Source organism: Rosa chinensis, chromosome 6, assembly GCF_002994745.2.
Source record: "Rosa chinensis cultivar Old Blush chromosome 6, RchiOBHm-V2, whole genome shotgun sequence".
Classification (NCBI taxonomy): domain Eukaryota; kingdom Viridiplantae; phylum Streptophyta; class Magnoliopsida; order Rosales; family Rosaceae; genus Rosa; species Rosa chinensis.
Window position 1 is genome coordinate 48616641 of NC_037093.1, and position 70623 is coordinate 48687263.

Genomic DNA, 70623 nt, shown 5'->3' on the forward strand with positions numbered 1-70623 from the left:
TTGAGAATAAAATAATGGAATTAAAATAATACAAAATAGTCTGAGAGAAAACATTGATTGATTGGATTTGAGTACGGAAGCTCGCCGGAAGAACCGGTGACATAGCTGATCGCAGCAAGAACTTCAATCAACCGCAAGTGCCGTACTGATTGGAATCCGCCTAACCCCCCCCTGTTTTTTTTTTTTTAAAACCGCGACAGTTCATCCACTTACCGGAATTTCAGTTAGTTTTCAACGTCGCCCACGTGGCTGTGCCAGACCCAGCGACTACATCCGTTTACACTCGCAGCGAGTAAACATTCCAAAATTAGCTGCCGTAAAATAATAAATGATCAGACGTGTAAATTCGAGGTTGGCGGAGGCGGTGTGAGAAGAGAGAGAGAGAGAGAGCAGGTGCGGCACGTGACTGACCGACACAAAGACTTTGGCACGTGGCGGTCTTAAAGAGGAAGAGAGAGAGGGAGAGAGGTATAGGACTATAGGAGTCAGTTGGTGGCGGTTAAAGTACGTACCGGTGGTAAAAAGCTGTTGAACGATTTGATTCTGGTCAAGGTTAACTCAACCATGGTTGAAACGAGTTAGGCAGACTGATCCCAGTTCTCTCGTTTTCTATATAAACACTGCTCCATGACAACTTTTCTTTGACTCCACTTGTTTCCTTCTTCTTCAATTTTCAGAGCTAGCTAGAGAGGGCCAGATATATATAGCTGTGAGATATATACAGAGCATGAGATTAGCTAGCTCGAAAGCCACAATGCGGTTCTATATGACTCCACTGCTGCTTCTTTTGGCCTTGCTCGTAAGCGTAGCGGCTTCAATAGAGAATGACAAGCCTTTACAGTCAAGGTATGCATACGTTTAACCCTCGCAATTATACCTTTGATTTATTTTGAGTCCTTGAAATGCAATGCGCGTGCTGATTTAATTACCTTTGATCTTAGCTACATTTTGTAGATTGGAGATTGCAATGCAGTGTTGTTGAACTTTGATATACTGATTCAGTTTGTGTTTTTGTTCCGACAGGTCCGTGGGACTAGAGGAGCCAAAAAGCTCCATCAACTCGTCAATGTCGACAGAAAGGTCAGTTTCAGCACCGTACTCTTTCGTGTTCAGTTTTTAGATCTTCAACTCAATTTTACTGTTCGATCCCACCGTCCAAATCACAAGCATACAAATTCAAAGTCATTATAATCTGGATCTGGAAAAACTGTACACCTTTCATGTAGTTGCCACAGTTCCCCTGTTTGATTTCTCTGTTCACCTTGGTGTCACTTAACCTTGTTGCTTTTGACTGTGTTCCAACAGTAATTACCCTTAATTACTTTACCGGATTAAACTACAGGTTCAGTTTCATATTAATCATCATTCTCATCTCACTTTTCCCCTAAATCAACTCCCTCTCTCTCCACGCTTACCGGTCCTGCGGTCCTGCCTCTGCCCCTTTGTGCATACTTTAATTAGGTCGTTCACGTTGCATTAGTGGGTTTTTACTATTTCTAATCTTGCGTTAGTACACTGTTTTTTCATGCACAAAACGACACCGTTTGCTTAACTCTGGTGAACATTATCCTCTCTCTGCAGGTCCAACGATGACTGGAATGAGCACGCAGTAGATAATCCGGAGGAGATCGCGTCCTTGGTTGATACGTAAGTCCCCCTTAAACATTATTTTCTGGTCTCGTGGGGCACACTCACATGACAGTCAAAACTGTTTTTTTTTTACTGCGAAAATTACAGTCAAAATGGTCAACTAGTTTTTGATGCAAGCTATCTTATTGGCTTAGATGCCTAGATTTGGTAAGGACCCACTTTTTATCTTTGTGAATTTAACCTGGTCATGGTCAAAAGCATTTCGTTTTCTGGTGAGATTGGACCTGGGTTGGAGTATAATTCTGGCAATTTTTCTTTAAACCCTATTTATTGTAAAAGCTTCTGTGCTCTTCTGGTAGAATTCAATTCTCTTTGTCATCTATATATTCTACAAGACCCTTTGTTTATGCGTCTTTAATGATATAATTATAATAGTTTTCAATTGGGTTTAGTGTTTTAACTTTTTTGGTGAACCTGGCTTTTGGATTCTGAGGAATCAAAACACCATGTTCTTGCCTGCACCAATCTCTTCTTTCCTCACATGCCAATGTCCCCAGATCCGCCCCTCCCGCTTTAATTTTGCATTATTTTCCCTTTTGTCTGTTTTTTCCTTTCCTTATCCAATCCTACATCGGCTTTTCCATCCCATTACCAATGTTTGTGCATTTTTGCCCTCTTTACCTAGTGTTATTTATGGCGATTTCTGCACTCCAATTTTAGTTTCGGTTTTACATTATGTACGTTCAAAGAAATTATAAACCATCATGTTTAGAGTGTATGTAGCTAAAATCGGAGCCCCGGACGCCAATGTAGTAGCGATCACTATTCACAGGATCTCATCGAGTCTTGATAATTTGTCTGGTCTAGAGAAAAACAGAGAGAGAGAGTTTTACACCGGAATATCTGTTCCATTCACTTAGATGATCACAAGCTGCATGGGTTAGTAGGGTAGAGAAGTTAATTCTGCTCCCCATTGCTAGCCTGTCAAGGCTCATAAGCTCCAAAACCAATCACACAGATCACAGATCTGGTTCCATTTTTGGTACCAGAAGTCTCTCATGCCAGAATTTTCTTACATGTTTAGCTGGTATGTATATCAGCTGCCCCGGTCTGACATGAACTACGTTGTCCAACATGAACCCAATAAATCCCATTTTCAAAGAGTTAAACCTCCCACCGACACAAGACCAGACTACAGCAATAAGTTCGTTCTCACCTCCATATTTATGATCTGCTTCATGAAAATTTAAAAATCCAGATATTCCGTATGGACCGTAGCCATCCGTATCATCCCTGTAAATTTATTCACATGGCCATGACCCTACATGAGACAAGATACATTTGCTGCACATGCTTAACAGTTCTCACAAGTTGTTAGCTCACGAACAAGAACACGTTTGCACATTTTTATCTTAACTTCTTTAAGACATTTTATCGAACACTTCAACTTTATTGTTAGGGTGACAACAATTGCTTCACATACTTTGAGTATGAACAAATTTGCCCGTTAGTTTACTTTGCTTATTAAGTTAGTTTTATCTTTACTTCTTGAGGCATTTCGTCGAGTATTTTGATTTACAGAATTTAAAGTTGTAATTTAAATATAACATACTAATAATGGTTTTATCCTACTACTTTCAGGACCATTCGTAACAGTACTGCGAGAAGAAACTTGGGATTTTTCTCATGCGCAACAGGGAATCCCATTGATGACTGCTGGAGATGTGACCCACAATGGCAGCGCCACCGCAAGAGGCTAGCCAATTGCGGCATTGGGTTCGGGCGCAATGCCGTAGGCGGCCGTGACGGAAGGTATTACGTTGTAAATGACCCCGGTCATGATGATCCGGTGAACCCCAGGCCCGGTACCCTCCGTCACGCTGTCATCCAGGACAGGCCTTTGTGGATTGTGTTCAAGCGTGATATGGTGATCACATTGAAGCAGGAGCTTATAATGAACAGCTTCAAGACCATTGACGCTCGTGGAGTCAATGTCCACATTGCTTATGGAGGTTGCATTACTATTCAATACGTTACTAATGTGATCATCCATGGTCTACATATCCATGACTGCAAGCCTACCGGCAATGCCATGGTCCGGAGCTCACCGAGTCATTATGGGTGGAGGACCATGGCTGATGGGGATGGTATATCCATTTTCGGAGCCAGCCACATTTGGGTCGACCACAACTCGCTCTCGAATTGCGCCGATGGCCTCATTGATGCTATCATGGGTTCTACTGCCATTACCATTTCTAACAACTACTTCACTCACCATAATGAGGTGTGAATCTACACAATCCCATACACCAAATTCTTGTGCTTGAAGATAATTAGTTGCCAAGTGAAACTAAATTCTGATATTGGTTAACTGGAACAGGTTATGTTGTTGGGGCACAGTGATTCCTACACAAGGGACAAGCAAATGCAAGTGACCATTGCCTACAATCATTTTGGTGAGGGACTCATCCAAAGAATGCCAAGGTAAAATTTGTGAAGTGATTCTTTAACTTGCAAGCAATATTTACATTATACATATAACCAAATGAGCTAACCCAAATAATTGAATTTTGCAGATGTAGACATGGGTATTTCCATGTGGTGAACAATGACTACACTCACTGGGAAATGTATGCCATTGGTGGAAGTGCTGATCCCACCATTAACAGCCAGGGCAACAGATATCTCGCCCCTACCAACCGTTTTGCCAAAGAGGTAAAATACAATGCTTCATTTTCCATCGTTTAATATATGATATGTAGTTAGACTGTTAACTAATTTCAACTACTATAGGGTAGATTTTGACAGTTGCAATTGAATTGGTGTATGGCAGGTGACACATAGAGTTGAGACCACAGGCAGATGGAGGCACTGGAACTGGAGATCAGAAGGAGACCTACTCCTTAATGGAGCGTTTTTCGTCCAATCCGGAGCTGGTGCTGCAGCCAGTTATGCCAGAGCTTCAAGCTTAGGGGCAAAGTCATCTTCCATGATTGGCAGCATTACTGCTGGTGCTGGTGTTCTTAATTGCCGGTCTGGTCGTCAATGTTAATTCTCAATCCCCATGAAAGAAAAAAGAATAGAAAACCAAAAAAAAAAAATAGAAACAAGAAGAAAAAAGCAAGAAAGAAAATATTACTCATTTCTTTCTTGCTTAATTGTTAGAGCGCCTACTATTATTGGTGAGTTTGCAGCATTATGTTTACATCTCTTCCCCTATTTGTCCCAATCAAATATTTGAAAAAAGTGTACATTTTTTTCTAGCACGTTACTCTGGTCCTTGTGAAACCTCAAGAAAGGATTGTTTGTACTCCTCTACTTTCAGTAGTTTACATAATTGCAGTTTAGGCAATTATGTATGTGTTGCATTGAGAGGATAAAGCCACATTGTTAGCATGTGAGGAACCACAAGGCATGTGATGCATTTACCTAAAGAACATAGGCATGCACATTTCTTCCAATTAGTTTGTTTCAGATTGCTTGTTACAACCTTTAATGGAGCCGTCACTTTTTGCCATGTGGTTAGGGAAGAAAGAAAAATATAAAAATCCATTATTAAGCTAATAAATCAACAGTTAATTTTTAGCGAAAATTATTTTACGCACCGACGGTGCAAGTGACCCGACAGTCAATATATAATCTCAGCCATTCATTTGATCCAGCCATTCATTTGACACTAACACTATACTAACGCCGTTAAGGAATTGAAACTCAAAAACAATCTGGTCAACATAGTAGAAACCCATGAGATGAGTAAAATATTTATCTAATTTAATCAGGGTAAAATCTGGGAGTCAGAAGCTGGAGAAGTCGGGCACATGGAGGTTGTCTGATTATGGGCCGCCGACGATGACAAAGAAGAGATTGAGGATGCTCCTAAAGTTCCTCGTGGCTAGGCCTTTGATTGTTCTGTCTCCGATTGCTTCATCTAAAGTTGCCCAAAAGTGTTTGATGAAAAGCCAGCGATCCAGACCACCAGCAACCGAAGAAGACGAGGTGATTATCAAGGCTGTGGTGGCCAACTGAATCAAATCTAGCTGTTGGGTATATAACCATTCTTGTTGGGATTGCTTGAACCTGATCATTGTACTTGACGGAAGAGATTTCTCAGTCCCTATGGCCACAACTGAAGGTTGATAGGTGCCCAGTACCAACGGTTGCTGCAAAGCTTCAAGATAAGGGGGTCGAAGATGAACGGGCGAATAAGGAAATCTGGATTCTGGATCTGGGTATGATAAATATCAAGATGGAAGAATGTTGCACACCACCAATTGTTGGAACAGTGGCTTCGAACCATGCTGTTGTTTGTTTTCTCCTTCTTTTTTGTTTTTTTTCCCTCCCTCTGGTTGTCTTTTCCTTTCTTTAATTAGACTACAACATAAATAAATAAACAAAATATGTTAGTTACAGAAAGTTGAAATAAAAATATTTTCATGAACATTATATTTATATCATTTTCGCTGTGTGGATTCGACCCACCTCAATTTCGTCCTATAGTTATTTTTTTCTTTAATAAATTACATTAATATTTTACTTATTAAAAAAATATAAGCTGGACCACATTTTTTTTCCTTAAAAAACCTACATATTATAAAACTTTGGTTACGAGCATTATAGAACACAATTTTTTTTTTTTTTGTGAATTTTTTTTATAGTTAACGGTTGATCATGTGGATCGTGACCTAAACGAATACCAAATAGGATAATTTATATATTATAGATTTATAACCATTTTACACCATAATGATCACATCCAACAGTCCGATTAGCAAATTTCTTTTTTCTTCCACATTATTGGTCTTGGAAGATATATATTTGTTGGTTATCTATGAAAAAATTTGACCACACTAGAATATTCAACATTGGCTATATATAATTTGCATAGTAATATGAACCGTGTGAAAATAGTCCTATTTACGCCTTTATTAAGAAGGCCAACTGTTAATAACAGCCATCTATAAATATTTTTTTTTTAAATGATAATAACAAATCATTCAAACTCCGATTTTCAAAAAATGTGCAATCACGGGATTTAATAGCCGAGTTTCAACTATTATTGTACAAATTTTCAACCTAGAAGCTCCTCTAAATTAAATTGCTTTTGGATAAATTTAATGAGTAAATAGGAAGGTATAAATATATATTTGGTTGACTACATAAATCTGGTCAAATCAATAACGAATATGGCTAAATTTTCTAGCATATGCATATAATATCTCAATCATCACATCTAACTGTCAGTTTGAACAATTTCTTTTTTGTCGATCATGTTGATACTGAAAAATGGTATACATTTTATATAACCAATGAAGAAGGAAGACAATCTTAGTAGGCATCTTAAAATTTGTTTCGATCAGAGAAACAAAAATGAAAAATAGTACGGAAATACTATAAAAACCAAACTAATTGGAAAGAGTACGGAATTAAACCACAATTCAACGACTGATTTATTATATCATCGCATCCAAAAGTCGGTTTTTCTAGTTTATTAAGAGTTGATGAGGAGTACTCTTGTTGAAGACTAATTGAAAATTATATGATCATAAATGTAACTTCGGTTGACCAAGCGGATCGAAATTGAAACAAAGATGAAATTCATTGTATTTTTTACTACAGGGAAGAAATATTCGAATCATCTTATCCAATGGTTGATTTCTCCAATTTCATTAATCTCGATGGGGTTGCCATTTGAGGAATCTAATATATAAACATAGGGTTGTAAAGTTAACAATGATTGATCAAGTGGATCGAAGTTAAAACGAAGACGAAATTGACTAAATTTTTTTACAACAACCACAAAACGTTCCAATCTTCTCATCTGACCGTTGGTTTTGCCAGATTCATTTTTCTATGTGTCGTCACTTTTTGAAGGTCAACATCACTTTATATGCAATATGCAAATTAGACAACACTAGTAGACACATCGGTATTTCTTGTGATTTGCCAACTCGGACTTGAAAATTTTTGTTTTCAACCCTTAATAGGTATCCACCATGCAATTATATACACCATATGAAAAAACTAGCATGGTTCGTGGTCGATATGACATCAGTCAACCAAATGGTTATAAATGCTACTTCGGTTGACCAAGTGGGTCGACGTTGAAATTATGATGAAATTGGCTAATTTTTTTTTTACAAAAAGCATAGAATATTCAAATAATCTCATCAAATGGTTGATTTCTCAAGTTTCATATCTCATGAAGGTATTGTCCTTTGAAGATTTTAATAAATAAATATTGGATTATAAAGAAAACATAGGCTGACCAAGTGGATCGAAGTCGACCCGTAAACAAATTTTGCGATAATTGTAAAATATTCTAATGATCATATCCAAAGGTCAATTTTTCAAATTTCGTATGTGTTGATGGGGTTGACCCTTGAGGTATAAATGTATATTCGGTTGACCACGCGGATCAAGATTGAAAAGATGACGACAATGGCTAGAAATTTTACCATGTACCTATAACATCCCGATCATCATATCCAACGGTTGATTTGACCAATTTCTTTTTCCATGATCATGTTGATTTTGAAATATATATATTTCTATACAACTAATGAACAAGTTACACAATTTTAGTAGGCACATAAGAATTTCGTGCAATTTAAGAAATCAAAAAATGAAAAATGATAGATTCAATCTTGTCCATATATTTTTCTGGTAGAAATATGCACAATGTGAAAAAAAATTGGCTTTGTATGTCGTAATTCCGGCCTCAATTTCTAATTTTATCTTTACCAAAATATCTTGTCACTAAAACAACAAAAAAATCGATATTTGAGCTATCGTGACCGTACACTATTATGAGTAATGATTCTTTTGAAAGCTTTCATTGTATGTAAATGTATCACACTACAAGAAATTTGACACAATTTTAATGTTGTAATTGAAATTTTTTTTTTTTTTGAAGAAATGAAAATATTGTTTTGTGAACACAAAAAAGAAAAAAAAGGGATATTTCTCAATTACGGGGAATTTTAGCAGTACGTTGTTGAATATTTTATTCTATTACCGCTTTGCTCTCATCCTCTTCGTTCTGAGGCCGCGAAAGAATTGAATTAGAACTCAAAAACTCCCGCCACGAATTTGTTCTCCCGCTCCCTAAATTTGAGTTGATAAAAACCAAAGTGGTGGAGAAAAGAAACAGATAGTCGGTCTCAGAGGTCTCCCCCATCTCTATCACTCTTGACGCATCCCATTTCTGGTTCGCTCTCTTTTTCTATAGTCTATCCCAATCTCTTCTCAATTAGGTTTGAAATTGTCAAATTCCAGTCCTATTTCGTCTCTTTAACTCTTCGATTTTGTTTTTAGATTCCAGATCTTAGAGATTCAAGCAACCAGTGCACTGATGTCTGGGCGTGGAAATGGATGCAAGGGTTTGGGTAAGGGAGGAGCAAAACAACATCGTAAGGTCTTCCATGATAGCATCAAGGGCACCAAGCCATCCATGGCGAGGAGAAGGAGATCGGAAAGCAGGGATTGAAGAAGAAACTCCTCAAGGAAGGTGAAGGCTGGTTCAACAAAACGTGTTCGACAAAATGATTCTAAATTGCTTTCTTTTGAGGTTACGAATTTGGGTTTAACCTACAACAGGTTTTGGTCTTTTTTTCTGTTATGCCACTAGTGATTGATCTTAATTACCACTGACTAAAGTATTTGGGTAACTAGACATCACGGGAATGAGTGAGGCTAGAGTGTTCAGGTGGTGACTTCCACCAAGGAGGCATATTACGTGTAAAGCTGCGGTTGAAATGGGGTTGTTTCCAGTTTATCAGATGGAGACCAAAGAAGCTAGTTCCGGGTACAAAGGGAGTCATGAAATGTACTGACTTGTGAGAATAGTCTAGACCGTGAAGTAGGGCCTTTAAGTATATTGTAAAGGTTTCTGTAAATCCCAGAGGATAAGTGCAAATAGGAATTCAATAGTTTTTTGTTTGTATAATCACCATATGGCTTCCAGTTAAGCAAAGAGACCATTTTTCTATTTCTTTCGACTTACTCAAAACATTATGTATGGCATATATGCTCTACTTTCCCTCTCTGAGGAAACTTACCACTGTTATGGCATACTTCTTTCACGTTAGATTATGCGGAAAGCAAAATTATGGTCACTCTTCATAGAGGGAGTCATGAAAGGTATTTTCCGTTACCAGAGTCATGAAAGGTACTGACTGACAGATAGGGACTCTTCAAGTGTTCAGATCCGGTTGTTTATAATTAAAAAGGTATAACTTCTCATCTCAACAGACGGTGCAAATAGGCACACTCTTTTCACATTAGATTACGTGGAATGAACTGCAAAAATAATAACTGGAGTTTACAAGAGCTCTATCAAAGACAAAATACTTTTGAATTGCAACTTCTACACTAAAAACACATTGGATCTTGATTGGCTGGTTACATATCTTAAACCCATAACATGAGTTCACTTTATTATACTATACAACTGACATCGCATCTATTTTTGAAAGGAATGAGATTGTTTTAACAAATAGAATGATTAAACTAAGACTCCTGCAAAAACAAATTCAGGAAGGGAGTGGGGTCTTCCAGCAATCAAGATGCATACGCAAACTACCACCTTTTAACCTCCAGGCTCCAGCAGTCTTCTCCTTTCCCTGCACAAGTCCTCTGCATCTTTGTCAACCAGGATTATGTAACCATTTGAAAAATCAATGAGCAATGAAAATGCTTGCACTATATTACTTGACGAACAGTTAGCTTGTAATTTGTTTCTCACCTCTTTCTCCAATCTTTTTAAGTTGTCCTTCAGGTAGCATGAATACAACATTTAAACTTTATCCATTGCCTGTAAAGAAACTAATAATCTATTCAAACGAAGATTAGAACATAACGATGTTACTAACATATCAGTAAAAACGTTTATTAAAAGCTCAATACTAGACGAATAAAGATACAGTTCTTCATGAGACTGCCACGAATAGAGACCAAGAAACTGGAGATTTTAACATATTGTCTAATAGTACCAGATATTGGGACGCATTGCAATCACTAAATATTAGGACATAAATACGCATAAGAATAGGATTGATACATGTTCATATTTAAAGAAACATTTAATTATATAAAAAACAGTGTGACTAAAGATTTATCAAGCTCCAATTACAAAACTTAAAAACAAGATCACATGCTCATGGAGAAGAAAACAAAAACCAGCAAAAGAATTGAGCACAGTTACATTACATTTGGATCAAACGGATTAGTTGACAATCCATGACTGATATCTCTTCAAGGGCAACTTCAAACACTTGTTTTCACAATAATGTGGTCTAGCTTTCCTGCATAGACATATTTCAAAATATAAAGAAGCAGGCAAGCCAATTAGTACATGAATGAAAAATCTGCAACTTGGAATGAATAAAAAGAGAGAGAATTAGGCAAATGAGAAATTGACCATCTACCTGAAGATTCTCTTCAGCTGCGGTTTGCTTAACCCCTTGATAATGCTGAAATTACAGCCTCTATATATAAGGTTGTATTCACTTTAATGGTTGGTCACATATCAGCAAAACCTCCATTGTACTTCAGCCAGATTTATCTATTACAATTGCTAAATGTGAAGCAAGCAAAATGAAAAAAATCCTCAAAATCAAACATGCTCATATACATGTATCCAATCAAACCAGGTCAGTAAGTTGTTAGCACATACCAGATTATCTGGCAACAACCTTCTATGTTTACATTGCCTTGGTAGTAACCATTTTTCTGAGTTAAAATTAGGATAAACTTTTAGCCAGAAATTTAAAACTGATAAAAAAAATTCAGATCTACGAGGAAATTCAAGACTATAGATACTAGATATGTAATATTTACACGCACTCAGCAGAGCCCCAATTTCTTGCGCTGGTTGGATTTTGTCTGAAATTTCTTCTCTTAATACAGTTAGAATAGTCGACCCTACAACCCTATTCAACACCATTGCGTGACCGGACATATAGTAAAAATGGCCGTACATCTGGTCCTCTAAACACCTATGCAAGTATCATTGTGCGTGTTGATATAGCAAACTCAACTAAATAATGATTTTCTTTGTCTTCATTTCACTATTTTACCATATTTGATATTGCAGTCAACCCATTACAGTTTGTTGGAACCAAAAGAAAACGGAAAAAAAAAACTCAACCCATTACAATTATTCGCAATGAACTACTAAGGATCAACCATAATCTTTGATATTGTTTTCAATTTTTGGGCTGCTGCCAACAGTGATCTACCTACGCTTTAGCTCAATTAATACAAAAAGAAATATGAGTCAGAGTAAAGCTTTTGCTTAACTAATCGTTACCCTCAAACTGCAACGGCGGCGATGAAGGGGTGACCCAATGTCTGAGTCACAACCACCAAAACATTCACTTAATCCAAGTTCATTATAGCACAATCATGTAAAACTAAAATCTCAAAAGCATGTCAAAATGTCAAATTCTACACAAACAGAGAAGCATCAACGATGAGGATAAGCTTATTACAATGCTCGGTTTTGGACGGTCAAATCTGTCGGGTAATTGAAGCAAGTTAATACCTTTATGAAGCTGCCTAACCACAGCCTTGCTTCCACCGGCGCCTGAAAGTTCCTCAGCGTCGTGCCCTCAACCTTTCCCTCACTGTGAACAAGCCGAACCCAAATCTCGTATATTTGAATACCACGACCACTGGGCTGTGCTGTGTAGCTATCCTACAAATTTCTGCAATTCTTTTTTTTTTTGAAAGGAATTTCTGCAATTCTTTGCGGCATAGAAATTGAAAGATCGGGGGGCGGGGGGGGGTTGTGAATTAGGTTTCAGGTCGATCTCAACAACCACGTGCTTGCCAACTGCTCGTGGTAAATTTTGTTTTTACAACACTTTTATTTTTTTCGGTCTTCGTTTCAGTTTTCATCGCTAACCATGAATACCAACGTCTGTTAGCACACGTGACTTGCACACTGCTGGTGCAAGTGACCCGACGGTGCATGGAATCCTCTCCGAATTTTTAGAGTATTTACAACATTGATCAACCCAAAACAAGAGTAATTTAGATATTCTTGGTTAACGCAAAGAAGATTGCATGTGTGATGCCTCTAGAGATTGTTTTGTAGTGAAACATAGAGGTTATGCATCTACGCATTGAAATTGCAGAATAAACATGAACATATACTTTGATATTTCATTCATTCCAACACTGCTTAAAGAGGAAGCTAAGAGAAGCATCGTCATAAAGTACATTGAAACCATGGATTGATCTTCATCCTGGAAATAGAAACTCATATATGAAACTCCATCACCAATCCATTATAAGCTAGACAACTATAATGCTCGACTGACAGATAATTTTAACATTTGAGAAAAGGAAACTTAAAATGGGGTACCAATCTCACTCCTTTCTTCTGCTGGGCTGTACAAAGCAGACCTATTCCTTGGTCTGTTCTCCTCCAACTGCTTCACAACTTCATCCATGGAGGGTCTAACTGAAGCAACTGGAGCACAGCAACCCATTGCAAGTTTTAATGCCTGAACCAAACCTTCTTCCATGGGATTCCTTATCCCCTTCAACACCTCCACATCGAAAACCTCCAATGTTGTCTCCTCCAGAACTGCCACTTTGACCAGTGAAGGCAAATCCACAAATTCGCCACTCCTCCCGCTTTTACCAGGCTTCTTGCCTATCAGAATTTCCAATAGCAAAATACCAAATGCATAAACATCTGTCCGAGAATTGCACTTCTTCATCTTTTGAAGCTCCGGTGCTTTGTAACCATCAGCCTTTGCAACAGCCACCATTTCATCTGCTACAGAGGGGATCATCACCTTGTCGAGCCCGAACTCAGTGAGCCTAGATACAAAAAACTCATCCACAAGCACATTCTTAGATCTTACAGTCCCATGAGTAACAGGTGTTTCAAGACCAGAATGGAGATATGCTAGTCCTCTAGCTATACCCAAGGCAATTTTGTGTCGCCGAGCCCAGTTCAGCACAGGTTTCCCTACTCTAGATTCTGCATTCAACCAAAACAGATAAAAAGATATTTCAATGAATCTGCATCAAGTGTCCATATGAAACCAAACAGCATATAATTAGTGTACCAATTCAGGAATTATTTGCCTTTTCTTTAAGAAGCTTATTGTTTTAGTTCATTGGTTGCGGAAGCAATGCTGATCACTAATTCAGAGAAAAATGAAACTCTAAATATTAGTTTCTTATGGTCAGTGGGCTATAACTGACCTGTTGTTGCAAAACTATTGAGGTTGACTTTTATGAACTACAGAAACTGACAACTCTGGAGGAAAGTATGGTGGGAGGGACCTGTAATCAAGTTTCCAATTTCCACATTCCATCTTATGGTAGATTGTGGAAAAGTGGATCCTTTCGCAAATCATCAAAATCCTACCTAGGCGAGGGAAGTTTGGTGAGAGGAACCTGTGATCAGGTTTCCACTCTGGTTTTACTATGTTGTTTTCCAGTCACCCTTATCTATTGCTCAAAACTAATTTCTATCTGGGTCAATAGATAATTACAATATAGTTGATGTCTTTAAATTTTCCAACAATCACAAGGGGCCAAACAATTATAATTGGAAGTATAAAGCTAACATAAAATTGGAAGTATTTGGTCATAAAGCTAATTCTCAATATGGAAAGACCACAAACTATACTATACAGGCATAGAACCAAGTACAAAGAATAGTGAAAGATATCCATACCATGTAAAAGATCATGAAGGCTTTTGAGAGGAAGATGGTCATATATCAGAAGCTTCTCCCCTCGCTTCCCCTGATAGAAAGCTCTCAATGGAATCAAATTCTCATAGCGAATGTGGCCCAATTGCTTTATTACAGGCACACAAGAGCTCCCATCTTTGCAACTACCTTCCCTCAACAACCTTAAAGTAATGGTGCCCCCATCAGCAAGCTTTGCCTTATAAACAGTCCCATAGCTGGTCTTCTCCAACACTTGTCCTGTTGCATTCAACACATCGTCTAATGTCAAATGCTCACCTCCCTGGAACAATATAAGCCTTCCCTGATCACCACCGCCATCACCAAGACCGCCATTTTCTTCATCTTCTCCTTCCTCCAACTCGTAGTCACTCTCTGCGCTGCTGTTTTTCTTCTTGTGTTGCACATACCCAATACACAGTGAAGCCAAAACCACAGTCCCAGCCATCAAACCAATGACAATACCAGCAATTGCTCCAGGGCTCAACCCAGAGCTTCCACTACAACTTCTCAAGGGCGCCCCACAAAGTCCAGGGTTGTTCCCCTCAAAAGACTCCACACCAAACTTTGATCCACCAAAAGCTGGCAACACCCCACTAAAGTTATTGTGTGAAAGGTTCAACTTGTCAAGTTCCAGCTGAGCTAAACTCACCGGAACGGGACCCGAAATCATGTTTTTCCCAAGATCAAGCTCCTTCAGCCCACCAAACTGGGTCACAAACTCAGGGAAGTTCCCTGAAAACTTGTTGTCACCCAAATCCAGTAGCTGCAAATTTTTGCAGGTAGAATTGGGCAATGCAGGTTCAGGAACAGGCCCAGATAACGAATTACCATGAAGCCTAAGCGAGACAAGATTCTCACACAAGTTCCACACAGATGGAGCTAAAGCCCCAGTGAACAAATTGTTGCCCAAATCAATTTCAGAAAGTGAAGAGCTGTAGCCAAGCTCAAGTGGGATGGTCCCACTCAGTGAATTAACACTAAGGTACAAGCTTCTGAGCATAGAAAACTCCCCTATCTCTCTGGGTATTGAACCAGAGAGATTAGCAGAGGGGAGCTGAAGAGAGAAAAGGTGAAGACTTGGGTCTCTGGAGAGAGAAAGATTGGTCCAATGGGGTGAGGACATGTCATTGCAAAGCAAAGGAGAGCCATTGGAGAAAACCCATTTCAGGCCTCTCCATTGGCAAACAGGCAGAGAAGTGTTCCATGAAGTTAACAACAAGTTCTGAGCGTTACCTTGCAGTGAAGCCTTGATGTTTCCCAACAGAAGCTCAACATCTGAAGAAGAAGAAGAAGAAGAAGACCAAGTGGGTAAGACATTGAAGCATAGAATGAAGTAGAGCAGAAAGCAAAACAAGGGTTTCAAAATCTCCATGAATGAAGCAGAGAGAGAAAGAGAGAAAGGGGAAAGGTGGTAATGTAGTGGGGGGCAGTTCAAAGAAAGAAGCTCTCTTTTTTTGGGAAAAAAGCTGACAGGGAGTAGTGTTGTGTTGACTAGGAGTTACTAGTCCAACTCCTCTACGGTTTCTGATCCCGGAATTCGTACGATGTTAGCTCTCCACCGTTCGATCGGAGCGAAACGTTTCACAAAAGCAATAAAGAATTATTGGGGGCAGGCTTTTTTATATTGAAAGGTGCACGACCATCTTTGGAGATAGTTGATATTTCGAGCTTATAGCCCCGTAGGGGTTTGCCAATGCAGGAAGTCACCGAGTGTTTGTGTCTCTTCGAGGGGGGAGTGTGCGGGGAGGTGCAGTGGGGATATGGTGGTCGTTGATCTTGGGGCGTACACGTGGACGTCGGAGTGGGAGTAGGGGTTGATTGGAGGGTGGAGATGGTGAGGGAGTGTGGGGTTCGATACAGAGGAGTCGGATGGGGTCCGACATGTCGTGGGTGACAGCTTGCGGGTCAGATTACAAAGGAAAAGGGAAGTAGTACAGACTACAGACTACTGACTACTGACTGCCGAGAGCAGGAGCAGATCAGAGTGAGGCACAAAGGAGGGTCCGAGGGTGTGTTAAAGGTGTTGTTCACATGCTGTGAGTTCCACCTATTTACCCTGTGGGTCACATTGTGTGAATATACTAGCTTATGATTTGGAAGAGGTTCATGAACAAAGAGAATCACATTCTTTCTTAATTTTCAAAAGACATGCTTGATTTCTGTCGTTGGATACTCATTATGTCCTAAATATCTATTTCTTTAGAGAATATGACAGATAACATGCATCCTTAACTTGTCGAGGTAAAAAATAATTAGGAAGTGAAAATTTTGAAAATTTAGGCATCATACAAACAAACCATAACATTATGATGCTAGATATTTTTGGATCTAGAATTTAAGTTGTCAAGAAATGAGTTGATAATGTGTATAAGATGAGTAAATTTCTACGTTACATAAATATATGGTTACATTAAGTAGATTGAGTTTGATACAGAGATAGACTGACTATATGTATTAGTAGTGCAAGTTTGGCTTAATCTCAATTTTTTTTTTTTTTTTTTTGAAGAAGCAAACTTTATTAATTAGATACGATTACAATCGTATATGAGGGCATCCAGTATAAGATCTGGAGCATTAGTAAACCATTCAAGATTAACATTGAAATCAAAACTATGACTATCTAGACGATGAGCCACCATATTTGCCTGTCGAGGAGCAAAGCAGACTGTAGCCTCCCCCAAAGCAAGCACTAGACTTGTGATGTCAAGAATCAAAGCTGCTAACTCTGACCAATCCTCAACTAAGGAGTTTGATGGCTTGAACTGCGTGCAAACAATCACTCTCAATCACAACCTTGGAGACATTCAAAGCCTGCAGAAGTCTCAACCCATATTTGATAGCTAGGAGTTCCGCATGCAGAGCAAAAGTCACCAAACGTGCTCTGCAAGAAAATCTAGCGAGGAAGTGTCCAAACTGATTCCTTAGAACACCTCATGTGCCTCCATACTGCACAGAGGGAAGAAAAGTCCCATCAACGTTTAACTTGACAACCTCCGCGAGCGGTGCTGACCAAGTCTTCTTACAAGTAGGACTAGCTAGATGCCTACCACTGGACTCTCGCTGAACTCGGGAATATTCCTCATGCCATAGCACCGGGCACAATGCCTAGCCCTGTTTGAGATCGATCCCTCCATAACTTATCATTCCTGTTCCTCCATATACTCCACATCAGAACTAATAACTTATCAAAACACTCACCCGACAGAGTGGTAGCTCTCTCCAAGAGCCAATTCTTCTAAGACAAAGTAGAAGGTGGAATAAAGAAAGGAGGAGCACCCAAAATTCCTGTGGATAAATGGCATTGACAAAATAAGTGCTCAACTGTTTCAATCTCATTGGAGCAAATGACACAGTGAAGATCACCGGAATAACCCTTGGTAGAAAGAGCAGCACGAGTAGGGAGAAGATTCTAGACGGCTCTCCACCTAAAAATGGCGACCTTGCTGGGGACTTTGGCCTTCCACAAGGCCCTCCAAACCGGTCCATATGGATTCCCAACTGAGGAAGAAGCGAATTGATTGCCCATAACAAACTCCTAAGCTCTGGTGTAGGCAGACTTCACCGAGAAGGAACCACGCTTATCCAATTTCCAAGCCACTCTATCCTGAGCATGGTGTCTACTAAGTGGGATAGAAAGAACCTGAGTGGCCGCATGTATATCAAAGCATGCATGAGCAGCAACTTCATCCCACAACCAAGTATCCCAATTAATCAAATCCGAAACTCTCTCAAAAACTGTATCCAGAGGCCGAACTAGAGAGTAAGTAGAGATAGAAGGTATCCAGTCCGAGTCCCAAATGCCAACAGAACGACCATTACCAATCCTCCAAGATAAACCAACCTGCAGGACTAGCCTAGCCTCCATAATACTCCTCTAAGAGTAAGAAGGTCTCTCCCCTATGTCAGCTGTGACGAATGTTCCATGCGGGTAGTAAACTACCTTGAAAACTTGAGCCACGAGAGAGTTAGGATGGGTAAGAAGACGCCAGCCTTGCTTAGCTAGGATGGCAAGATTATGAGGGTATAAATGCTTAAAGCCCATACCTCCCTGTTCTTTAGGAAGACATATTCGCTCCCAAGACCTCCAGTGAATCTTATGCTTATCATAGGTACTACCCCAAAAAAATTGACAACAAAGTTGCTGAAGATCATCACATAGAGATTTAGGTAGAGCATAACAATTCATAACATAATTTGGTAGAGTTTGAGCAACAACCTTGATGAGTAACTCCTTTCCTCCAACACTAAGGATCTTAGCCAGCCAACTAATGAGCTTTTTGGTGAGTCGTTCTTTCAAATAGGCAAAGATGGCCGTCTTATTATGCCCAACATATATAGGGAGTCCCAAATATAGGCCATGCTCTTTAACACAAGCCACACCTAAAATTGCAGCCAATTGATTTCTCTTGTGAAGACTAACATTACCATTGAAAACCACACTTGATTTATGTAAATTGATATGTTGACCAGAGGCTTTTGCGTACACAACTAATATGTGCTTGAAAGCTGAGCATTCCCCCACTGAGGCTTCTCCAAACAAGAAGCTATCATCTGCAAAAAGAAGATGATGAATGGTGGGTGCCATGGGAGACATTTTCAGGCCCTTGACCAATCCCTGCTAGACTGAAGAAGAGATCAAAGCTGAGAGACCCTCCGCACATAGAATAAAAAGATATGGGGAGAGAGGATCCCCCTGACGAATACCCCTAGAAGGCAAGATAAATCCTGTAGGAGAACCATTAATCAGAACAGAGTAACTTACAGACTTCACTGTAACCATCACAATCCTAACCCAATTCGGACAAAATCCCAATCTCACCAAGACTGCTTCCAAATATGGCCATTCCAGAAGATCGTAAGCTTTAGAAATATCAAGTTTGAAGGAGAAAAAACCATCAACCTGTCGATGGAGCTTCTGCAAAAAGTGAGCAATCTCAGTTGCCACCAAAGTATTATCTGAAATCAACATTCCCGGGACGAAAGCACTTTGTAGAGGGGAGATAATTTGAGGAAGAATCACCTTCTATTCGCCAAGACCTTTGAAGCAATTTTGTAGACAACATTGCATAGCGCAATTGGTCGCAATTCTGAGACTAGTTTAGGCTCCTTAATCTTTGGGATCAATGTGAGGTGAGTGAAGTTAGACTCCTGAGAAATCTGGCCCGTACTAAGAATCTTCCTTACAGCCAGACAAACATCCTTCTCTACCACGTTCCAAAACTTCTGGAAAAAGCAAGGAGACATTCCATCGGGACCTGGGGTTTTGGATGGGTGCATTTAGAAAAGGGCCTTCTTAATTTCCTCATCAGAGTACGGTGCAGTAAGTTCTGCATTCATAGCAACCGAAACCTTGGGCTGCAAACAAGAAGTAACCAATTCTAAAGCCACCGGATCAAAACCACCAGCTCGAAAAATATCTTCATAATATCTAATGATCAAATCATTCACCTCAGCCGAAGTAGAAGTCCACTGCCTGACATCATTCAGCAGGCCTTTAATACGATTCCTACACCTCCGATTAGAAGCACGGCGGTGGAAAAAAGCCGTATTACGATCACCTTCTTTTAGCCATTGAATCCTCGATCTTTGCCTCCAATAAATCTCATTAGCCGAGAGTAATTCATTCAAGCGAAACTGTAAAGCTTTCTGTACCTCATAGTGATGAGGTTCAAAAGGCTATTTCATCAGTGTGTCCAGCTTACCCTGGATGAGCTTCAATTCCACCTGTCTCTGTTGAAAGACCTCGAAATGCCATTCCAAAAGTAACTGACCTGTCTGTTGAATCTTTCTACCAACCTGACCCATGAAGGCTCCAATAGTTGGGAGCATCCAACCCTTCTAAACAACATTCCCACAGTCCGAGTGCTGGAGCCACATCTCCTCAAAACGAAACTGTTTCGGGGTGCAGTGCGTAACCACTAGTTCAGGGATAACTTCAATAAGTAGAGGGCAGTGGTCCGATTTGCTAAGTGGGAGTGTGATACAACGCGAAAATGGATACAGCTCTCTCCATTGCGTCATTTGACAGGCCCTATCAAGACGCTCTTTCGTAAACCGATTAGACCACGTAAACCTGGGGCCGACAAACCCCATATCCAAAAGCTCACAATCCACCAAAGCTTGACGGAAACGAGCCATCTGTGCTATACTACGCGGAGGACCCCCGAACTTGTCAGCTTGGCCAAGGATCTCGTTGAAGTCACTGGCTACAAGCCATGGCAGGTGACACTGTGCCACCAACATACATAGCAAATTCCATGTAGTAAGACAGTTAGCTGTTGTGCCAACGCCGTAAATGCCCGTAAATCTAAAGACTCCAGCCGATCCTACAGCCCCCACCTCTGCATCAATATGATTAACAGAGTAGTTCCGGAGTTGGACGGGAATCTCATTACGCCAGAAGAGAGCTAACCCCCGACAATCATCTTCCTTCGGTACATAGATAACACCATCAAACCCTATACGCTGTCGGACGGAGGTCACTAGATCCGAAGAAGCTAGGGTCTCCGAGAGAAAAACCAAGCAAGGGTTTTGTTGTCGAACCATACTAATGCGGGCATCCTAAGTCTCCGTATTATTGAGGCCCCGACTATTCCACGCTATAATCTTGAAAGCTTGCATGAAGATCGGGAATCAGATTGAAAGCCGACATCGGCCTAGGGTTTGCTAGGGTGAGAGAGAGAGCTCTCCTCAAAAGGAAAAACTGGGTATTGGCTTAATCTCAAGTGAGTCTACCTCTATATCAAACTAATCTACTTAATCTGTTGGTACATTAATGTAATATTGACGAACTCATAGAATGAACATTAATAATTTCGGAAACTATTATCATGTAAAGAGAATATAAATCATGCGGTGAAAACTAGTTTATAGTTTTCGACATTGTTATGCCATTTCTGTTCAAATACACGCCAAATCAAACTAATCATAATTATCCTTTGCATTACTTTCATCATCCATCGATCCCATAAAGTTTGATTTGTGGGATTTTGCTTTGTTCTTTATCTCATTACTTGCAGAAGACAATTCTCTTGATTACCTCTGTCCAAAACCTAGTTGTTTTGAAGAAATTTAAGTGGAAAACAACTAATGAAAATTTTAAAGTACCAAAGGGGATTTTGTTAGTTTTCCTAGTCACACTAGACCACTTGTTCAGCATGGTGGAAACATACTGATTGCCTCTTTCCCTTTGCACCTAATGATTCAATGAGCGTATGAACAAACACTTGCGCCAATTTAAATTTAAAAATGCAGACAGTAGATTTACTATTCATAAATTCAATCCATAATCATCACCTGAAATTGTCACTTTCTTGTTTCCCCAATTCGAATTGCTCAATCATTCTTGTTTAAAGCAAATAAGTTTCTGTCTAGCTAAAATCCCATTTGGTCAATGGTTGCATGCAATTGGGATTGGGAATAAAAAGTGGCAAGCTAAAAAAAGGTTACCCCAGGAAATTCTCTACGAAAATGAGTACGCATGCTTCGTTTGAAGTAAAACTTTCATGTCATCATAGACTTGAGAATCATACATTTGCACCTAATCCTAAACAACAGTACATGCACTACAACAATGTACAGTTTGAGAAATAACACAACATGGTTAGCTTAGGACTTGAATCTTAATACAGTTCCATTGATTCTAAAACGTGCTTTGAGAAATGCACATAATCTGGAAATTACATTCATATTTTCACTACATTACCAGTAGTCCATGCAAGAGCACAAACCATGCTCAAAGTGGTGGAAGCGCTTACGGTCCCGAACAATGATCTTTCGTTTGTAAATTTTTGAGATTAACTTTATAGAGGAGTGACAATCCTCGCATATGCGTAGGTTCTTAACAATTCGAAGTGGCGATTGAGGGGCTGTACTGATTAAGCCAAAGGCAACTGCAATTTTCTCACTGTGATAATGTAAAGCACTTTGTTTTTCTTCTTCAGCCACGTTGAGCAATACTTGTGTGGTGTTAGGCTTATATCCTTCTAACCTTAACTCGTTGGAAATTTCTTCCAGCATTGAATGGATTTCTTCTGCTCTAGAATGTGATTGATCTTCAACCAGAAATTCATGAAGCACTCCATCAAGCTCAATCCAACTACCACCGGGGTCTTTCCTAATGTCCATATCCTTCATCAACAATCTCACATTTGAAACCGCCTCCCAATTTCCCAAAGATGCATACATGTTCGATAGAGCAACATATGATCCACTATCATGGGGAGCCAAGTCCATCAAAATCTTTGCGACACGTTCTCCCATCTCAATATTCCCTTGTACCTTGCAAGCACCAAGCAATGCCTTCCATATAACATCATCCGGCTGAATTGGCATATTTAGTATAAGCTCTTCAGCTTCTTCTAACAGTCCAGCACGGCCTAATAAATCGACCATACACCCATAATGCTCGATTCTAGGTTCTAAGCCAACTACATTAATCATGTGGTTGAAGAATGATCTGCCCTGCTCCACCATACCTCCATGGCTACAAGCACTCAAGAGACCAATATATGTTACATCACTAGGCACCACACCAGCTCTTTCCATCTTTGAAAAATAATCTAGTGCATCCTTTCCTCTACCATGCATAGCAAGCCCACTGATTATGGCATTCCAAGTGATCACATTCTTTTTAGGCAGTTGCTCAAAAACTAGAAGCGCCTTCTCAATGTCGCCACACTTGGAATACATATCAACCAAAGCAGAACCAAGCACATCATCGATCCCAATCTTATGCTTCCCGGCATACAAATGCACCCATTTCCCCAATTCAAGCAGACCAAGTCGTGCTATCGCAGGCAAGGCGCTAACCAAAGTCACATAATTTGGGCATACATCCCCAATCTGCATATCACGGAACATTTCTACGGCTTCCCTAACGAACCCATTTTGCGCATACGCGGAGATCATCGCATTCCACGAGACAACACTTCTTTGAGGCATTTTGTCGAACAGCTCCCGTGCAGCTCCAAACTCCCCGAGTCTCACATGGCCATCAACTATCAAATTCCACAAAACCACATTACCCTCTTGCTTCTTCTCATTCAAATCACCACAATCAGCTACACTCCTAGAAAACAATGAATGTGCATCCTCCATAACCCCACACATTACATACATCCTCACAAGACTACTCACAACAAACTCATCATCATCCAACCCAAACTTGACAACCATCCCATGAACACGTCTGCCAACCTGAGCATTCCCTATTCTAGAACAGGCCTTCAACACAGAAGGAAATGTGAACTTATTTGGCGCCACCAAACCATCGCAAATCATTCGATAAAACAAGAACAGAGCCTCAGGTGGGTGCTCGGAAACAGAGCTCTCGGCAAGAGCTCTGACGATGGTGTTCCAGGAGAAGCAATTGGGTGTCTGAATTTGGTTGAATACGGCACGAGCGTACTCAATGTTGCGGTGATTTGAGAGGGCGTAGAATCGGAGGATTTCGGCCGCGGCAAGAGGGTCGTGGATTTGGCGGGTTTTGATGAAGTGGGCATGCACTTGTTGCAAGTCTTTCAAGGTTTTGATTTGTGGGAATTGTGAAGATGGGTGACGAGTTGTGGGGTTGTAGATGTTGGAGGAGTTCATTGTTTGGCCAATGAGAAACAAACAATTAATCTCAAGTTTGATATCAACCATTCTATTTTTCTAGCATATTACTCATAATCAACAAGCTGAACAAGAACCACCACCTCGTATCACAATCGAGCAGACTAAACAGAGTAGCACTTATCGATTATTCCACAAATACCCAAGATATTAAAGATTGAGCCTTTAATTGCTCGACTGATAAATTTTGGGTTTTGAACTTCAATCAAAATGCCGATGATACCTGAAAATGGAAGGAGCTCGTAGTCTTGATAACTCAAGCGGTATCGGGTTTTCTCGGACCAAAGCCCTCCAGGGTAAGAGAATAGAGATAAAGGGTACCAAGAGCGATTCTTTTTTCCCTCCAAGATGTTGACACGTGTCCAATCTTCCTGTTAAGTCCATGAAACCCCAAAAAAAAAAAAAAAAAAAATATCGACTACAGAAGTTGTGCCGGCGTTGGTGTAGCTTGGAGAACAAGAAACAGCAGTTCGTTTTTCAGTTTTGTATATATACAGTCAGTTTTTTGATATCAAGATGCTATTACTTCGGCGACTAAAATGATTTGATATTAATCTTTGGTTATGTTAAGTTGGTACCTAACTAGTCTTGTTCACCGAATCAATAATCGAACTTGGTCTAGCTCTGGTTGAATGTGTACATGCATGTGTGTGTTCTATATCTCCGAGCTGCATCTTTTTAATCAAAGGGATGGGGTGCCCGGCCGAGCCTTTTGAAGATTTGGTTGCATCTTTAGCTGATTGGCTCAATTTATTCAATCTTATATGCATAACAGACGAGGCCATTGAGGACTTGGAGCATCAGATGAGCAAATTGCAACTACATTGAATCAGAGAGAGCCAGGTAACTTTTCTAGTAAAGCTATTGCTAAACCTAAGGTAACTAACTATGAGCTGATTCTGGCTGTGACAGTAAGGACTGAGAAAAAAAGGCACTAGAGTAACCCAGGATGCAAAAAAGAGGAAGGAAATTTGTGAAATGGTGATTACGAACAAAGGGAAGAAGCCACGGGAAGCTACGGCACAAGGGCTTACGTGTTTTGACAAATCTCCCTAATTTTTTAAGGTAAGCAATGAAGTTCCTTGTTTGTTTATTCAAGCCCTCCCATGTAACCAAAAAAAAAAAAAAAACCTTATTTCAAGTGAACCCAAAAAACAAAAAGTGTCAAGTTAACCAAGAGAACCAGGAGGTGAAGGTCGTTCTCTATTGCTATTAAATATTACTGCCTAAATTTCCATGGATAGTGGTCTTGTAAAAGACCATCGAGACTTAATGTTCTATAAGCCGGATATGCAATACCTTCAATTAGGATTCTGGAAACCTTATCACTTGCACAGGTCAGCAAATTTGGCGCTTTACTTCACAAGAGGCAGATGATTCATTTTATCTATATAATTAGGTTTCCAAGCACGCCACAATATTACACCCAAATTTCAGAAAGACATCCTAACGAGTTAAGTTGGGTAAACCTTTTCTGTAAGCTGTACTTGGAAAAGCCTAAGAATTGACTGCTGAGAAGTGTAGTGAGACACTCATTTGAGATTCTAAAGTGTACAGCACAGAACTTGCCTTCCATCAGCTGGAATTTCTTGTAAACTCTTCTCCTTCTCTGACCACGACAATGTGAAATTTGAGTAAATAGGGTAATGTTTACTTGTACTTCTCCATGATTCTTCTGGCTTCTTCTAGACTATCATCCACCCCGTCCTCCTTTGGTGTCGAGGTGGTGCCTCCATTGCCCCTTGGCCCTTCATCCTTGTTCAAAGCTATGAATATAAAATATGCAAGTCCCATTGTGGCCTGTTATCATAAGACAGTTAAATCATAATCCATTAAAATTAGCTGTAATACATGTGCTTCTTCAAACTCTGGACTACGTATAGAAGAGCAATGCTCTTTTACCAAATTTTCTAAATGTTAGATATTCTAATAAGAGTATTGTTCATGTCCTTGTAGGACCAGAGAAAAAGTAGAATCACAGTCCAATAACCAAATTGATATCACAAGCTTACTTCATAGAAACAGTAAAGCCAACATGAATTACTAGAAAGAAAGACTTGAGAACATACCAGCACAAAGAAAACTGTGGAAACGAAAGATTTGAGTACAAATAGTGAAACAGACAATGCAACTATTGTCACAGAAATCCTTGCAATTGGTCTTGGTACAGAAGCCTAGCAACCAAAATCAACATGTAAGCAGAATATCACAAATATTAATTTCAACTAGAAGCATGAAAAACACCGTGCATTAAATTGCAAATAAAAATTTGAACAAGTACAGAGAGTACTTACAGGGACAAGACTTGTTCCTGCCTCAATCCCATCTTTCCCAACATTCCATGCTGTTTGTAAAGCTATTTTACATAATATATATAGTTAAAATAAACAACACAGAACTCAACTGTAACTATTTACCTCTTGAATTCATGTGATGTAGAAAGGGAATCTTCCTAAAGAACAGTAGCAACATTCAGACCAAAAAAAAGAGGAGAAACAGTAGCAAAAGTAATTCATGAGTTGGAGAATTTTGACATGAAAATCTCCTCTCTCACTTCTGCTTTGGTTGTGGGGAGATAGGGCACATCCGTGAGATTACAAATTTGTATAGGAGACATAAAAGAAGCTTCAATGATGCGTATGGTACTTTTATTAAACCAGAGTGAGTTTTGGGGAAAGCTAAGCGTTGTGAGCTAATGGACCTGATTATTCTGAATCAGATGATGAACCAGTTAAGTCTCTCATTGAAAATTGGGGTGCTTGTGTATGAATGGGATAAACCCGGGAAGGCCAATTGGAGCAGTCTCGGAGAGGGAAGACTTAAGAAATTAATGCCAAGAGGATGGAGAGCTCAATTCTGTGAATGAGAAGAAAGATTTGAGAGAATCTCACAAAACTGGAGACTAGATGAGGGTAGTTTCTCATGGGGAACATGATCAACAGACCCATCATTCTGGTTCTGATTCGACCGATTTGTCAACTTATCGTTTCACATATTAAAGCAATGTCTTGAGTTTGGGGTAAGGTTTTTGGTTGTGATGTGATTGAAGAAGGAAAAGCATGAGGGACAGAAGTTTGATCCACAATCTTTACAAAGGTTTGCTCCTGAATTTTTTTTATTTTTTTTTTTCAGTTTTTTTAATTATTTAAATAGAGGTTTGCATATGGTACCATCAATTAGTGTCAAGCTAATGTTAGTTCTCCAACTATAGGTAACAATGCACTTTTAATTGATGACTTTGAAGTGGAAGTTAGGCAGACCAAGTCAGAAATTATGCCCCTCGGAATCGTGTTGAGAGATTGGATGCTATGTTAGAATATTCTAAGACGAAAGGTTGGAAAGGGCTGAATAGAGCATGCACCTCTAATTCTGGTGTAATGGTGAAACCATGAATGAGACAATTTGTGGGTACTAAGATAAGAGCTGAGCCACCATAATCGTCTTTCAAACAAAACAAATCTTAAATCTACTGTTGGTTCTAATGTCAATGTTATGATGCCTGAATCCATGGTGGCTCAAATGTTATGGCCCGCTACGAGCAATGTTAGCCCTTAATTGGAATGCCCAAGACTCAAGGATATATTAAGAGCTAACTGCTCAGGTTTAAAATTTCTAATGAGACTATATTTACTAAACAACAAAGGGAGATATTTTTTATTAGATCAAATTTTGGAAAGTACATGCTGTGAAGTCCACACCGGAGAAAACTTACAAGAACTAAAACAATACAATGCAATTGACTTTGAAAGACTAGGTAATCACTGCCTTCCAATTCCAAGGATATATTGAGAGCTAACCGCTCAGGTTTAAAATTTCTAATGAAACTATATCTACTAAACAACAAAGGGAGATATTTTTGATTAGATCAAATTTTGGAAAGTACATACTGTGGACAAGAAGTCCACAACAGAGAAAACTTACAAGAACTAAAACAATACAACGCAATTGACTTTGAAAGACTAGGTAATCACTGCCTTCCAATTCCAGAGAATGAAAAGCAAAGTTAGACCCTAAAGCCATTGAAGCAGGAGCCTGGGAAATATGACCAGTAAACAATTGTTTCCAAAAAAGTTTCTCCACTGCCGAATCTTTAGGTCCTCAAGAATCCAGTTATTTCTTTGCCGCCAAATTATAATATCAGCGCCAATTTTCCAATTCCACAATGCTCTTGTGATGCATGAATCCATCTGTTCCACATCATCTTGCCCTTTTCCCTTCCCCATATATCAAAACCCCTATGTCTTGCAGTTAACAGAGTATAGCAGCCCTCTGGCGAATCCCAGACCATAAAGGCTTCCCTGAAAAGCTTGGATAAAGCTGTTGAACAACAAATGAATATTATGTCTGGCTTTACTTCTATGATCTTTGGATGTGGCAAGAATTGGACCTGAAAGAGGGCTATTTTGATGTGGTTTAAGGAATGGCAGGTGCAGGTGTTTAAATTGTTTATGCATGGCAAAAAGGAGCATTGGAATAGTCTTAGCTCCCTAATGAAAAAAACTTTGGCAGTCCATGTTGATACATCATCTTGACGGCTCAGTTTATGATCACAAAGCTTTATTGTTAGATACATCTCTTGCATTAGATGGGACGGTGTACTCCAGGAAAGGGACTCGCAGGTTACATTTTGAGAAGTAGATAAAGATATTGGGCTTCAGGGAAAAGAGGTAATGTTTCAATCACTGAACAATTAAAGACAGTGGATATAGATTGGCACATTGAAACATTCATGTTTTCAAGAGTGTACAGCACCAATTATTAGATGGGGGGCTCAGCGTGCCAATATAGTGTCTTATCCAACATCTTTTCATATTGGATAAAGAAGAGGACTATGATACCTGTTTCTTTCATAAAAAGAAAACAAAATTCTGGGCATCTAAGGTAGTATAGGATACGGTGATCTGAAACCAAGCAGGTGGTGGAGGTTTCTTGTCACTATATCCATTGAGCCAAGGGATGGTTACATGGTGGATTTGGTTCGATTTACTACTCCTAAAGTGGATCATAGAACAAATGCTGCACTTACTAAGCCTTACTCAAAGGCTGAGCTTGAGGCTACCTTTGAAACAAATGCCAACAACAAAGACTCCAGGACTTGATGGGTTGGATTCCCTGCACTTCTATTTTTCAAAAGGAGTGTAGTTGGGAATGATGTCAGTAGATGTTGCCTAGCAGGTTATGGTCCAGGGTTTAGTGTCAGAGAACAAAATCATCCTTTCATATTGAAAACTCAACCAGGATTTAAATCTTATATAATAACTTGAATTCCTGACTCAAAATAGGCCTGCATAAAAATTGTAGCTAAAGGAAATGAATTATAGGGCTACTCCCCATTTAACTAGTATTGAGTAATAGTCTTCTATTCATGAAACTAGAAAAACAACCCCATAAAGGGAAGTTTATCTTATGCAGCTAGAAGTATAGAACCTCATGTGCACTGAACCACAAGTTTTACGACAAAACATATCACATTCCATTCACTAGAACTTTTCCAATATATTAAGTTCTCTTGAAGTACAGATTTTTAGCCAATTCTGTCACTTGACATTTAATGGAAAACCACTTTCCATTCAGTAAAAGAGTTCCAACATATTAGTTTCTCTTGAACTACGAATGATTAGCCAGTTCCCTGACTTAACGTCTAATGGATCACCACTTAACACAAATGTAAACTCAAAACTAAACTGTAACCACCTGCAGTCTTGAGTAAGCAGCACAGTAGCAAAAGCATTTCATGAGAATATTCCACTCCATAAATGGCTTTCTCTCACCTACCAAAATATTAGGTTCTCGTGAATTACGAATGGCTAGTCAGTTCCCTCACTTTAAATTAATGGTTCATCATTCTTTTCAGTAAGAAAATTCAGCATTTGCACCGGTTTCACTCTAGTCACAGCTTCACTAAAACCTCTACCTTTCTGTATTTGATTGCTATCGATAGAGTTTCTTATGGCTTTTGGCACAGTTATTAAAATTTCATTTCACTAATAATAATCATCGAAACTTAAAAGATACATAATTTGATAGGAAATATATATGCTTTCTACTAATATGCACAAAACCCAACTCAGAAATAAGCAAATTCCACGAACCCACAAAACCAACAATACTCGGGCATATCATACACATTCTAAAACACTGAAAATTCAATAAATAAGGCAGTGAAGTTCAGCTAGCTAACCTTTTAAGATGTTGGACTGCGCAGCGAATACAAAGCCAGAATTGCGGGTTCTGGTCCTCTTAATTTGCAGAGCGAAGGACAAAGTTTGATTCTTTAAACTCAACAATGAATTGGAAGAAACGAACTGAGAGCGGGAGAAGGCTAGAGTTTGATTGTTGTAACATTTTGGAGAGAGTTGGGTTGTGCAGCATAATAGGCTGTGCAACATGGCTGAACCAGCCATTACAAATCTTTGTTTGTTGAAAATATATTAAAGAAACAAATGATTTGGACCCAGAATTTGGGATTTCCAAATGAATAGGTCTTATTAGTTGTGTGCCCACTTTCAGATTTTTGTTTCGACAGAGAAACAGAGCAACTCGAAGAAGCTCTTTTATTAGAGACTCGATATCGGCCTCACAATGCTCACCTTAAACCGCCCAAACCGGTCGATTCGAGCGATTCGTTTTTTTTTATATAATTTTTTTTTAATTAATTTTTTTTTTTTTTTTATCAGGGTGAGGTAGCAATTAGCAAGCTGTCTCAGTTACGTTAGCGAGTTAATAACACACCCACTCAATCAGTACTCGAACCGAAATCTACAAGGATATCCAGCAAGGTCAGGCTGATCGCTTGTTGGAGCCGCACAAACCCGAAGGCTCCTCAAACCTACTGGACACAAACTGGTGAGAGTTGGACTTGAACACTAGCCATGTCCATCTAGGCCACTTGACTAACCTTACCACACAAAGTGGTTATTGTTTTTGGATCCTATGCAATAACGTTTTTTTATTTTTTTCTATTGTGTCAATAATTTTTTTCATTAACCGCAAACAACAGTGACAGACTTACAAAGTAAACACATACTATCATTTGGTATAAGTGACATTTGTTGTGTTTCATTTGTACGTGGAAGAAAAAAAGTTGTGAACAAGAGATGCTATGTAAGTAATGAAACCAAAAGTAACATGACTAAAGTAGGAAGTCGACGATGCTTAAGCAGGGCGGAGAGAGTGTAGCACCTAGTTTCCACTTTCCAGCTTCCACTAATTTTAGCTTGCATTAAAAGAAAATCCACCACAGCGTTTGCAAATCTCCTTGCGTCTTTGCAGCATCCCTTTGAAGCCTTTTGATGTCATTAAGAAGATGGGTAGATTGTCTGGGAAGACCTAGGAGACTTATGACTGAATGTAATCAGTGCTAAAGTTCACCCTTAAAACCTGAGGAGGGCAAATCAAGCAACTATCTCATCAGAGCTGTGTTCATGTATGGAAATTGTGATGGCAAAAATTGGACGGGGTGGGGCGTCACTAATTCTAGAACACCATGTGGTCAATATGCATTTTTTTTTTGAAAGGGGGCTGGTGCAGGTACCCTCAAGCCTTGATTAATGAAATTGCAAAATACATGGGGGGCCCATAGAGCCTTAACTCTAGATTACAATAAGCATAAAAAGAGCATCCCAAAATAATATCAGAATTCTCTACAAAATCTATGTATTCTAGCAAGCACCAATTAGCAAAGAGTGCATCAATAGCTACTCCATTTGCTTTGTAATAGAGGTGACATACCAGAAAGATAACTCTATCACGAAGAAACATCATTACAAAAAGCACAGCTTTCCCACTATGTTGCCGCACGGAAATAAATCTGGCGACACTCAATTTCATCCAGCCAGCAAGAGGTTGCGTCCATTTGATTAAGTAAATAGCTCGTCGCCTTGCTCGGACAGACAAAGCACACTGAGTGTGCATACCGAGACAAAGCCCATATCTCCCTACCAAAAAAGAATAGGGACTTATTGCTGGCAATAAGCCATGCCTAAATAAAATTGAAAACAAATAAATTAAAATAGTAAAATAGTTAAGGTCTAAGGCCCAAGCCCAGACCCAATAACCAGCTGGCCCAAGCCCAAGCATCAGGTTGCAGGACCCAAAACGCCGCCACCTTGTCAATATGCATTTTTCCTCCATTAGTTTTCAGTCAATTACAATTGTAAACCGATACCTATTAATTTTTTTAAATAGAATGCAAAGTGTTTGATGAAATGCTTCAAAGAGGCTTTTCATAAACTAAGAGAATAATAAAACCTTCTCGTTTTCAATTTCAAAGATTTTAAGTTTATCACTCCCCTATACACAAGTATTCCTCGCTGGGTCGATCCGTACCACAACAGTTGGTATTGAAAGCTATAACTTCTAGTATTATGGTTTCCAATTAGCATTACAGATCAATATGACATAGCTATGGTAATGATATATAATTGTCGAAAATGGTATCATGTCATGTTTGGGCAAATGAATGGATTCCAATCACACCCAACAACACCGCATCATTGATACCACCAGCAGTACCAATAAAGTTACCCAGCAAAAGTTTTAGGGACATACCAGATAATTGGAGATTATCTGTGACAAATGGTTAGCCTATTCTCAAACTTTAATTTTCGTTTCAGGGACCTATTACGCAATGAATTCACAGCTGGTCCAGTTCCAGAGTTTCTATCTCAGTTTCTAACATTGTGAACCTTTAGCTAAAAGATGATAACGAGATATACCATCTTGAACAAACTGGGCTTAACAGTGGAAAATTACGATTGAAGTATGACCTCCTTTAATACACATTCAATGCAAATGTTTATCGGACCCTCAATTATTTATTTATTTATTTATTTTTACAGTAGAAATATATTTAGTGACTTGAAAACACACTGAGCATTTGCTAGGTTGTGCTAGTTCGGATGGAAATCCAGATTTTGTTTAATAGATTGATGCAAAATTAAAAATAGGAAGGTTGTTCCCATTGTTGCAGCACCTGTTTTAGTTGTGTCCTTACTACTGCTATGTACTCTGGCAATATTTCAGTTGCATCGTGTTATATATCTCAACTCAAAATGAAAATCTCAAACCTTCTGAACAAGCTAGTCAAGTATGTACCAATTCATGGAACCTCTTCCAGAAATGAAAGTTAAGAATGGTGAAGGTTTGCCAACCCAAATACTATAAACAATGTAGCTTAGTAGCTATGATACCATGTTAGATATGGAGTTATGGGCCGGGACAGAACAATATATAATTCTCATTGTAGTTGAAGCTATGTATGCCAATTTTATTAATCTGGTATATAATTACTTGAAAAGAATATTATACACTAATCCTAACCAAATTTCAAAACAAGGCTACAGGTGTGAAACTGTGCAGTGTAAAACCTCATGTAGGTCCTCAGTTTTATTACTTGTTCAAAGACTATTTCAAAGATTCTTACTAGTTCTTTAGGACTAGGGCCCTAAGTTATTTGTTGAAAAAAAAAAAAAAAAAAAAACTGAATTGGGAAATCTTTTGGATAGTAGCTAGTATGCATGTAACTATGGTTTGAATATATGGATTTCAGTCCTTGAAACTATGACCCATCTGTATACACAGAGAAAGACATTGATCATGAACAACCCTGTTTGTATATTTTTTTTATCTAAAGCAAATTGCTCTTAGCTTGCTGATAACATTAGCTAGCTACTTGATGCAGAACTGTTTCTCCTTATTTGTTTTCTCTCGATAATGTTCAAACATTTTGTAAGTGCTAGAAATTTCAACCGGTTCCTCGTAACAATATATGTATTATAAATCGAAGAGTCTACGTACGACCAAAAGTAATAAAAGAGGGTATTATATCCCTTAACATTAATTTTTTATTCAAATTTGTAATCTTATATTTTGTAATACGCAGTAAGAAGGAAACACAAACAGAAACAAGCATAATAGAGAATTCAGAAATGGACTAGGGTTATTAGTATACTTTCTTATTTTACACATCAGCTTCTGTATGTCACTTTAGATCCAAGAGGGACTAAAAACTAAGAGGACGAGGAATGGGGGACACTGGGGAGGTTTTGTCAAAACTGAAACGTGAATAGATTCCTCAGTGAGGTTCCCAAAGCCATGCCTTGGAACTTTGGGTTTTGGGCAACACTGTTCTCTTCTCTGGCCCGGCCTTTGCTATATTTTTCTTCTTGTATCTGTGCATCAGTAACCTGTGGTAATTTTTTAAATTGACTTGGCTGAAGTACATATTATACTAGTAAAAATATAGTAATGCTCTTTAATCAAGTATATGCCTAGCTATTTTAATTCATTGATCTTCTCTGGCATTTGATAGGGTAAACTATCAGGATCAATTTAGAGATTGGTTTTTCTTTTTCTGGTGGTATTTGGGATTTTGGGTTAATTGCCATTGCATGGATTTTTTACTTTAGTCATTAGGTCTGCTCAGCAAACCAATAAAAGAAAAAGGGGAAAAAAAATATGCCTTGCATTCAGAGATGAATTTGTCTTATAAAGTATATAATGCATCTTGTTAACTGTGTAACATGAATTACTTTGTGTTCATATAATAATTCTGGCCATTGCTGCCTGTTTGTGAAGGGAATCCTCTAAACTAGTACACACACACCTTCATCTATAGCAACAGCTAGAATCAAATTTTGAAACCAAATTGTAGTCAAAAAAGCAAAGGAATCAAATTTGTTTTTTTTCCCATTGTTTTTTTACTTGTACTCTGCAACTTTGCCTTTGGTTTATGAATGAATATTTCTTCGACCAAAAAAAAGCAAAGGAATCAAAAACATAATGGGACTTATGGCCTTCATAAGAGTGGCTCTACTACCAAAATTAAAACAGCCCATAACCACTGGCCATATTGAGGAAAACAATGCAAGAACACATGAGAAATCTAACAAAGAGGCCTATTGAATTCAATTAGGAGTAAAATATGTAGCAAAGAACAGAGCCCCGAGGTGAAGATGGTGGAGCTGGTGCGCCTTTAAATCTATAATCTATTCCCTCTTTCATTATCTCTCTCACTTCTTTTCTTGCTTGACAGCAAAGTGTGTATGATAGTGTTTAATAGTAATATAAGAGTTATAGACTAGATAATATTGCAATCGCGGTAGCACAAACTAGTAGGGTTGAAGAAAAGAATCAAGAAAAAGTGAGAGAGACCCAATGCAAAACCAAGAGGAGGGGTTAAGGTTTTGAGGCAAAATTTGGCAATGCCAATGCTGTTGAGGCAGCAGCCCTCTAACACCTACAATCACCACCAAATGTCTAGGCCACTATCGTTCACCATCGATTTCTTCTTCCTCTTTGTCTTCACACTCGCAACGTCTGCTGCTTCTTTGGCTGCTGCAAATGTTGACGTTCTGACATTACATACATGGCTTCAAGGCTCTACTACCTCACCCTCTTCTTCTGATTTCTCCAACTGGAACCCTTCAGACCCCAACCCTTGTAATTGGTCCTACATTACTTGTTCTTCTCAAAACTTTGTCACTGAAATTAATATCCAGTTTATTGAGCTAGCCCTTCCCTTTCCTTCAAATTTTTCCTCCCTCGCATTTCTTCAAAAGCTCATCATTTCTGGTGCTAATCTTACTGGAACAATCTCACCTGATATTGGATATTGCAAATCGCTTCTGGTGCTTGACGTAAGTTCAAACAGTCTTGTGGGTAGTATTCCTTCAAGTATTGGCAGGCTTGAAAATCTTCAGGACCTGATCTTAAACTCTAACCAGCTTACTGGTCAAGTACCAATGGAGCTTGGTGATTGCGCCAGCCTGAAGAATCTTCTCATATTTGATAACTACCTAAGTGGTTATCTTCCTGCTACACTGGGAAAGTTACTAAACTTGGAAGTCATTCGAGCTGGAGGGAACAAAGACATGTCAGGAAATATCCCGGATGAGCTTGGAAACTGCAAGAACTTGCAGGTGTTGGGGCTTGCTGATACTAAAGTTTCTGGTTTGATACCGTCATCATTGGGTAAGCTCAGCATGCTGCAGACGCTGTCGATTTATACTACTATGCTATCGGGTGAGATTCCACCGGATATTGGCAACTGTTCAGAACTTGTCAACTTGTTCTTGTATGAGAATGACCTTTCTGGTTCACTACCACCAGAGTTGGGCAAGCTTCATAAGCTGGAGAAAATGTTATTGTGGCAAAACCACCTTGATGGGACAATTCCTGAGGAAATTGGGAACTGCAGAAGCTTGAAGACCATAGATGTCTCTCTAAATTCTTTTTCTGGAAGCATACCTCAGTCTTTCGGAAACCTCTCAAATCTTGAGGAGCTGATGCTTAGTAACAACAACATCTCTGGCTCAATTCCCTCAGTTCTTTCCAATGCTACAAAACTTGTGCAGCTGCAGCTTGATACTAATCAGATTTCAGGCTTGATCCCAGCTGAGATGGGAATGTTGAAGGAGCTCACAGTCTTTTTTGCTTGGCAGAACAAACTCGAAGGTAGTATTCCATCAGACTTGGCCGGTTGTGAGAGTCTTCAAGCTCTAGATCTCTCACACAATGCTCTCACTGGTAACATACCTTCTGGCCTATTTCAGCTGAAAAATTTAACCAAGCTTCTCTTGATTTCTAATGACATTTCGGGTCCAATACCTTCGGTGCTTGGAAATTGTACTTCTCTTATCCGGCTAAGGCTTGTGAATAACAGAATCAGTGGGGAGATCCCAAAAGAAATTGGGTTCCTTGATAACCTCAGTTTCCTTGATCTGTCTGAAAACCGTCTTGTTGGTATCGTACCAGAAGAAATTGGAAAATGCAGTTCATTACAGCTACTCAACTTAAGTAACAACACCCTTGGAGGTAATCTGCCTAGCTCCTTTTCTTCTCTCACAAGGCTTCAAGTACTGGATGTCTCTGTGAATCAATTTGTTGGTCAGATTCCTGAGAGTTACGGTGGACTTGCTGCACTTAATAGGCTCATCCTCCGTAGCAACTCCTTAACTGAGCCAATCCCCTCTTCACTTGGTAAATGTTCAAACCTTCAACTGCTTGATCTTAGTAGCAACAAGCTCACTGGGATGATCCCAGAGCAACTGTTTGAAATTGAAGCTCTTGACATTGCTTTAAACCTGAGTTTCAATGCTTTATATGGGATAATCCCACCACAGATTTCTGCTCTCAATAAGCTATCCATACTAGACCTTTCACACAATACGCTTGAAGGTGATCTGTTGGCACTTTCCGGGCTTATAAATCTTGTTTCTTTGAACATCTCATACAACAACTTCACTGGCTATCTTCCTGACAGCAAGGTGTTTCGACAGTTGTCAGCAACAGACTTGGTGGGAAACAAAGGATTGTGCTCTAGAGGTCATGATCTATGTTTCCTCAGCAATGGTACAACAATGGCCATCTCTAGAAGTGGCAGTTTGAGGAGGTCATGGAGACTTAAATTGGCCATTGCATTGCTAATAGCCTTGACCATTGCTTTGTCCATTTTTGGGGTAGTTGCAGTATTTCGAGCACGAAAGATGAATGGAGAGGACAATGATTCTGAGATTGGAGGGGACTCATGGCCTTGGCAATTCACTCCATTTCAGAAGGTGAGTTTCTCAGTTGAGCAAGTTCTAAAATGTCTAGTAGAAACCAATGTAATAGGAAAGGGATGCTCAGGAGTTGTTTACCGGGCAGAAATGGAAAACGAAGACATTGCAGTAAAGAAGCTCTGGCCAACAACAACTGCTTCCAAATATGATTGTCAAAGTAGAGGAGTTCGTGATTCCTTTTCGGCTGAGGTGAAGACCCTTGGCTCCATTCGCCACAAGAACATTGTTAGGTTCTTGGGTTGCTGTTGGAACCGAAACACAAGATTGCTTATGTATGAGTACATGCCAAATGGGAGCTTGGGTGGTTTACTTCATGAAAGAAGTGGTAACTGCTTAGAATGGGACATCAGATATCGCATAGTACTCGGGGCTGCGCAAGGCTTGGCTTATTTGCACCATGACTCTGTTCCTCCTATAGTTCACAGAGACATTAAGGCCAACAACATTCTCATTGGTCCAGATTTTGAGCCCTGCATTGCTGATTTTGGGCTTGCCAAGCTCGTTGATGAAGGAGATTTTGCTCGGTCCTCCAACACGGTTGCAGGTTCTTATGGCTACATTGCTCCTGGTTAGTACTTAATTACTATTTCATCACCAATAGAAACCTGAATTGCACTATCTCATAACTACCTGTCTTTCTCCTTCTTAACTAATAAAACGGTCATAATCAACAAAGTTTTCCTATATGTGGTTTACAGAGTATGGATACTCAATGAAGATAACAGAGAAAAGCGATGTGTACAGCTACGGCGTAGTTGTCCTAGAAGTGCTAACAGGGAAGCAACCAATTGATCCAACCATACCAGATGGACTCCACATTGTGGACTGGGTAAGGCAGAAGAGAGGGGGAGTTGAGGTACTTGATCAAAGCTTACGAGCACGACCAGAACCCGAGATTGAGGAAATGCTGCAGACATTAGGTGTGGCATTGCTGTGCATTAACCCTACCCCGGATGACAGACCAACCATGAAAGATGTAGCAGCAATGCTCAAAGAGATTAGGCAGGAGAGAGAGGAGTGCATGAAAGCTAACATGAGGCTTCTCAATGGGTCCTATTCTGCAAATGATCATGGACAAGAAACTATGTTCAGTTGCAGTGGAGGAACATCATCAGCTATGGTGAAGCAACAACATACATACCCTCCAACAAGTACCAGCACAAGTTTCTCTGCTTCCTCATTGCTATACACTTCATCTTCCAATGTCAAAACAACTCTCAAATAATCAAAATAAGAACTTACTAATTAAGGATTCGGCTTCGCAACCTAGCATTGCTATGATAGAAATCTGTTTCTAGCTACTTTGTTTCATAGTTCTCGTTTCTCTGTACTAGAGGGAACAGTTTTAATAACCAGAAGTAGCAGAAAATTTACTTTTACTCGGTGTATATGCTTTGCTTAAAAATACTATGTTGATATTGGTATTGAAAGTTAAAAAACACCGACAACAACTATTAGATGCATTCAACACATATAGTCCAACTCCAACATGATATGAAAATCCAAAAAGAAATTGCTTGTCTGGAAAATTTCAGAAGAATATCCCCTCACTTATTCTGTTGATCGACTAGAATAGGAGTGAAAAAGTCTTGATGTGATCGATTTGCAATGATGAATGAAATTTGTAGCAAGTGAGAGTGGAAGTGATTGCTTACCTCAATTGTTCACTATCAAGTATTTATAGGTGAGTTTGTACGGATATCTTTGTTTGCAATTACGGGTTATAGGTCGTCACCCTTAAGACCATGTAGATATAGTGCTCCCATCCATTCCAGGACTAACCAGTTCATCTTTGGCCTGATTGTGTTCGAATGGTTTTGTCCTAGAGGGAATTTGTTGACATGACCAAGCTTTGCCTCTTCAACTTGTATTGAGCCGGAATTCCTGTCAATATTTTGCACCCCGGCAGAAATTTAAATAAATATCGAATACATATGGGATAACTCTATGTAAACCCTAATGAATCAACCTGAACCTAGTAATATATACTCCTCTAATGTCATCTATGATCTATTACTAAGGAACTTTGACAAATTTCTAGTCAAACTACAAATACCTGTAGATTTATTAACCACTTGATGTGCATAACCTAAAAACTGAAAAAGTGTAATCTTCACCTACCTGTGTAACTGAACTCCTTTCCTCCGTAGCCGATGGTCAAGCCTTGACTGTAATGACCCTGAAATTGGGCAGTCAACAAGTATGGGTCATAGGACGTCATAGTTAAGGTCGCTTGGGCTTTATATCATGCAATGTCGTTGGGCCAGCTCACATTCGTGTCCGGTGGAATTTAGGGAAATCAGAACGGCTATACTATTTACACATAAAATCAAGATAGTACCAAAAATTGGTCAATGACCCCGGAAAATAAAAGGTAAAAAGTGCTGACCTTCCAGATTTTTCATATTTAAATTCACACAATTTGTTTATGAAAATACAAGGACAGAATGTGTTTTCTGAAAAACGGGATTGCAATGCATGGATCAATCCTTACTGGGCAGCAGAAACCAAAATTAACAAACAGAACACCAGATTTTGGTTATGCAGTGAAAATCTCAACTTCTGAGATTAAAAACACTGTGAGACTCTTACTCTTGAGAACCCAAAATAAGAATTAACTTATGATGAAGAATATGTTCTTTACAAACTTGAATAGCACTAGCTCGGCTATAATGATTAGATGAAAACTAATACCAAGTTTGTCTTCCGTCTTGAACTCTTTCTTCACTTGAACGATCACCAAATACCGCTCTCCTTTCTTCACAGCTCCTCTACTGATCTCAAGAGAAGTTATGCATATGAAACAATGATCAAGAACACTTAAATATGGACCAAGTGTTTTGAAAAACAACAAAGACTGATTTGCAGGAGATGTTTTGCTCTTGATCAGTATAACATATATACAAGAATACAGCTTGATTCTAGGATACAAAAAGGAAAACTATTCTAGCCCTATTAATGCCTAATAACATAGAATCAATGTGATGATTCAGAGTGAATGTGTTAAATGTTGACAACTTAGTGTTGACAGCTATACTAAGCTAATTTTGCTCTACTTTCCAACATTCCCCCTCAAGTTGGAGAGTGGATATCCTGCACACCCAACTTGCGAATCATAAGCTCGAAGTCCTCCTTGCCAAGAGCTTTAGTCAGAACATCAGCCAGTTGATTTCCAGAACTCACAAACCGTGTCTCCACTGAACCATCTTGGATTTTATCCCTAATATAGTGACAATCCATTTCTATATGCCTTGTACGTTCATGAAACACTGAATTTGCTGCTATATGTAAAGCAGCCTTGTTGTCACAATAGAGCAATGCCGTTTCCTGGTGTAAAATCCCCAAGTCTTGAAGCAAATAACGTAACCAAGTCAACTCACAGCACGCTCTTGTCATAGCACGATACTCTGCTTCAGCTGAAGAAAGAGAGACTGTTTTCTGACGTTTCGACCTCCATGAAATTAAAGAAGGCCCTAGGAACACACAATACCCTGTAGTAGACCTTCTTGTAAGTGGACATCCTGCCCAATCTGAGTCACAAAAAGCTCGTAGCTGAAGATCATTATTTGAGGAAAAGAACAAGCCTTGACCAGGAGTTGACTTGAGGTAGCGTACTACTCGCAAAGCTGTCTCCCAATGAGCTTTTCGAGGCTGATGCATAAACCTGCTTAATATATGAACAGGATATGTAATATCTGGCCTTGACACTGTGAGATAAATCAATCTTCCAACCAAACGCCTATACTTCTCTGGATCTTTGAGTAACTCAGTCTTATCTGACAACTTTAATCCACGTTCCATGGGTGTGTCAACAGGGGTAGCACCCAATAATCCTGCATCTTTTATAATTTCTAATGCATACTTGCGCTGACAAATAAATATCCCTTTCTTAGATGTTGAAACCTTAATGCCAAGAAAATACTTTAAACTGCCAAGATCTTTCAAACGGAATGTTTTATGCAAATATTTCTTGACATCAGCTATACTCACAGGATCATTGCCAGTAATTAATATGTCATCAACATATATCAATAAGACAGTAAAAGACTTGCCTTGCCTCCTGGTAAAAAGAGAGTAGTCTGCTCTAGATTGCACAAAACCAGCAGACCGAATAACTTCTAAAAATCTAGAAAACCACTGCCTTGAAGCCTGTTTCAGACCGTATAAGGATTTATGCAACCGACAAACCAAATGCTCCTCCCCCTGTCTCCAGAGCCCAGGCGGTGGAGACATATAAATTTCTTCATCCAGGTTGCTATGGAGAAAGGTATTGTTGACATCGAGTTGAGAAAGAGACCAACCACGAGACGCAGCTAAGGCAAGGAGACAACGGACTGTAACAATTTTAGCAGTAGGAGAGAAGGTCTCCTGATAGTCAATACCTGCCAATTGCGTGAAGCCTTTGGCCACCAACCTGGCTTTGTATCGTTTAACCGAACCATCAGACTTGTGCTTGACCTTGTAAACCCATCTACAACCAATAGGGATCTTCCCAGGAGGCAGCGTGGTAAGAGTCCACATACCGTTGGCCTGCAAGGCCTCCAACTCGGATCTCATGGCATCCCTCCATTCGGGAACAGTAGCTGCCTCAGAATAAGAGGTCGGTTCAGTGACTGCACTAAGCTGAGCAACAAAAGAGGAGCAGGCAGGAGTGTAGTGATGATAAGAGACATAATTTGCCAATGGATACCGCGTACCTTTGGGAGGACCTGGCGGGAAGGAGGGCGATTAGTAAGTGCAAGCATTGGATTGAGGCTTGGAGAAGTCGATATCGGTGAACCGAGCCGGCGGCTCAGTGGAGTGGGTGGAGCGACGGAGCTGTGGTGGGCCGGGAGGAGGCGGGTCTGGAATAGCTTCAGGAGGAGTCGAGGGAGGAGGAAATGGAGAAGATGGCGGGGAGGGGGACCATCCTGGCACCGGGGACGACAAAGGGGTAGGAACAGGAGTGGAGAAGGACGATGGAGGAGGGATGAGGGGTGGTGGGACAGGCGGATTGGGTCGGCCGGAATACTGACGAATGGGCGCTGTGGGCCGGAAGGGAAGAGGCGGAGGTGGTATAGAGGAAGCGCCAAGATCGGCGTCTATGGAAGGACGGGCAGGTTGAGAAGAAGAAGGAGGCGTGGGTAGGTGGACCTGGGAGTCAGAACTAGAGTCAAAAAAGGAATCAGGGAGAAGTGGAAGTGGGCCTGGGTCATGGGCCAACGGGGCAGAAGGAAGAGTGGGCTGATTGGAGGCATAAGAAAACACATTTTCATGAAATATAACATCTTGACTTGTAAAAAATTTCTTAGTCGATAAGTTAAAGAGTTTGAAGGCTTTTTGTCCCACCGGGTAACCAATGAAAATGGAAGGAATTGCTCGGGTGTCAAATTTATGAGTGGGGTGCACATTAGTGGCATAAGCTAAGCAACCAAAAACCCGAAGGTGAGAAAAAGAAGTTGGTTTTGAGTAAAGAAGCTCAAAAGGAGTTTGGGAAGAAAGGATGGGTGAGGGCAACCGATTGATTATATGGATGGCTGTGAGAACACACTCCCCCCAAAATTGTGGAGGAAGATGAGCTTGAAATTTGAAGGCACGAGCCACCTGGATAATATGGCGATGCTTGCGCTCTACAACCCCATTTTGTTGAGGCGTGTAAACACAAGAATGTTGGAAGACAATGCCATTAGCATGAAAAAAAGAGCGAAGTGAAATAAATTCACTACCATTGCCACTTCGGAAAGTTTTAATGCGAGAGTCAAATTGAGTGAGAATGTGAGCAAAAAAACGCTTCAAAAGTGGTTGTGTTTCATCTTTGTGCCTCATTAAGAAAACCCAAGTAAATCGGGTGAAATCATCCACAATAGTAAGAAAATAAAAGGCACCAGAAAGAGAAGGGTGTCGATAATGACCCCAAATATCACAATGAATCATTTCAAATGGTCTTGTAGAAGAAATAGAACTAGAACTGAATGGTAATTGACTCTGTTTGGCCAAGGGACATACATGGCAATTAGTAATTGGCTGAATGGAAAAATGCAGAAAATGCTTTGCTATGTGACTTAAACATGGAGAAGAAACATGACCTAAGCGATTATGCCAAAGATTGGTAGAGGAAATGGCAAGGTTGCAAGATGATCTGGAAGGTCTGGTAATGGAAGGTTTGGTTTGTTCCGTCGCTAGTGCCACCAAATAGTATAGCCCATCACGTTCTTTACCCAAACCAATCGTCCTCTTCGTAGCCAGATCCTGCAAAACACACCAATAAGGATAGAATGTCACGGAGAAATTCAGACCTCTTGTCAAACGGCTAACCGAAATTAAATCTACTTTAAACTTTGGCACAAACTATATATCATGTAGATAATATGCGGTACTCAGAGGCAATGAACCTGTGGCTTCAATATGCACTTTTTCTCCACTAGGTAGCAAAACAGGCGGTAATGCATATTTTTTATTTTTATTCAATAATTTAGAGCACGAAGTTATATGATCTGTCGCCCCGCTATCAATAATCCAATTGCGGGAAGCAACTCTAGACAAACCTGGCTGCGTTACTGCATTTGCTTTGGAACTTGAGTTAGTATTTGGATTGGGCTTTTGGGCTTGTTGGAGAGCAGCTAAAAACTGCTTGAATTGGGCCATTCTCCTCTTCTACGATGCTTGTCGCACTAACCTGGTTAGCAGAAGGAGAGGGCGCGACTGGTGAAGCAGTGTGCTTCTTGTGGAAATTTCTCGATCCTTGCTTTGCTTTGGGATGACCTAGAGGAAAACCAATCAAGTGAAAGCATGTTTGGACCCAATGTCCTGGATCACCACAATAGGTACAGTGCGGCCTTCCCCTTCCTCGACCTGAACCAAAACGCGGGGTGAAGCCGCGTTCTGCATCCTGACAGGTCTGAAAATTCGGTCGGTCACCACGACCACTTCTGCTGCAGATCTGGTTCGGCGGCCGCCACTTCGAACTGCCATGGCAGCGACGCTTGAATTGGACTCCGTTGCTACAATGAAACGTTGCTTTTCTTCTTTTGCAACGGCATCATATGCTTGTCTGACACTTGGAAGGGGATTCATCAAGAGGATTTGACCGCGGGTTGCACTGTAAGTCTCATTTAATCCCATCAAGAACTGCATAAGCTTTTGTTAATCTGCCTGTGCTCATTGTGATGCTTCTGAATAGGTTGCCAATTCATCCCATAAACTTTTCAATTTCGTGTAGTATGCTGAAACTGATTGTTGTTCCTGCTTGAGTGAGGCGATGTCTAGCTGAATTTCAAATATGCGAGGTGCATTGCCTTGTGAAAAATGCTCACTTAGATCTTCCCATACCTCATGAGCTGTAGGATAGTAGATGATACTGTCAGTAATTTTAGAACTGATTGTGTTAACGATCCATGAATGGACCATGTCATTGCATCTTGACCAAGTTACATATCCTTCTGGATCAGCTTCAGGTGATGGAGCTCTGATTGAACCATTCACAAAGCTGAGCTTGTTTTTAGAATTGAGAGCCAATGTCATAGCCCTCTTCCAACTTGTGTAGTTGTCTCCATTCAATGGTTTGGAGACTAAGACCAATCCAGGATGGTCTGAATGGTGAGTGAAGAATGGATTTGAGATATCAGATGTTGAATGATTGGACTTGTTGGGATTGGGTGGTGGTGATGGGACTTTATCACCAGCCATGGTGATTGTGATTTTTGTGAATCTGTTGCTGGGAAGGCTAGAGAAGAGTCAGGATCGTGAGTCCTGCTCTGATACTATGAAAAACAACAAAGACTGATTTGTAGGAGATGTTTTGCTCTATTGATCAGTATAACATATATAGAAGAATACATCTTGATTCTAGGATACAAAAAGGAAACTATTCTAGCCCTATTAATGCCTAATAACATAGAATCAATGTGATGATTCAGAGTGAATGTGTTAAATGTTGACAGCTTAGTGTTGACAGCTATACTAAGCTAATTTTGCTCTACTTTCCAACTTGACTCTTGTGAAGATTTTATCTTAGGCAAACAAGCAAGACTCACCAACTAATTCTTGTGTCCCTAGATGCATACATATTGACCGTGTATATTTTTGAATATATGAAGGACCAACGGCCAAACCTCTAACCCAAAGATTCTACCCTAATTCTCCTTTAATTAGGAAAGAAACTTTCCATATAAGAAATCCAACAAATCTTAAGAAAATCAATTAGGAATAAACAAGTCCTAAAAACCTTGGAACATCAACACCACGATTTTAACAATCAGAAAAATCTTTAAAAACGTAAATACATAAAATCCAAAACCTACTTTCCAAAATCGGACTCCACATGAAACTGACTACTAACTCGGAGATTGCAACACACGTTGCAATCCCATGCATATGCAGATGCATTTACCTGTGATTCTCCGAGATCAGTAAATAGATTTTGTCACAACTTTGTATGGGAATGCCAACACGACCTGTACAAGAATTGTACCTACAGTTTATGATGTTATCTTCTTTAGTTGTTATAAATTATACGTTTCAAACGCTTAAGTCTAGTTTCGATAAAATAGAATGAAAATAAAATTAAAATAAGTATAGTGCTGTAAATTTTAAATGTATGTACCAAAAACTGCCTTTGAAACGACATTGACCATCAAGTAGCACACCGCCCAAACCTCCCCTTGTTTGGTTAGCGAGGAAACTGGCATCTACATTGAGTTTCCATCTGCCATTAGCATCAGGCTTCCATCTTCTTCTTTGCTTACTAGTTGGTTTGTGCGCAGAATTTCGAGCTCTTCTAAAATCATCCAGCCATGACAGAGTTCCAAATACAATATCATTTGGAGATTGAGTAGTTCCAAGTCAGAACTTATTATTTTTGTGTTTCCAAAGGGCCCAAATGACCAAGAGAAGCTTGTCAAAAATATCATGCATGCCTGGGGTTTAGAGTATGATTTAGCATCCATTCTTTGAAATTGATGCTTGGAAGTAATCTTGCTATTGTTAAGGGTAAAAGGGGTAAATGACCCCAAGTCAGGTCAATAGGATATATAGTTGTAAATCCAAACAAACTGTAATTTTTTTCATCATCACCGATATATACAAAATTGCTCTCTTTTTCTGGGTTTTTCCTCATCTTCTTCAAGCTTTCTTATACTTCTAACATGGTATCACAAGCTCAGGTTGCGACCTAGGGTTTGTTCTTCGAGCTTCATCATGCTCCTGCAGCTTAGCTTCGTCTTCGATTTCACTTTCTCTATGTTCAATCTTTGGATTTGCTACGAAGATAAGTTCATCTCTCTCTCTCAAGACTCTTACGTCATGTTCTTAAAGATTACTGAGAAATTTACAGAAATTGATTAGCTTCGAAGCTTTGTTATCATATACATTTTGTTCGATTTTGATTTGGTACAAGATAAAGTAGTTGATTCATAAGAAATTTTGAGCATTTGATACTTTGAAACCCTAGAATTTTGGGGATTTTAGTTCAGATGTTCTATTTGTTATGGTTTGTGGTTTCTTCTAGAATTTGGTTGCTGATCGATGAAAAATTGGTGAAAGAAAGAAGTCTATTTTGATGTATCGTCAAGAAGAAATGAACTGTGAAGATTTCTGAGTCTCTTTTAGGTTCTTTACAATTCTATGTTGCCTTGCATCATGGATAACAGTACAATGTTACAAACTTGTCTACTATCCAATTTCTACAATCTCATTACAGTTCAGTTAGACGACTCTAACTATGTAACCTGGAAATTTCTGGTAGAGACACTGTTAAAAGGTTATGGTCTGATAAGATATATCGATGGATCATTCCCTTGTCCTTCAGAACAAGTGATTATGGAAGAAAATGGGGTTGCATCTGATATAGAAAAGGAGTACATGAATTGGGTGCAAAATGATTCTGCCATTATCTCGATACTTGCTTCTACTCTATCCAGTGATGCTCTCTGCTTCATTATTGGAAGTAAGTCTTCTAAGGAAATTTGGTGTCGACTTAAGGAGAAATATGTTGATGATTCACGGTATAACATAATGAATCTCAAAAACTCCTTATACAACATCCAAAAAGGCTCAGACTCTATTGACAAGTACTTAATTTGAGTCAAGTCCATATGTGATCAGCTTGCTATGATGGGAGTTTATATGGCTAATGAAGACATAGTAGTCTCGGTTTGTCATGGTTTACCCTCAGAGTTTGCTACCATAAAAACTGTAATAAGAATCAAAACACTAAGCTCCTCTGTTTCAATGAAAGAATTATGATCTCTTTTGTTGATCGCTGAAGATGAGATTGAACAAACTGTGAAGTCTATTTCTGAGAGGTTCAAGAATGAAATGATGGCACATGGTGATAGTTTCAAAAGGACATGTGACATTAATGATGCTGATGGCTCTGTATCAGGAAAAGTGGAATGTAGAGAAAATGAATCTTGTGTGATAGAATCTAGGAAGATTAACACGGACATGCAGGTTGTGCGAGGATTGAGCCCGGGTTCTGATAATATGTGTGAAAAAGTTGAACACTGTGTTATTGAAAATGTTTTGAGACAATCTTCAGTGGGGTCAAGGACGAGAACTTCTGGATCTGAACAATTGCTTGGTGATTATGAAGCTTCTTCAAACAGAACTACAGAAGCAACTGAGGGCTGCACAATAAGGAAGCATACTGGTGATTGCTTTGATGGTCGTAATGGCAAAGATCCTGTCAAAGTTGATAGATCAATGACATCTGACACCGTCATTAATGGAACCTATTATGCCACTGCATCTATTCCTAAAAAGGACTCTACATATGCTGCAAATACTATTCTGCAAAATGGGAATTGCATTATGCAATCTGTGTCAAGCAATGATCTCATGTTCAAACAATGCACTTCTCCAATATGTGATGACAATTGCCCTGGTGGTAGGGACTCAATTGTAGTAAATGGAGCTCTAGACAATACTACACCTTCAAGAGTTTGCACTCAAAGTTTGGAGAGCAAGCCTCAATTTTTGAACTCAAAGAAAGACCAATCTTTTTATTGTTCCATTGATGGTAAAGCTGATCTTTGGAATAATCAATGTACTGCTAATGGTTCTCTAGATCTTAGGAACCATGTTGGTGGTAAAATTCTTTGTCCAGAAGAAGGGACGTATGCACTACTTGGAAGAGCTTCTTTTCTTGGAAGTTCAATGCGAATGATGGTATCTCTATGTGTTATTATGGTTGAAATAAATAATCTGAAATTTTTGCCTCTCATCATGCTACTTCCTCTTATTTCAAAGGCTGTTGGTAATGCATTCAATGAAGGCTTCCCTGTGATTGATCATTCTAGAAATGGAGAAACACTTGTCCTTGGACTATTATTTATTAGTACTTGTTGGTACTTCTGCAGAACTTCAAGGTAGTGGACTGGCCTATCGGCATTGTTTTGACTGCTGGTGCATTGAAAATATATGTTGAGATATTCAATTTCTTGTTACAAGTGAAACTTGCTCTATTTTCATTGTGGCGCCAATTGAAGATGAAGGATCTGTTCCACTTGATTAGTTGGAATAATCACTCTAAGCAACATGTAAAGGACGTAAGCCATTTTGATGCAATAGTGAAAATGAGGCATCAGGTCAATCACTTTGTATCTACATTACAGCAATATGGGGAGTCACAGCTATCACATGTATCATGGTGCAGGTTTCTATACTCAAGCACAAGGTCAAATATATGATGGATCTTACTCTTTCATCTGTTGCAATCTGATGCTAGGTTCCCTAGCATCAGCTTGAGGGGGGATGTTAAGGGTAAAAGGGGTAAATGACCCCAAGTCAAGTCAATAGGATATATAGTTGTAAACCCAAACAAACTGTAATTTTTTTCATCATCACCGATATATACAAAATTGCTCTCTTTTTCTGGGTTTTTCCTCATCTTCTTCAAGCTTTCTTATACTTCTAACAACTGTCAGATTAGAAGGGGGTGCTGAAAGTATAGTTTGAACAGTTGGGCACTTACAGAAGATGTGAGCTCTATTTTCAAATCTGGCTGGGTATAATAAATATTTTGTGTATCCTTTCCGAAGTAAGGTTGCCTTTGTAGGAAATAAATTATTGTAAGCTCTCCATAAACAAATTTGCACTTTCCCAGGATGTTTGACTTCCATATAACACTTCCATAGGGGTAGAAAAGGGTCTCCCTGACTCCCTGAGATGTGGATGAGAGTACAGTGTTGAGTACTTTGTCTCGTGCTATCCAGTAAGCTGTTTTAACGGAGTAGAAACCTTTTTTCTTTTGTTTCCAACTTCCACAATCCTTGTGCTTAAGGGAATGCACAAAATTTTATCTCCAACATCAGGAGGAAATACACTTCTATCAACATCATCTTTCCAACATCTACTATCATCATCAATTAGGTCCGAAACCTGCTCCAAAGTAGAGTGTACTAGGGTTTGTGAATAAAATTATGTGCACAGTTGGGAATCCATTTATCCCATCCATATATTTATAGCATAGCCATCTCCAACACGCCAATGTACCCCAGCTTGCAACATAGGCTTTCCTTGTAGTATGCTCCTCCAAGAAAAGGAAGGAGAATTATCTAACTCGGCATCCTAAAAGAAGTCATTAGGATAATATCGAGCTTGTATAATCTAGCAATGAATGAGTTAGGATTGGAGATTAGTGTCCATCCTTGTTTTGCCAACATAGCTAAATTATATGTGTAGATATTTAAAAGCCCATACCTCCTTCATGCTTTGTGAGACACGACCGCTCCCAATTCCTCCAATAAATTTTCTTTTTTCTTCAGTACGTAGCACCCTAAAAAAAAAGAGGCACACAACTGATGAATGTCAATATACTAAATACACACAGCCTTTTTTTTTTATACCTTATTTTTAAATACTCTTTCACCCTCATTGAGATATACACCGAAAGAAACAAAAAAAAAAAAAAAAAATGTCAAAGAAGAGAATGACAAAGGTCATTAGCGGCGATGGAAATTAATTCCTCTTCCCACCACTGCAGTATTGGGGCGAAGCAGATTGAGACGTCAAAGATTTCATGTGAGTGGATGGTACCATATGGGACCTGGTGGGAGTGAGGATCCTTCTAGGAGCGCGAGTGGAGCATTGATTTTGATCTGCAGTGGAGCGGTTCGAGCAAAGCGGATGCGGATCCTTATTCATTATCATCTCTTCGATTAGTATAGTTATCAAAAAGAGACGAGGACATTCCATGAAACTGCCGTAGCTTCATGATGAAAGGATTATCCAACCAATGTATCCAGAAAAAGCTAACTGATCAGCTATTATCATACAAGACAAAAGATATATGCATGATTGAAATGTGAACTAGCAAATATTTGGTTCATTTTCAAAAACTTGGGATGCATGATTTCATAAGGGAAGGAGGGATCGAGCTAGAGGGAGAGAGCTGGCCTTTTTTTTTTCTATTAAAAATTCATTTTTCCTTACGAGGGCATAAAATCCACTTTCCAAGAAAAATTGGACAAAAAAATTTCAGGGGCATATATTAGAAAATGAACATGCGTAAGTAAAATTTCCCTTTATCTTTTTTTTTTCCTTGAATAAATTTTACTTTTTTTTGTAATGAAAATATTTTCGTACATTTGGTTTTAGACTAATTTACATATACTGCAATTGCCTGTAGTTCTGAACCAAGCGCCATATAAGCTCCAATTTGGGTCGCAATAGCTATGGTATGCATTTACATCTACCGAAGTTCTCCCTTCAAATTATGACCAAGCAGATATGTTGATTGCAAATGACCTCACGGCAAGCAGGCAAACTGTCATGTACGTGGTAGTCTAGCTATAGTATTGGTGGAATGGTGGCTAGTTTCGAACCAAATGATGTTGCCAAGTAGATGCATTAATTAGCTTCTTTGTCCCTATTTCAGGGAAGAAACTACTTTGTGGTGGTGTTCCGAACAAATGTAGCTCTAGCCAATAAGGGCGGAATTCTGAAACCAGCAACTGAATTAGGCAAAAGGGTGGGGATGAACTCATGAAAGTATATATTAGTTTTTTTGGTAGAGGGGTTGAGAATCACTTGAGATGTTTAAAGTTATTTATAGAAAAAAAATATATAAAAAAGAAGTAATAATGAGAGGTCTATTTATTAACTTTGTTGTTCTTCATTTAAGCTTAGGCAATATCCCAAAAACCATTCAAGTCAACAATAACTAGTTTAGCCATGCATGTCCTTGTATGTACTCAGCGGCAGAAGGTCATGTCCTCAGTTATTCATATCAAATTTGCCATTATTGACCATATTAGTATGGAACACTATTTTTGCTTTGCCACCAAGTAATACCAGAGTAGTCAAAGAGGGAAGGAGAATGGAGAAATAATATTGGGGATACTTTGTTCTTTTCTCCTTTTTTTTCTTAATGTAATTTAATGGAAGGTCAGAACTCAGAAGAAAAGGTTAGAAATTGGTGCAATAGTCCCACTTTTAGGATTCAAGTTTCAAAATCAATTCTGAATAGCAACTGGAAATATTCCTCCAAATCATCAAATAATATAACTTCACTCGTGGTACAATAATTTTCATACTTTCAAATGATAAAACAACTGTATAAAGTATTCTAACAATAACTTTGTCCTCGATCTATTTAGGCATTATGGCAAACATACATGCGTTTCTCAAGCATTAATGAATGAAGATTATCGACCCTTCAATTCCCATATACATAATTTACGAATTATGGTTTTCGAATTCTACAACATATATATGACTCATTAATAATTAACAAACACAACATACACTAATATACTTAATGTCAAAGACTGCATACACTGGTATTGGGGAGATCTCTATACGTTTAATTGAGACCCAAAAAACCAAGCGCATGCTTCCAACTGAGTCATCACTCCCAACCAACCAGCCTCCAGATCTCAGCTTTCAAAAACGCATGATGAATTCTGAAACCCCCTCCCACTTGCAGATAAAATCAAGGGCTGCTCTGCATTCCAACAACCCTAGACCATCTTTGCCAGAAGGGCGGTTGAGCTAGCTGGGTTTCTCTGAAGAATTCAGCTTCCTTCTCCCTCTTCTTTCTTCCTTTACTGTTTCTTAGATGACAAGCCATTGTTGCCAGATGGAGTGCTTGCATGTTGGTTCCTTTGCGACTTTCCTGGCCTTTTGGTCTCTGATTTAGTCCCCGCTTGCCGTACCTTCACTCCTCTTATCATCTGTGCATCAGAAGTAACTAATATTGAATAATCAAACTTGAAAGAAAATAATAATAAGGGATTATTTGAATAGAGAAATGTCCATACATATTTGTTACACTTAACGTCTGAATAGATGACTATGAAGTCCCCTTCTTGGAGTCCATTTGCCCTCACAAAATCTCCTAAATTCAACAACATTAATAACATTTTAGATGACAAAACAATAGCAATAACATTATCGATTAATGTTCATTACAATAATGTGCATACCTGTGTTTTCAAGGAGATACATCCTGCTTTTGTTGTTGGGCCAGTACCTGAAACTCCACGAACATGGCAGAAAAGGGAACGCAAAATTACTTATTTCTGCTAATTAAAATTGATGACATATATGTTGAACGAAATTATCCAAATTTATAGTAAAATACCTATAGCGCATGTTCCATACACGAGAAGTCCCGATGTCTTCCATTGCAATTGAAATTCCGTCCCTTGCCTCTAACTCAGGAAGATGGGTTTCGGCTTCTTTCTGATTATCAACGTTAGTATGCATTAACGTTATCAATACCAAATTCCAATAACAAAAAGAAAATAACTATCCCAAATTCAAAAATACGAAATCAGAAGGTGATTAGGGAACTACTTTTGGCAAAACAATTCTTCCAAGATTGCCCACATCACTTTGCTTCAACACTTTCTGAAGAAGGAACCTCAAATTCTTATTCTCAGGTCTCCATCCCTACAAAAGGACACACCAATTAAATAAAATTGGCTTGCATTACTCATTCTATTAAATTTACCACACATTTTTATGAACCAGAAAACGTTACACTGCAACAAATTAACAACACACCTGTCGCCTTTCCTGTGTATTAATCCGGCCCGGATTATAATTCTGCCCTTGACTGGCCGGACGATCAACTGGAAGCACCAATGGTGCTGCCTCGGGAGCCATCGTTTGCATCATTGCCGGTGTGGCTGCAGGAGCAGGACCACCAGCCGCCGTGGTGGGCCAATAAAACCAGTTAGAAGCAGCCGGATTGCCCATTGCGGCAGTAGTGCAATTGTGATCGGCGTTCCCAACTAGCCTTTGATCCGGCATTTGATTAGGATGCTGATTCTGTTGGTGTCCATGATGCCTTCCATGGTGGTGTGACAAAGTCCTTCTCTGCCTTTGCATCCTCTTCTTCCTAGCCTCTTTAGTTGCCGAAGACCCTAACCTCACCAGCTGCGGCTCACCTGATTGCCCTTGAAAATATTGATACTGACCATACTGCCCTCCGTAACCGGAAAGCGGTTGCTGATGCTGAGGAGGTGCTAGTTGGATATTACTATCCGGGAAAGATCCATAATTGTTGCCCATAAATGGAGATGAAGGCGCCCAGGTTGGTGCAGTCTCTAGCATTTGATGCTGGTATTGATCTGAATTTGGTTGCTGGTAACCCGGCCCGTTTCCAAAAGGGTCCTGACCCATAAACCCCATCATCGGAGTTGACGGATAGCCCACCTGCGATGGAGTCGGGACTAAAATGGGCGCCGCTGCATCATACTGGGGAGACGCCATCCACGGCGATGATATGGGAGGATTTTGTGTAGGGTTAAGACTAGGGTTAGGGTTAGGGATGGCGTTTTGAAATGGGTCTACTGCATACTGTTGTATCCCCGAGTCTTTAGTACCGCGCCTCTTTTGGAGATGGTTAGTTTGAACCCACTCAAGCACCAGTTTGAGTAACTGCTTCATCGCCTCTTTGCCTCCACCCAAACGCCTCGCGGCGGACTCGATTGTTGACTTCTTGATCTTCACGCTCCTCAAATCCTCGGCTGAAACCGTCTCTCGGTTTGACCTCAGCCACTCCAAGAACACAGACGCCATGTCGTCCTCCGGAACCTTGTTGCTCTGATCTCCCATGGTCATGTTCTCTTGTGGGTGTGAGGTTTGATTGTCTGCATGCATCTGTTCCTGAGGAGGTTGCTCCTGCGCTTGGAACTGGTCCATCATTGGATTCTCGTTTTGGAAAATGGAAGACGGGTCGAACAACTCGTTGCCTTCGAACAGATCTATGTACCCGAAAGTCTCCATCATGTCCATGCACTCCATTCCGAGATCCGACGGCTGAGAGATCTCCATCGAGGCGGTGGAGGACAACGCCCCCGCCGGATGTGCATCAGCCGAATCGTTACGAGAGTAGTAATTGTTGTTGTTGTCTTGTTGCTGCTGATAATCTTGAGAATGGTAATTGTTATTATCCTCCGCATCTGATTTGAGAACCGCCCAGGAAGCCGCGGAAGAAGACGAAGATGCCGAGGAAGACGACGACACGGTCTTCACCGGCACCCGAGTCGAAGACGAAGAAGAAGAGGATGACATGCAAGGGAAGTCAGGCAGAGGAGGGAAGTCATTGCAGAAGATGGAAGCAGTTCCGTCGTTGACGTCAGCGAGAAGAGAATCTTGCTCATTATCAAGCCATAGATCAGCGGCGTCACCTTCTTCTCCGAAATCGTTCCGCATCACTTCTTTGCCGACGAGATGCTGGCTGTGGTGATCCTCTCCATGCAGATCTTGGTGGTGGTTGCCGTGGACTTGAACTTGCACTCCATCCATGGTATCAAAACGCACCAAAAAAAATGGTTTTGGTTTTTTTGTTGGAATCAGATAGGGGATGGTGGGTACGGATAAGTGCAAGAGGGAGAGAGTGGTGTATCGGATTAAGGAAGCAGGAGAGGAGAGAGTAGGGACCCGCTGCTTTCTAGTACTACTCTTATCTCGAACCCTCACAGAGAAGCAACATAAAGCATCTGGTCTATCACCCAACAACAGCAACAACTAGAACAAAGATAAGACATTAACAATTAATTAATTGAGGTATTAGTCTACCACCACCATGGAAAGCGACGTCACTTCTCTAACGGCCATGAGTGAATTAGTATTTAATTGGGCCATTATCACAAGACCTCGACCTCACCAAACACTTATTCTCGCCGCTAATACCTTAATTAATAATGCTGTACTATCTTTTGAACGAAATGCTTCTCAGTAGGTCTCAAATCCGGCGATCAGTGCAGAGGTTGAAGAAGAAGCAGGAAGATGAAGAGGAGTGACCTTGTTTCTGGGGACCCGCATGCTTAAAAGGTGTGAAAGCGCAACAACCCCCCATGTGTGACTTCTGGTGTGTTCTGGGACGTTTCATTTTCATTTGTGCAATTTTTGTATTTTTCTTGGAGATAAGTTCGAATGGTTTTTTGCTAGGTTAATCGCTTATGTAAGAGAGAGAAAAGGACGTGTGCAGATAGATATTGAGACTTTGAGAGGCAGTTTTGGGGAGAGAAGGAAAGTAATAAAGGTGGTTTTGGGTTGGGTGGTTTTGAAATTTAGAGAGGTAAACAAGAAAACAAAACCTCGTGCCGCTACTCTCTCAAGCCTCGCTCCGGATTCTGTGCCAACCCGCCATACGTTTCCACCTGAATGGTGCCACAGAACGGTGCCTCTCTGGCTTCATTTTCACTGCACATATTAAACACATCAATTACTAGCGACCTTTTGTTTAACACCAATAAAGAACAAGCAAATGATACATCTATATTTTATAATTTGCTTTAACTAGTTTTACCCCGTAATCATTCCCTCACATTCCAAGTAAGTAAATGTGCCATTTTCTTACTTAGAATGAAAAATAATCATGAATCGGAGACAAGTGGAATGGGAGAAGAAATGAATCGGTATTGATTCCGGAGAAATGATTCATAACCATCTCCCCCCTTCGTAATCGAATTCTTGAGTATTCAGGAATCGATTCCTGATAAGGAGGTGGGACCTACAACCATTCAGATTCCTTCATGTGTTAGTAAACGCAGGAATTCTTTTACCCGGAATCATTTCGATTCATTTATGTGTTAGTAAACGCAGGAATGTTTTTACCCCGTAATCATTCCCTTTCCTTCCAAGTAAATAAACGTGCCCTAAGTGTATAACTAATTTAACGGCGCTTATACGATTCCTGCTTACTGTGGTTGGTTTTTAAATATTATTATTGAATAAATTTTATTTATTTATTAATAAATTCGTAATGCTCATCGGGTGATCATATTACTAAAAATGTTGTATGTGCTCATCATTATGGAGTTAATAGATAATACTAAAACACTTAATTTATTTAATTTTAACTTTTATTATAAATCGATTACAAATTCTCAAATCACCTAATAACTGTAACCGAGTGCACACCATCAATCGGTATCCATATGCATAATATTTTTAAACTTTGAAATCATGTTACAAAATTATGAACGAATTTCTACCAACTGTATATAAGAGTTTCAGTGGCTCGCACTCTCAATTTTTATTAGGGTTGTGTCGATTTGTTTGTTAGACGCTTCTGTGGGAAAATTTAGTTATTAATTACAAAGAAATGACAAGATTCAGGCTTTATCCTCAATATATTCTTAATCCAAAAGCTATAGAATCTCGTTGGTCTGGAAAATATGGTCATCATTACAAAATGATCAAAAAAGGTTTAAAGGAAAAGCAAATCCTAAAAAAAGTTTGTTTTTCTATTTTTGGGTGGCAAATACTTGTTTGACATGAATGCAAAATTCCTTCTCAAGCTTGTAATCTCTTCCTAAACACGTATGGATCAAATGGTTAAGGACTAACCATCCTATTGTCGATTTTTCTCTAGAAAATGGAGAGAGAGAGAGAGAGAGAGAGAGAGAGAGAGAGAGAGAGAGAGAGAGATGGACCGACTTTCCTAGTGGTCTGATATTTCGGAATGCTCACATTAGCTTTTGCCTACTTTCTAAAAAAAGCATTTGTCTGGATTCCCTAAGTGAAGCGGCGGGACTCACCATTCGCCGCTACGCGTCCATGCATTTCTGATTTCTCCTTTTTTTCTCTCTCTCTTCTCCGCAGAACCAACTCGTCTGTTCGACTCGTCAGACGGTAGCTTCACACATCAATTTGCTCGAGAGCTCCTCACAAACATGTCCGGTGCTGCCGGTATGTCATTTGTAACCGGAGAGTGGTATTGGAAGCCATTAGTCATTGCAGCTAGGGCAGTCCTGTTTCCGTACATCACAGTCTCTCTACCCTAATACGACTTTCTTGATAATCAAATGAGTTCTGGTGGATGCTCCTCAATAATGAGTGGCCACCTTGAAACTGTTTTTTCAAATTAAAAAAGAAAACGGTTTATTATCTTGCAAATATGTATAAAACTATTGTGCTGGCCCTTTGACAAATTGTTTCTTTCTTTCCTCCTCAAATTTTTAGCTTTTGTGTTCCTATTTTCAACTGAAGTGACGAAGCAGTGTGGATAATGCTCTTCTATTCGTCGTCCTATCTCATGCCAATACATTCTCACCATCCTATTGACTAACAAAAAGAAATAACAGAGCGAGTACCCATTCTTTCTATGTTCTTTTTAAATTTAGTACCATTGATTTGTAAAACAAAAGTAATTGACTATACTAGCTAGGCTTTCGCTTTTCATTTTGAAATCACTAGGATGTTATTTAGGGGAACGGAATCAGGTTCCATTAATATAACGACCTCACTCGGTCAAGCGAGAGGAATTCGAAAATCCCTCATATTACATCTTGATGCATAGATCAGACTGCACATAATAGAGCTAACAAAAGCAAAACCAACCTAAAAACATGAAAATAAACAAAAAGTAAAAAAAAACTCCTACACCTATCCAACCCTAAATCATTGCCGCTGTCTTGACAAGTGCCGCCTTGCCTGAGGGAAGTGTGCCGCCGACTGTTGAAACCTAAGTTTCGAAATCACTAGGATATTTAGAAGAAATTGAAATGACCATAATTATTTTATTTTAAGCTTGTTTAAGGAAAACTGAATTGTGAGAGAATTGAGTCGTGCTTTCATTAATAATAAGCGCATCTTTATATAGAGGATTACAAGGCATAGAATCAGAGTTGTACAAGGAAAGATATATCGTACAATTAATCAGATATATATGAATATCTCCGAGAATATCTCTAATTCAAAACCCTATTACAACTAGGACAAGTAACCTAGAGTTTGGGCTAGACACATATTCTGGATTTACTTGAACACTCCCCCTTGTGTCACCCAAACGTGGTGCTCCTCTCGTTACCTTATAAAAACCTTGCCGAGTAACAAAATCCCAGTGGGACAAAAATAACATCGGTCGAAGGAGAAAAAGAGCACAACACACCCTTCACGTTTCAAGACAGTACATGTAGACATTTCCCCCTGATGTCTGCGGTCATGGGAATTCGGATAACTTCCTCAAACGATGCTACCAACATGTTTCTCGAAAGTAGAATTTAGGCAATGACTTAGTGAGCAAATTTGCCACACTGTTCTCAGATTGAACCTAGTTCACTTTGATCTTGAGGAGAGTCTGTTGTTGCTAATTATGCTTGGTGTTGTCACTTTTGATGTAGCCTTGCTTCATTTGTTCAAAACAAGTAGCATTATCCTAAATGCTTGTAGGCTCATCTGTGGTAGACTTCAAACTACAATTGTTCAAACATGCAAAATTATGGATCCAATCCATATACATTCACAAATTGCTTCGTGAAGAGCAATAATGTCTGCAATGTTCGAAGATATAGCGACTGGGTCTGTTCTGTAGACCTCTAAGATATCGCGGTCTTACCCATGGTGAACACTTAACCAGTTTGGGAATGACCTTTGTGTGGGTCAGAGAGATACCCAATACCAGTAAAACCTTCCAAAAGAAATGTCGTTTTGGGATGGGGATAGTGGACGCAGGCTAGTGTTGGCAGCGTTCCTGGTGTGTGACGGGTCCGAAGCCATCATCTCTCTGTGGGGATAAAGCATGCCCATATCCGTCGTACATCTCAAGTACCGAAAGATATCTTTTACACCAATCCAGTGGCGCAGAGCTATAACTAGCTAACAAGTTCACAACATATCAGATGTCTGGTCTTGTGCATTGACCTGAGTACAATAATGCGCCTATTGTACTTAAGTAAGGCACTAGTCTTTTGCCACTAGCACATCTTCGTTTTCATCATTTGGACGAAGAGGATCATTTCTAGGATCAAGACTACGGACGATCATAGGGGTGCTTGAAGGCTTGATCTTGTGAAAATGCCTAAGCATCTATCAACACGATGCTCAAGTTCCAAACTGAGACATAATTATGTTCTCCCAAAATCCTTCATTTCAAAACCGGATTTCAAGTGTTCAGTGGTTTCCCTTAACTCTTTAATGAGTTCCAATGAAGGTCATGTCCAACATAAACCGCGATGGAATCCGAAACTTATTATGGAAACGCGTGGGCATATCCCTTCCCAATCAAGTAGTTACTTTAGTAAGAGTTTCAACCTCTTTGTAAAATGCGCTCCGCGGAGTTACATCATTGTCTCTTTGACCAAAGAAAATCTAATCCAAAATGCTAGCTAATGCAAAACAATGGTAGTCATCTAACTTCTTTCGGTAATTCCAAAATAAATGTGACCAGGTGAGTAGAGAGATGTCGGTGGAGCAAGACTCGCTTAAGTACCACAAATCTCAGAACCTTCCTAGACATCACACTTACTTTGGGTGAGCCTACTTTGAACAAAGAGTAAACCATTGGCATCTACTACTAAAATATATGGTAATTGCCTATTACATTTCTTGGAAAATAAAAAGACTTAATCAAAATCGCCAGTCTCTGGATCTTTGCCTTTGAAGTCTTCAACCTTTAGAGCGAGATCGTCATCTTGATCTTATTGCTCCATGTAATTTGCTTCCCTTGCTTCACGATACGTCTCGTACGCGTTAGCAACATTCTGGGGTGCATTACATGCTTTAGCCCAATATCTGGATGCTCCACACTGAAGACAAGCATCATCATGGTCCGGTTCCCTTGATCGAGGTGCGCCTAGAGCGCATTGGGGATGGCTATGATCCTTGGTGGCACCACCACCATAGCCGGAGGCTCTGCCTCTCTCTCTCTTCACACGTTGACCTCTACGGTTCCGTGCACTCCTATCTTGGCAGTTTCCTTCCTCTTTGGGGCAAAAATATAGACCAGAACGTCCAGAATTATCCCTTTCCTTAGAGTTTTGCTCCTGGCGCTCTCCCGTAGGGGCGCGATTATAATTAGACTCCGGAATTGGCTTTGCTCCCACAGGTCTAGAGTTATAGTTCTTCACAAGTATGTTGTCGTGCTTTACAGCTACATTCATGGCTCCAATAAGCTCATGAAATCTTGTGATGCGTCCGGCATTGACATCAATCCGATAGTTCTTGGCTATCATCAATGCAGAGACGGGGAAGGTAGAGAGAGTCTTCTCGATCAACATCGTATCAGTAATTTTCTGCCCACAGAATTCCATCAAAGACTTGATACGAAGTACTTCCGAATTGTAGTCAAGTACAGACTTGAAATCACAGAAGAGGAGGCTTTGCCATCTCACTTCTAAATCGGGAAGCAGGGAGTCACGAACGTTGCCAAAACGCTGCTCGAGTTCTACCTATAGTTTTCTTGGGTCTTCCTCACTGAGGTACTCATTCTGGAGCGCGTCATTCATGTGCATTGTCATGAGAATTATGGATTTAGCTTCATTGGCCTCTCTCGTAGCTCTATTCGCTTTAAAAGCGGCAGCTTGTTGAGGAGTAAGCACATTCTGACTTGGCTCTTGGATCGTATCTAGGATCCCATCAGCCTTAAGATGCTGGCGCACATCACGGACCCACTTGTGGTATCCTGCGCCTGTTGTCTCTAGTGGAGCGAAACACAACTTGTTCAGGTTACTTATCCTGAAAAACAACAAAAGATTAGGGTTAGTTTCGGAGCGAAAAGACTACCACGAAAACAATAAAAATTTCTGAGCGTAGTTGCTTCCAAGAAATTAGGAATTTCCTAGCATAGTTGCTTCCAAGAAATTCAATTCCAAGATGGGTTGGATTAGATCGAAATAATGATGTTTGTGGTCGATCGTTTCTTCTCAACAAACTCTAAGTTTGGAGGACTCTACAAGCTCCAAGATTGGAGTGAGCATGAACCCCCACAGTTCGGCTTAATTAGGTCTTCCCTATGATCAAGAAATGGGGGTAGAAAAAGGGAGTTTGCAAGTCCAAGAGAAAAGAAGAGAAAAAATGAATAAAAACTCAAAAATGGGAACTTTTAGTACAAATTACCTCGAAATTGGTCGTCGGAAAATTTGGCTGGAAAAGTCGACGAAAAAGTTACCTGAGCTGAAGTGGCACCGGACAGCTGACGATGTTGATAACGTGGCTGCTGACGATGCTTCTGACGTGGCAGTGGCTTCTGGGCTGATGTCAGTGGGTTGCTGGGCTTGGTTATTGGGCTTCTAGGCTGCGTCCTTCTTCTCCTTTTTCTTTCTGGGCCTTTGGCTTTGGGCTTGTAGGGCTTCTATGGTGGGCTTGGTAATGCAGCAGATGCAGGGGCTGGCAGATGTAGACCAGCTAGGGATGTCAGGGGATCTTCTGGCCGGTTCTGGGTCTCTACGGTTGGTTCCGGGAATATTTTGGCCAGTTCCCTGATTCTGGGTTAGGGCTGCAGCATCTGACAAATTTTGACAGTAATTGGTGGACGAAAAAAGTGCAAACCGGGCAGGAGATCTTCTGCTACTTCTAGGGGCCGGTTAGCCTTTTTTTTGGCCTGTTTCGAGGGTGGCACCGCCTGTTCTGGACTCTTGGAGTTGAGAGCTTCAAGGTGGGCGGCAGAGGTTTCTGGGATTTGAAGACAACGAATTTAGGGTTTCAGGGTTAGGGCTTTGTGCTGATAACGTGTTTAAGGAAAACTAAATTGGGAAAGAATTGAGTCGTGCTTTCATTGATAATAAGGGCTTCTTTATATAGAGGATTACAAGGCATAGAATCAGAGTTGTACAAGGAAAGATAATTGTACAATTAATCGGATATCTATGAATATCTCTAAGAATATCTCTAATTCAAAACCCTATTACAACTAGGTCAAATAACCTAGAGTTTGGGCCAGACACATATTTTGGATTTAATTAAACAAAGCTTTAGTTTTTGAGAAGTTTTAAATACACACCCCTAACTACTTAATACACCACATACTTGATTTCTCATTCTAATATTTTACTAAATACATAACCAAAAGTACCTAAAATACCCTTAATCTTAGAAACCATTAATTATCCTAGTATTTTGACAATATTAAGGCTATTATTTAATATCTATTAGTATTAATTGTTTAATATAATCATGAAATAGTTTCTATACACAGACCCCATTCAAAGATCATATTAGGAATTCAAATCCAATTAAATATTAACAAACTATGATGGCCTACATTTAAAAAGATGATCAGTTTGCCTAATATGTTAGCTGCCACCTCCATCAAAGAACTAAATCTATACATGTGTATCTATCAAGGTTATAAAAAACAGCCTAGGCAGCCGACTAGGCGTTGGCATCCCATTCCGATTTTGGCCTAGGCAAAGTGGTTAGGTGGAGGGTAGGCGGACCTGTTGGGGGCTGAATTTTATTTTATTTTATTTTGGTCAGGTATCAAAAGGACGAAGAAGAAGATTCAAAACTCAAAAGCATTTAGAGACAACCGTCTGAACTAAAACCCAATCCTTGACTAAGCTCTTGATTCAAAATTGACAACCTAGCGTCGGAGACTTGATTGGACGGTGGTGGTTCCGGCGATGAACCCGATGAGAGAGAAAGCTAGGGACCAAAATTCAAATCATAAGTCTGATCACCAAAACTTACCAATTGGTCGATGATTGGAGCTTCCCTTGGTGAAGGCAACGAAGATCTTAGGTTCTTGGTGGTCAATTTTGGCGAGAGAAAGAAGAAGGATGACGAGAGAGGTAGAGAGGAAAATGGGAGTGTTCACGAAGAATCTGCATTCTTCTAATCATACTTAATTAGAAAATAACAATTATGCCCTTACACTAATTATAATAATTACAATCATAACACTCTCTGATAGTCTGATGAGAGAGTGGAGATAATTAAAACTAAAAGAAAAGAAAAAAAAAGTTTTAAAAGGCAAAAAAACACACTTGTTTATATATATATATATATATATATATGTGGACGTCCGTACCGTGTGGATGGTACGGATTTCCCGTTTTCCCCCACTTTCCGATCACATTTTCACATCGCAGATTCAGTTTGTTCGTGTAAATTGCAATTTTGGATGCCTTAACGATCACCAAATTGGCTGAAATTTTGTAGAAATGATATATACATTAGGACCTAAAAACTGAACGGTTAAGATAAAAAAATGTGATAGGAAAGTGGGTGAAAACAGGAAATCCGTACCGAAATTTAGGTACGGACTTCCGCACCTGAGAAAAATCCTATATATATACAGATCCTATCCAGAGCGAGGTTAGGGTTTAGGGTCACTTTTCGGTCGCATATCCACATCTCAACCGTTTAGTTTCTAGGTATTAATGTATAGATCATCTCTGCAAAATTTCAGCCAAATTGATAGTCGTTAAGGCATTGATAACTACCTTAAAGCTAGTACGGTTCAGGTTGGACAGATTCAATTCGTCCATTGGTTTAAGCGAGTTAGATACCTTAAAGATCATCAATTTCGTTGAAATTTTGCAGAGATGATATATACATTAGTACCTAAAAACTGAACGATTGAGATGTGGATATGCGACCGAAAAATGAGCCTAAACCCTAACCTCGCTCTGGATAGGATCTATATATTTATGTTATAAAAATAAAAATAAAAAATTGCCTAGTCCCCGCTTAGGCTCCCACCTAGGCCTCTGGGCGCTAGGCCCTGAGTTACCGCCCAACTAGCGCCTAGTATTTTTTAGAACATTTGTATATATTAAATTAAGAAATGGACTAATCAATGATAATTAAGACCTCAAAATTAGCATTGAACTAAGAAATGGTCTATTTTATTCACAAACCCAAATTCATCCTAAATTATGTTTTTCGCTCTGACTCTTGCGCGAGAGGCTTCTCGAAGGCAGCTAGCTTTGGTTGGTGGCAGTCTTGTACCTGTGATGGTGAAGGGTGTCGTCTCTCTCTTCTCTCGTCTACTCCACGGTGCTGATAGGCTTGCTCAATCGCTATCTGTGTCCACAGGTTGAGGCATTTTTCTTCTTGCTGTAATCACAATCACTGATGACAGGGATCGAGGTTTTCTGATTGAAGATTCTCAAGGTGTGGGGACTGAAGATGGTCTGGTGGTTGGGGCGGTGACTGCGTCTGAAAATCCGTCTTTGGTTGATGGTGACTGGCTAGTGTTTAGTTGCAGCGATGGAGGCACTTTCAGGCAGCTTTCTCTGATCTGTGGAGGCGGCGACTCTGGCATCTGTGATGCCCCGGAAATTCCTATTTATTTTCCGAGGATTTTCCGGAATCTAAATTTTGGTTATTGGACGGTTTCGTGGCTCGTGGATGGAGCGGAAGTGTATCGGACGAATTTCTATTCGGAAGTATGACTTTAGGGGGGGCTCAAGGTTGACTTTTTATACGTTGGGATTCTCTGAAAACTTCCTTCATGAAAGTTGTAGAGCGCGTCGATACGAGTTCGTGGATATGTGGAACGCGAGAATCGGAGTTCGTATGAGAAAGTTATGGCCATTGGAAGGAATTTCCATTTTGGTATAAATAGAAGTTTCCCAAGTTGGAAACTTACTATTTTCATTACTTCCATTTTCGGAAGTTCACTTTCTCTCTCTCTTCTCTCTCGGCTGCACTTTCAGAATCGAAGATATCCGGCTGACCCGACCTGAACCCGGACGATCCGACCCGACTTTTCCGGATAACTGCGGCGGTCTCCAGCGACGAAACTTTCCAGATAGGATCGTCGCATCCGTCTGGTCGTCCCTCTGGTGTCCTCTAGCGCCGATTCTCCTCCGTGGCGGTGTTGCAAGGCGGTACAGTTTGTGGATTTCGGACCCGGTCGGAAATCCTTGTTCCGACGTCAGCAAGGCTTCAAGTCTTCTTGGTTGAGCTCAGAGTAGCCTCTTCGATCGATCCTTGGTGGTTGTTTGGATCGATTCATGTGAAACCTTGTTCAACTCAGTTTGGATTACTGTTCACTGCTTGTGAAGTAGTTTTCGACCCCTTATGCTTGTTTTCTGACTTCGAGCTAGTTATGAGAATTCACACGCATGCTTAGATGAAGATCTTTGATGTTGGGAGTTTTGTGAAATAATGAGTTTTTGGCCGGCAGCGGTGCAGCACCATCTGTGGTGGCGTTCCGGCAGTGTTCCGGCCACTTAAGGAACTGTTTTTGGTATTATATATGTTCTACTCGTTGATACGAGCGTTTCGATATATAATATGCAAATTTTGGAGTTCGTAAGGAATTGTTATGATTTTTGCAGTTTCATATCGATCGATTTATTCGATCAGTGAGGATTCGAGCGTGCGATCGACTTGTGGTTTGGTCACATTGATCGTGGACGAATTCCGGGGACTTTGGGAGGTCTCGGATGTGGTTTCGCCTCTTTTGGCGTCACTTTGGGAATTTTGGTTCGATTTAGGGTTTCGAATGTTATTCCTTGTGTTTCATTGACTGAATCAGAGCTGTAATTCCTTAGGTACGTGACGTAGTACTCCTTGGATGGCTATTTTGTGGATTGGCTGCCTTGTTCTGTATTGAAGACGCAGCGGGAGTTTCGAGGTGAGTAATCTCACAAGGTTCATTAGTGAACGAATTTCCTTTATCGTTTGTTGAGTAAATCTCACGATATTTGTTATGAGTATGATCGATATGTGTTATGAGCAGAATCGATATTTGTTATGAGCAGGATCGATATTTGTTATGAGCAGGATCGATATTTGTTATAAATATGATCGATATTTATTATGAGCATGATTACCCTATTGTCTTGGAGTTATTAGGTTAACTACAACTATAGTTGGTATTAGTGGCATTCTGAGTGGATGACTATGTGTGTCTATATATATATATTATGGGATATATATATATATATACATATGTATTCATGTATTAGTGATTTCGTGGTGAATCTTTGTGATGATTGTCATATAAAGCTTGTGTAGGAATATTAATAGGATGGTTGATATCAGTGTGATGACTAACCATGAATCTAGGTGATGATCGCTATCTATGTGATGATTGGCGATATCTGCATGAATCTATGTGATGATCGCTATCTATGTGATGACCTACGATATCTATGTGATGATTAGTAGGATGATTTCTATCTACGTGATGATCGGTAAAATCTATGTGATGATCAACTGGGCAATTGCAATCTATGTGATGATCCTTGAAATCTATGTGATGATGAATATCTGGGTGATGACCGGTGGAATCTGTGCGATGATCAGTGTGATGACTGCTCGGTAGCGGAGCTGAATTTTTATTAAGTTAACAATAATCGAGAGGACTGCTGTGATGGTTGGGGCTACCTACAGACGTCAGATTGTGGGACTTCGATGACTACTTTGATTTGAATTGCTTGACTTAATGTGACCTCCTAAACTAAATTATATGCAGGGGTTACTATGAATTATTTGGCTTGTTTTGATATGTGATTGCCTTGTTTCTTCTTGATTGTATTGATTGATTGTTTGATTTATCTTAAGAGCCATAGTGGTGACGAATTGTACTCTGTGTTGAGGATAGGAAGGTGATTCATTGATTTTCACCTTTGATGTCATGTTGATGACAAAGGCTCCTAAGGGGGGAAAGGGAATGAGTGTGATCCTCGTGACTCACCGTTGTGCGTCAAGGGATTTTCGAACATTATCTAAGGAGGTTTTGTTTGACGAGTAATTTGTGTAATTGGATGCTAGGATTTAGGATCTAAGCATGAGGTTTTAGCCACCAGTTGACTTATGTAGGCACGATATGGAAGGATATGGAATTGATGGCCGTAGGTTGAGATATGTGTATATCGTGTTTAGGTTGAGGTGACTTGAAAATGCGTTTTGCTTTGTGGTTTTGAGTTACTCATACGAGCTTCATAAGCTTACCGGGTTTGTTGTGTGGCAACCCGGTGCACTATTCAATGGAATGGTGTAGGGGTTAATCCTGCAGGTCAGGGAAATCATGGCTGAAGCTGAGGTGGCGCCTTTGCAGCTGTACGGTAGGAAGCCATCTTTATGACTTTTCCGTTGATAAGGACTTCCGTTGTATAGTTACTCTGAGCTGCAATTACGTCTTATTTTGTTGTTGACAATTTAATTCGTATGCATTGTAATATATGACTCTGTGGAGCGGGTCAATATTGACATAGTGGGTTCAGGGCATCAATATGTACTTGGGTTAAAAGGAAAATAAAGTTCTAGGTATTTTGTATTGATGGTTGAACGTTCATGCATATGTAATTATGGATTATATATATATATCGATTTTCTTGTGTGTAAAATCAGGGGCGTGACAGCATCGCTATTGCTGGAAGTCTTGGATGGACCAAGATTGTAGAGCTAGCTATTACCGGAAGTGAAGGTGGTGCGGGTTTGCTTAGGGAAAGAACCAACTACGGGTTCTTTACCTTCGTTGGTGGGTTACATCACTATTATTTTCATAAGTGGTGGCGGCGCAGCCAAGTTGGGCATGGGTGCATACATGGTTGAATTCCGACTTCAGGGGTGGCAGTGGATTACGGCGATGGCAGTGGCAGCATTGTGGAGGAGGCTGGTTTTCTCTCTAAGGTTTGCCTTAGTTTGGATGTCTAAGCCTGGTATTGGGATGCTAGGGTTTCTCTGCATTAGGCCTTGCTGGAAATTGCCTATTTGGGTCAGGCTATGGGTCCATTTGGGTCAGGCTATGGGTCCATTTAGGTCTGGTGTTTTTACTTTTTAGTTTAGTGTTGGGCTTTTCTCTTTTTGTAAGAAAAGAGGATAAGGTCCAAGCTATTATGGAGAATGAGACATGCAAGGATCCTGAGACTGAACAAATGGAGGAGTTGCATTCAGATGGCGGAACTGTAGGGGATGCAGCTGCAACATCCTCAACTAGAAATGTTTAATTTTCCCTTGAGTCGCAAGATCTAGTTGCTCGGTTGTCACATTTTTTTTATTTGCTTTTGAGTTTCTAGATTTTGTTAGAATAAAGGTGCTTGATTCCCCTTAAAAGGTGGGTGTACTCGGGAATGCGAGGCTCTATTTTCTTAAACTAGGTCCTTCGTATGTCCTAAAGGACGGCTCTTTCTGTCGGTCTCTCAGGGGTGTGTCGTTTTTGGTACTGCTTGCTGAATTATAAAACTGACTGCCCTCCTTCGATTCAAAAAAAGAAATGGTCTATTTTATTACAAATTCTCTAAACGTCTGTATATTATATTTGTAAAATTTACTTATATCTCAATGATCTAACTATAATATTTGATAAAAAAAAATGTTCTAACTATAATACAACAAGCCCAGTACCATTTGATCTAATGGCATAAGTCTCTCTTTTGTAATTGGGAGGTTGTGAGTTTGACTCCAATAGACTAATTGTTGTATTTGATAAAAAAAAATATAAAAAAATAATTACAATACAAGTAGACCTATAAATGGATCGGATTTGGAGCGGATCAACCTGAATCCAAATCCGTTTACTAATAAAAATATTCAAACCGAACCCGTTCCGTTAACCCGGCGGATCGTTGATAGCTCGATTCAAATATATATTTGTGGAATTAATGGATACCCTATCCGCTAATCCTATCCGTTTATAGTTTTAAATATTTTTAAATTTTAAATAGTCATATTAAATTTATATCGATACCTCATAAAATATTAATTAAATATTAAAACAACATGAAGAGTATCACTGAAAGTAGAATTACATTATCAAAATATTCCCTACTTAAATTAAGAAAGAGACGTCAGGAGATGTGTGTGAGATTAATTGTGCTTCTACAACCTTCTTAACTTTTTGGTAAACTAAACAAAGCCTTTATCAATAATACTTCTTGGGTGATGAACTGATGGTGTTTACGAAGATCCTCCCTTAGGTTTTTGCAAAAAATTTGTATTAGAAATTCTTTTAATATGTTATATTTTTCAAAAAATAATATTTTATTATTAAGAAAATTGACCGGATCGACCTAAATCTGTATTTGATTCGTTAAATAAATGGGTTAACGGATTTAGATCATTAATGGATCAGTTAAATATTTTTTGAGTTGAATGAGGTTATACTTTATTGATAAGCAAAAAAAAACTCAGGGTACATCATGCTTTTTAGCCTCAATTACATATTGAATACAAGAAGGACTAGAAGAAAAAAAGAAATTCTGGTCTTGTGCAGCAGCATAAGCTGCCAGAGTATGCGCAGCTTTATTTGCTTCCCTCCTAGTATAAACCAATCTTGAACTGGTCATGATTTGTAACTCAACATTGACATCATCATAAAGTCTCCCAAGCATTGATGTGTTCTGAACATCTCTATGAGCCAACTACTGCTGCAAGACCAAGCAGTCTGTCTCAAAAATAATAGGCTGTAAAGCCTGCTCCACCGCAAAAGAAACTGCTTCCTTACAAGCCAAAAGCTAAGCATGTTCAACTGATTGAACATGATGTACTATTTTACCAACACCCCTTAAGAAAGTGCCATGTGCATCCCTAACCAAAAAACCCACAGCAGCTCGTCCAGTCCCAACATTATAGGCCCCATCAAAATTCAACTTCACCCAACCTTGAGGAGGTGCCTTCCATTTCATATGTGGTCACACACCTTGAACTCGTTGCACCTTGGAGTTGTGAAAAATAAAATTACTGAGTCTGCTAGTAGACATGAGAGCTATATCACAAGCTGAGGTGATTTTATGATCCCATACTCTAGCATTCCTTTCTTTCCATATTCCCTAAATCAAAAATAACAGCCGAGTAAAAATAGTCTTAGATAATTTGTCAGAGCAATAATGTAACCAACTTAAGGCATCCAACTCATCAGTAGCAGACCCCAAACAACACCCCATTATGCTGGCATTAGAGCTAAAGACATCCCTTGTAAAAGTACAGTTACGGCATATATGAATAATAGTTTCAGTTTCAACATTGCACAACACGCAAACTTGAGACTCCAATTCCACATGTCTTGAAGCTAATCGATCCATA

The 70623-nt window shown here is 39.7% G+C and overlaps 7 protein-coding genes and 1 long non-coding RNA gene across 15 annotated transcripts; 2 read left to right on the forward strand and 6 right to left on the reverse strand.

The window, feature by feature from the left end:
• Positions 1-633: 633 nt before the first annotated feature.
• On the forward strand, positions 634-4856 carry LOC112174014 (probable pectate lyase 20). The gene is made up of 7 exons (XM_024311698.2): positions 634-846; positions 1024-1080; positions 1582-1647; positions 3232-3874; positions 3971-4074; positions 4167-4305; positions 4424-4856. The coding sequence occupies exons 1-7, from the start codon at positions 728-730 to the stop codon at positions 4640-4642; spliced, it is 1347 nt and encodes a 448-aa protein (XP_024167466.1). The 5' UTR covers positions 634-727; the 3' UTR covers positions 4643-4856.
• A 4989-nt stretch (positions 4857-9845) lies between these two features.
• LOC112173379 lies at positions 9846-12362 on the reverse strand. Of its 5 annotated transcripts, none has more exons than XR_002925552.2 (6): positions 12134-12362; positions 11264-11319; positions 11016-11164; positions 10798-10892; positions 10334-10402; positions 9846-10211 (listed from the first exon to the last, which is right to left on the reverse strand). It is a non-coding gene; the product is annotated as an uncharacterized LOC112173379 (long non-coding RNA). The 5 variants fall into 5 exon arrangements; XR_005801094.1 differs by having other exon boundaries at positions 11428-12362; XR_002925550.2 differs by having other exon boundaries at positions 11016-11152; positions 11264-12362.
• A 382-nt stretch (positions 12363-12744) lies between these two features.
• LOC112174851 (putative kinase-like protein TMKL1) lies at positions 12745-15969 on the reverse strand. Its single transcript, XM_024312669.2, has 2 exons — positions 14291-15969; positions 12745-13585 (listed from the first exon to the last, which is right to left on the reverse strand). The coding sequence occupies exons 1-2, from the start codon at positions 15678-15680 to the stop codon at positions 12945-12947; spliced, it is 2031 nt and encodes a 676-aa protein (XP_024168437.1). The 5' UTR covers positions 15681-15969; the 3' UTR covers positions 12745-12944.
• A 5915-nt stretch (positions 15970-21884) lies between these two features.
• Positions 21885-24298, reverse strand: LOC112169202 (pentatricopeptide repeat-containing protein At5g48910). The gene has a single exon (XM_024306192.2). It carries the CDS (start codon positions 23951-23953, stop codon positions 22010-22012), a length of 1944 nt encoding a protein of 647 aa, XP_024161960.1. The 5' UTR covers positions 23954-24298; the 3' UTR covers positions 21885-22009.
• A 963-nt stretch (positions 24299-25261) lies between these two features.
• Positions 25262-30468, reverse strand: LOC112173537. The gene is made up of 4 exons (XM_024311172.2): positions 30105-30468; positions 26218-26279; positions 25993-26097; positions 25262-25723 (listed from the first exon to the last, which is right to left on the reverse strand). The coding sequence occupies exons 1-4, from the start codon at positions 30325-30327 to the stop codon at positions 25574-25576; spliced, it is 540 nt and encodes a 179-aa protein (XP_024166940.1). The 5' UTR covers positions 30328-30468; the 3' UTR covers positions 25262-25573.
• A 4567-nt stretch (positions 30469-35035) lies between these two features.
• On the forward strand, positions 35036-38806 carry LOC112174145 (LRR receptor-like serine/threonine-protein kinase RGI2). Its single transcript, XM_024311862.2, has 2 exons — positions 35036-38053; positions 38184-38806. Exons 1-2 carry the CDS (start codon positions 35128-35130, stop codon positions 38708-38710), a joined length of 3453 nt encoding a protein of 1150 aa, XP_024167630.1. The 5' UTR covers positions 35036-35127; the 3' UTR covers positions 38711-38806.
• A 5816-nt stretch (positions 38807-44622) lies between these two features.
• LOC112171477 lies at positions 44623-45150 on the reverse strand. Its single transcript, XM_024308658.1, has one exon. It carries the CDS (start codon positions 45148-45150, stop codon positions 44623-44625), a length of 528 nt encoding a protein of 175 aa, XP_024164426.1.
• Positions 45151-52099: 6949 nt separating this feature from the next.
• On the reverse strand, positions 52100-55801 carry LOC112169609 (B3 domain-containing transcription factor ABI3). Of its 4 annotated transcripts, none has more exons than XM_024306666.2 (6): positions 53473-55801; positions 53263-53358; positions 53048-53148; positions 52890-52936; positions 52725-52801; positions 52100-52637 (listed from the first exon to the last, which is right to left on the reverse strand). In XM_024306666.2, the coding sequence occupies exons 1-6, from the start codon at positions 55219-55221 to the stop codon at positions 52509-52511; spliced, it is 2199 nt and encodes a 732-aa protein (XP_024162434.1). In that variant the 5' UTR covers positions 55222-55801; the 3' UTR covers positions 52100-52508. The 4 variants fall into 4 exon arrangements, with proteins under 4 accessions (XP_024162434.1, XP_040365509.1, XP_040365510.1 ...); XM_040509575.1 differs by having other exon boundaries at positions 52890-52942; XM_040509576.1 differs by having other exon boundaries at positions 53260-53358.
• Positions 55802-70623: the final 14822 nt, after the last annotated feature.

Coding starts and splice junctions, on each gene's coding strand:
- LOC112169609 (XM_040509574.1), bottom strand. CDS start 55,221: ATGGATGGAGTGCAAGTTCAAGTCCACGGCAACCACCACCAAGATCTG. Junction 53,359..53,472: donor ATACACAGGAAAGGCGACAG/GTGTGTTGTTAA, acceptor GTCCTTTTGTAG/GGATGGAGACCTGAGAATAA. Junction 52,638..52,724: donor ACGTTAAGTGTAACAAATAT/GTATGGACATTT, acceptor TCTGATGCACAG/ATGATAAGAGGAGTGAAGGT.
- LOC112174014 (XM_024311698.2), top strand. CDS start 728: ATGAGATTAGCTAGCTCGAAAGCCACAATGCGGTTCTATATGACTCCA. Junction 1,081..1,581: donor TCGTCAATGTCGACAGAAAG/GTCAGTTTCAGC, acceptor CTCTCTCTGCAG/GTCCAACGATGACTGGAATG. Junction 4,306..4,423: donor CCAACCGTTTTGCCAAAGAG/GTAAAATACAAT, acceptor GGTGTATGGCAG/GTGACACATAGAGTTGAGAC.
- LOC112169202 (XM_024306192.2), bottom strand. CDS start 23,953: ATGGTTGATATCAAACTTGAGATTAATTGTTTGTTTCTCATTGGCCAA.
- LOC112171477 (XM_024308658.1), bottom strand. CDS start 45,150: ATGGCTGGTGATAAAGTCCCATCACCACCACCCAATCCCAACAAGTCC.
- LOC112173537 (XM_024311172.2), bottom strand. CDS start 30,327: ATGGCTGGTTCAGCCATGTTGCACAGCCTATTATGCTGCACAACCCAA. Junction 26,098..26,217: donor CAGGAACAAGTCTTGTCCCT/GTAAGTACTCTC, acceptor TTTGGTTGCTAG/GCTTCTGTACCAAGACCAAT. Junction 25,724..25,992: donor CCACAGTTTTCTTTGTGCTG/GTATGTTCTCAA, acceptor TTATGATAACAG/GCCACAATGGGACTTGCATA.
- LOC112174145 (XM_024311862.2), top strand. CDS start 35,128: ATGCCAATGCTGTTGAGGCAGCAGCCCTCTAACACCTACAATCACCAC. Junction 38,054..38,183: donor TTATGGCTACATTGCTCCTG/GTTAGTACTTAA, acceptor TGTGGTTTACAG/AGTATGGATACTCAATGAAG.
- LOC112174851 (XM_024312669.2), bottom strand. CDS start 15,680: ATGGAGATTTTGAAACCCTTGTTTTGCTTTCTGCTCTACTTCATTCTA. Junction 13,586..14,290: donor CCTTCATGATCTTTTACATG/GTATGGATATCT, acceptor GGTTGAATGCAG/AATCTAGAGTAGGGAAACCT.